Genomic DNA, 65,771 nt, shown 5'->3' with positions numbered 1-65,771 from the left:
CTGCTGGGAGACATTGCGGATGCTTTGCGTTTTCGTGTTGCATAAGTTCAAATTTTGAAGTCGTCTCTAATGGTGTCGCTAACTTCTTTTTTACTTTCCCTCTTGTGTGTGCCGCGAATTAAAGTCAAAAAGGGTGGGGAAAGCATTGATTGAGTGGGTCTCCCTGTACCTATTAAGATTGGATGCAAGTTAGTTGTCAAGTTTAGGTAATGTTTCTCCGTAGCTCTTAACCCAAACTTTTTTAAGCTATTGGAAATACAAGTCTCATTTGAGGAGTATTCAGTATGTATTCATGTGTTTTGGCAACGAAGCTGAATAAAGATGAAATAAAGTGTGTAGACTCAAGATTTTTTAAATCTGGCGTTCCAAGTGTAGATTTGAGTTACTAAGAATGAAGAGGATGGTCCCGCTGTAACTGGAGATTTGTGTAATGATACAAAAATTGGAGAAAGCTGGATAATGTTTGATTTAGTGTCTTTCAGGTGATTATGGACTGTCCTCAGGATCATTACAGTGTTTTTATTTACACTTGAGTCTAGTTTGAGATTTTAGCGTTACCTTGTTTTTGGTAGGGAGTGAGGGGCAGACAGACCCTAACGAAGGTATAGCTGCCTAATTGGTGCCCAAACGCCATTGGAAGGAAGAGACTTTTGAGTGTCCTTTGAATACATGATCTTTAGAAGTTTAAAGTAGTTACTATCTTTTATTCTCTTATAAGAATAAAAAATGGGACACATAAGATTGGATTAAGTTGCTTGAAACTGGAGGAATTGGCTCATTCCAGTCTTGTTCCCGATGGATAGACTCCTTTTTTCCCAGAGCAGAGGGTTCAGATGACAAACAAGTGTTCCAATTTATACTTCTGTACCTTCCAGATGCTATATCTATATTTTGTCATCAGAAATGTTATTAAAAGAATCAAAATATTTTTATGGAATTTAGTCATTTATTACTAAGTCACTAACCTTTAGTGTGTTTGTTAAAACATTGTAATACAGAATCTCAAAAAGGAAGTTAAAAATCACCCTGTAATTGTGGATCTTGGTTACAGGACATCTTTCTATCCTTGGGACCTACTAAGTGGTTGTAAACATTTAATGATAATGGTGAATAGGATGCTATAATTCTACTTTAATTCACAAAGATACACTAATGATATTGTCACAGATAATAGAACTTTGTGTTACAGTGTTTACCACTGACTACAGATCGGAATTCGAATGTCGTAATATTTAGGGCCATCCATAATCCAGATTTTCCCTGAATCACCTCCTATTGCTCATCTTATTACATCTTAACAAATTAATGGCTTGAAAACATTTAACTGCCAATCATTGTTAGTCCAGGCTTTTCCACAAAGCTGAACTTTTTCACCAGTTTTCTAAACAGGCTAACTTAATTCTCAGTTCTTAGTCATATCTGACTCTCTGCGACCCCATGAATCGCAGCACGCCAGGCCTCCCTGTCCATCAGCAACTCCTGGAGTTTACCCAAACTCATGTCCATCGATTCAGTGATGCCATCCAGCCATCTCATTCTCTGCCGTCCCTTTCTGCCCCCAATCCCTCCCAGCATCAGGGTCTTTTCCCAATGAGTCAACTCTTTGCATGAGGTGGCCAAAGTATTGGAGTTTCAGCTTTACCATCAGTCCTTCCAATGAACACCCAGGGCTGATCTCCTTTAGAATGGACTGGTTGGATCTCCTTGCAGTCCAAGGGACTCTCAAGAGTCTTCTCCAACACCACAGTTCAAAAGCATCAGTCCTTCGGCGCTCAGCTTTCTTCACAGTCCAACTCTCACATCCATACATGACCACAGGAAAAACCATAGCCTTGACTAGACGAACCTTTGTTGGCAAAGTAATGTCTCTGCTTTTGAATATGCTATCTAGGTTGATCATAACTTTCCTTCCAAGGAGTAAGCGTCTTTTAATTTCATGGCTGCAGTCACCATCTGCAGTGACCTTGGAGCCCCCAAAAATAAAAGTCTGACACTGTTTCACTGTTTCCCCATCTATGTCCCAGAAAGTGATGGGACCTGATGCCATGATCTTAGTTTTCTGAGTGTTGAGCTTTAAGCCAACTTTTTCACTCTCCTCTTTCACTTTCATCGAGACTTTTTAGTTCTTCACTTTCTGCCATAAGGGTGATATCATCTGCATATCTGAGGTTATTGATATTTCTCCCGGCAATCTTGATTCCAGCTTGTGCTTCTTCCAGCCCAGCATTTCTCATGATGTACTCTGCATGTAAGTTAGATAAGCAGGGTGACAATATGCAGCCTTGACGTACTCCTTTTCCTATTTGGAACCAGTCTGTTGTTCCATGTCCAGTTCTAACTGTTGCTTCCTGACCTGCATATAGGTTTCTCAAGAGGCATGTCAGGTGGTCTGGTTCTAGCCACCTTCAAAAACTATTAGTTTTTAAAAACATTTAACTCAGAATTTTCTGAAGAATTGGTTGATTTGGGCGTATTTGCACACCGATATAACTACTAAAGTATTCTATGTGTAGAAGAAACGTGGAAGGAATGCCCTGGCAGTCCAGTGGTTAGGACTCCGTGCTTTCATTGCTGAGGGCTAGGTGAGGAAACGAAGATCCCACAAGTCTGGTGGTTCGGCAAAAAAATTAATGCATTCAACTCTTAAAAGTAACTATGTCTAGGAGAAGGTGACTTTGAGTTACCAAATTATTTCTGGAATAGGTTTATTAATACATTTTCCCTCTAAATTTGTACAATTTTAAAAACACTGAAAAAAATCTACAATTCTTACACTGAGGGCTTCTCTGGTGGCTCAGCTGGTGGAGAATCTGCTTGCAATGCGGGAGACCTGGGTTTCATCCCTGGGTTGGAAAGATCCCCTGGAGAAGGGAATGGCTACCAGTTTTCTGGTATTCTCCGGTATTCTGGCCTGGAAAATTCCAAGGACTGTATAGACCATGGGGTGGCAGAGTCCAACACAACTGAACGACTTTCATTTTCAAACACTGAAGAATTTTTGTCTTTTTTCTTAAAATGCTAAAGATTTTAAAAACAAGCTAGTCATTTGCTCTTCATTGGAAGCTGTGGCTGTTAGATGTGTCACTTGTCTTAGAAACTCTTGCCCCATTTGTAAAATAAAAACTTACTTCAGGGACTTTCCTGGTGGTCCAGTAGTTAAGACTGTGCTCCCAATGCAGGAGGCCTGGGTTCGATCTCTGATCAGGGAACTAGATCCCACATGCTACAACTAAGACCCAGAGCAAATAAATAAAAAACAAACTTCACAAGTGTTGATTGGGAAGATATATGAGAATGTAGAAAAAGGTAGCACAGTGCCCATCAGAGGTACTTTTCAAATGCTTGATGTTACCTCTCTAAGTCTCACTTTAATGCTCAACACCGGTGGTTTCTAAGCACTTTGAAAACTCCTTTGAGATTCAGATGAAAGCTATGAAAAATATACTAAAGGCATCACAGTTTCATAGGGCTCATGGACCCAGAATCCTTGCTCTGCAGTATAAACTCAGTTAATCTCACTCGGCTTCTACACTGAAAACATTAATCAGAGCTTTATTAGAATATACTTTTAGAAGTATATGTTACTTAAAACGTTCCTTTCCAATCTCAGATATAGTTCTCAGTATGTATGCTGACTTAAGCATTGTGCTGATAATACTGGTAATGTTTTGTTAGTGGCTAATTGCAGGACTCCCATCATTTCAAGTTATTTTTTTTTAATTTTTTTAATTTAATAATTTTAAAACATGTGTTCCCCATCCTGAACCCTCCTCCCTCCTCCCTCCCCATATCATCCCTCTGGGTCGTCCCAGTGCACCAGCCCCAAGCATCCAGCATCGTGCATTGAACCTGGACTGGCATCTCGTTTCATACATGACATTTCACATGTTTCAATGCCATTCTCCCAAATCTTCCCACCCTCTCCATTTCAAGTTATTGATAGTAACTCCAGTATGTGCAGTTTTCCATTTTACCAGCTCTACTCATGGACCACTTGTTAACCCAATTCATTCATTCATTTGTTGTTGAATGAGTCGCTAAATCGTGTCCAACTCTTGCCACCTCAGGACTCTCTTCTGCCAGGCTCCTCTGTAGTGGGATTTCCCAGGCAAGATTCCTGGAGTGGTTGGCCATTACCTTCTCCAGGGGATCTTCCCTACCCAGCGATGGAACCTGCACCTCCTGTGTTGGCTGGCGGATTCATTACTGCTGAGCCACCAGAGAAGCCCATTCATTCGTTACATCTTTGAAAATAGCACCTGATAACTGAGCTCCAAGGTTATTAGTTGTGGTTAATGTGTTTGATTTTAATGGCAAGCTAAGAGAAAATAAACTCTTATTTACAAAATTTTATCAATTAAAGCCCTTGAAGATTCCAGGTGTTCCTTTGAAATTGGCTTCCTCCGTAAGATTCTAGCAGTCATTTTTGGCTTCTAATTACATTTGCTTAAATCTAAAATATAACATTCTAGACAAAAGGAAAATCAAGTTTCACTAATATACATAGTCAGTAGGTAGTACTTCAGCAGTAAAGAATAGTCTATAAATGAAACCATTGTTTTTAAAATGATTTTTATTTTTCTGAAAAGACATACTCAAGTCAAGGTGAGGGTTTTTTTTTTTTTTCAAGTGAAGCGTTTGTCTCCAAATAAACAGTAAGATTGATACCATTTTATAGAAAAGCACTAGGTGCTGTAATTTTGGGAGGAGGCGGAAAAAAAGATGGCTCAGTGTTAAATTTCTAATGCTGTATTACACTGAAATATATAACAAAGATGCAGCATTTACAGGAAAAAAAATTTTTTTTAAGAATTCTTCCTCCTGCTATCCACCCTGCCAAAGTTCAGTGCCAGCTAGGGCTGTTTGATGGGGTGATGTGATTAAAAAAAAAAAAAAAGAGCAGTTAGCTCAAATAACTAAATATTGGCAGAATACAATCTCTAAGACAGTTTTCCCTATGTACGGGGATAGCTAGCTCTTACTTCGCAGAAGGCAATGGCAACCCACTCCAGTACTCTTGCCTGGAAAGCCCCATGGACGGAGGAGCCTGGAAGGCTGCAGTCCATGGGGTCGCTAAGAGTTGGACACGACTGAGCGACTTCACTTTCACTTTTCACTTTCACCCATTGGAGAAGGAAATGGCAACCCACTCCAGTGTTCTCGCCTAGAGAATCCCAGGGATGGGGGAGCCTGGTGGGCTGCCGTCTATGGGGTTGCACAGAGTCGGACACGACTGAAGTGACTTAGTAGCAGCAGCAGCTCTTACTTAATGAATAAACATTGAGTATTACTTTTTAGAGAACTTTAAACAAACTTCAAACTGAAAACTGAAAATTGAGATACTCGTATATCAGAAAACTCACCATTTTAAAGTATACATGCACTTCAGTAGTTTTTAGTATATTCACCAGGCTGTTCAACCATCACCAGTACCCAATGGGAAACACTTTAATCATGCCAACAGAAAACCTACGCCCATCACACTCACTCCATTCCGTCATCCCTCCCCACCCCTGTCCCAGTGACTACTAATCTACGGATCTGCTCATTCCTGACATTTCATATATATGGACTTGTGTCTGAATTGTTTTCAGGGCTCATCCACTCTGTAGTGTGTAATTGCACATCATTCCTTTTTACTGTCAAAAATCTGATTGCATGGATATTTCACATTTTGTTTATCCACTCACCAGTGGCTATTTGGATTGTTTCCTGCTCTTGGCTATAATAATGCTAGTATGAACAACTGTGCACCAAGTTCTTGTGTGGATAGGCTTCAATTCTCTCAAATTATATATATGTGTGTGTGTGTATACATATATATATGTGTATGAGTGGAATTTTTAGGTGACACTTTTCAACCTTTTAAGGAACCGTCAAACTTTTATACAACAGATAAGTATTTTATATTGTACCAACACTGTACAGGGGTACAATTTCTCTTCTTCCTCACCAATACTTGTGATTGTGTACCTTCTTGATTAAACAGGATAGTAGATAAGGAATACTGCATCATGAATTCTGATCTGCATTTCCCTAATGACTAGCATATTAAAAAGCAAAGACATCACTTTGCTGACAAAGGTTCGTCTAGTCAAAGCTATGGTTTTTCCAGTAGTCACGTATGGATGTGAGAGTTGGACTATAAAGCTGAGGCTGAAGAATTGATGCTTTTCAACTGTGGTGTTGGAAAAGACTCTTGAGGGTCCCTTGGATTGCATGGAGATCCAACCAGTCCATCCTAAGTCCTGAATATTCATTGGAAGGACTGATGCTGAAGCTGAAACTCCAATACTTTGGGCACCTGATGCAAAGAACTGACTCATTGGAAAAGACCCTGATCCTGGGAAAGATTGAAGGCAGGAGAAGGGGACGATAGAGGATGAGATGGATGGAAGGCATCAACGGACATGAGCTTGAGCAGGCTCCAGGAGTTGGTGATGGACAGGGAAACCTGGTGTGCTGCTGTGCATGGGGTCGCAAAAGTTGGACACAACTGAGTGAACTGAACTGAATGACTAGAGATGTTAAGCATTTCCTAAGATAACTGGCCATTTATTTCTTTGGAGAAAGGTCTAATTGGATTCTTTACCATTCTTACATTGGGGTTTTCTTGTTAAGTTCTGCATATACTCAAGATTAGCAGATATTTTTTTCCCATCCTGTGGAGTCTTTTCACTTTTCAAAAGTAACCTTTGAACCAACGTTTTGATGAAATCTAAATCATGTTTTTGTTTCTTGGTCTTTGGTGTTATATCCAAGAAACTTAACTAGTTCAGTCACCACGAGTTACACCTGTATTTTTTCCTAAGTATATGCCCAGCTGTCTCAGAGCCATTTTTAAGATTCTTTCCTACATTGGTTTTGGGACCCTTGTTGAAAATTGTGCATAAGTATGTGCTAAGTGACTTCAGTCATGTCCAGTTGTTTGTGATCCTATGGATTATATAGCGCACCAGGCACCTCTGTCCATGGTATTCCCCAGCAGGAATACTGGAGTGGGTTGCCACTCCCTCCTCCAGGGGATCTTCTCAAACCAGAGATAGAACCTATGTCTCCTGCATTGGCAGGTGGATACTTTACCACTAGTGCCACCTAGGAATATGAAAGTTGCTCAGTCGTATCCGACTCTTTGTGACCCCATGAAAATTCTCCAGGCCAGAATACTGGAGTGGGTAGCCTTTCTCCTCTCCAGCAGATCTTCCCAACCCAAGGATCAAATTGGAGGTGGATTCTTTACTGGCTAAGTCACAAGGGAAGCCCAAGAATAGTGGAGTGGGTAGCCTATCCCTTCTCCATCAGATCTTCCCAAGAATAGAACTGGGGTCTCCTGCATTGCAGACAGATTCTTTACCAACTGAGCTATGAAGGAAGCCCCTAGGAAGCCCCTGTTGAAAATCAATTGACAATAAACTTAAATGTTTATTTCTAGACTCTCAATTCTATTCCTTTGGTCAGTAGAAGGTATCTATCCTTGGGAATTCCCTGGTGGTCAGTGGTTAGGACTCTGTGCTTTAACTGCCAAGGGCATGTGTTCAATCCCTGATTGGGGAACTAAAATCCCAGAAGCCAGAAGTTACAGCAAAAAAAGAAAAAAAAGGTTACCTATTCTTACTAGGTGATGGCTCAGTGGTAAAGAACCTGCCAACCAAGCAGCAGACTTCAATCCCTGTGTTGGGAAGATCCCCTGGAGAAGGAAATGACAGCCCACTGCACTGCAGTATGCTTGCCTGGGAAATCCTATTGACTGAGGAGCCTGACGGGTTACAGTCCATGGGGTGGCAAGAGCCGAACATAATTTAGTGACTAAACAACAGTGTAAATGTAATTTTCTTAATTTCACTGCTGCTGTATAGAAATACAACTGTGTATTTGTATATTAATCTTATGCCTTGCAAACTTGAAGTCATTAGCTCTTTGTGTGTGGATTCTTCGGGGTTTTCTGTGACATCAGTCATCTGAGAATACATTTTACTTCTTCCTTTCCCACTGGATGTCTTATTTCTTCCTCCCTAACTGCCCTGGCTAAACCCTTATTGAAAGATTGAAGGCAAAAGGAGAGGATGAAATAGTTAGATAGCATCACTGACTCAACAGACATGAATTTGAGCAAACTCGGGGAGAAAGTGGAGGACAGAGAGGAGCCTAGCGTTATGCAGATCATGGGGTCAGAGTCGGACACAGTAGCAATGGAACAACAATAAACAAAACCCTATGTACAATGCTAAACAGAAGGGGCAACAGGGGCATTTTTGATCTTAGGGGGAAGGGTTTTTACTCTCATTATTAAGTCCATTAGTTTGAGCCTTTCTTTCAGATTGAGGAAATTCCTTTTTGAGTTTATTAAAAGGATGTTAAAAGGAAATTTTAAAAAAGACTCTGGTAGGAAGCACAGAGTCGGACACAACTGAAGCGACTTAGCAGCAGCAGCAGCAGGAAGCACTTAAATATAGGATTCAGATACCAAATATAATTGACAAATTTCTACCTATCACCCGTGCTCTAAAAAAAAAACTAAAGGGGGAATTACCTCTCAAAAAGTTACTTAAAAGATATTCCTCTCATAGTAACAAAATTCTGGATTTCTATTATATCTAGTTTCCGTTTGTAAAAACCACATGCACCGAAGTAAAATGCTATTACTGCAAGGGTGGCCAACCTCATCAACGGTAAAACCTCAACTTCAGAAGGGATCAACATTCACCAAAACTTAAAATTACATAGAACAGAACTGACATTTTTATAACCAATGTTTTAATGTAAGTTTAGGTCATTTATTTCACAAGCACTTATGGAATGCCTACTATGCTTAAGCCATTGTGCTAAATCCTCCCAAAGACATGGTGTATATTAATATAATCCCTAATAACTTTTTCTAAATGCTTGCTTCAGGGACTATATCTGGAACTGAACATAGCCACAGCGCTGTGGTATGGCCACCCCTGCTCTACACTCTGGTCTCTTCAAGAGGTGAACATAGCAGTCATTATCCTGGTAAGGCATGTAGATTAGTAATCACCATTCTGTTACCTGCAGAGAAATAGATTAACATCTTTTATTTAATACTGATAAACGAATAGCTTTTATAAAAATGGATGGCTTAGGTTTACAAAAAAGTGAAGATTTTATGCTAATGTCAGCCATTAAAAAAGACATACTGAAACCCAAACAAAATCAGAATTAACTTGTATAAATTAAAAAATAAGTTATAGATTAGTGAAACTGTGGGAAATGCTGTATGTTAAAGAAATAAATAAAATCCACATGCAACTAATTACAAGTTTATAAATACTACTCTCAAAAAGTTATCTAAAAGTCCTATAACCTTATTTAAAAACACTGATACATTATCAAGATTCATAATCTATAAGAAACTCTAACTTGATGTCATATTTAAGGAAATACTGAAAATAATCGAGGTATATTTGATGCATTAGAAACTACCATTTGAACAATATTTAATATTAAATATAGTTTAATTTTAAGGTCTTTCATTTCAGTCAAAAATTCATAAATGTAGATTAGTTTGGATTGTATGACAGAGGAGACAATAAAACTTGATCTCAAAGACATGCCAATACATTTTCTTGAAACAAAATCTCAGCAACCGAGAATTTTCATACTGTGCATGGGAATAACTAAAACCTTTATTAATATGGTTTCCAGTAACAATGTGAAAATTGAAATTATCAATTCAAAGAGCAGTGAAATTTGAAATTTAAAAAAGTAGACTAGATATTAGGTAGGGGATAAAAGGTAAAGGAAGACAAAAATGTTTAATACTATTCAGCACTTCCCCTCTGTACATAATGTTGCATATATACAACTACCCCATTTTAATTTTATGACTTTTATGTAATAATGAAATCCCCTGAAGCAACCTAGGGTTTACAGATGGTGTTCAACTTGGGGCGAAAAAGTAGAAACACACTTGATTAACAATTTTCACCCACACATTTCAGATAAACATTTTTTTCTTTTTTTGCCAAGATTTTCATAGTAAATTCATAAATATAGGAAATACTTTCACTCCTTCAGTGTTAAAATAGAAAACCAAACAATGCCAACAGTAGTGGCTTAATTACTGGCATACAAGAAAAACACAACACCAATGGGTTTTCATTATGCATTTTAAATAATATGTGCATTTGTTTCATTTTTACATTTACAAATTTTCTAGTCTGTTATAGACAACAGCACTCAATAGTTTTGAATCCATTGAGATGTTGCTTTCAATTTGAAATATTGTGTGTATACATGTATATAAAAAAATAACCCAATGTATGACTCATCTGACAGATGTTCAAGATCAATAAAAGCTTATTTTTGAACATGCAGTTAGAAGAGAGGGAAGCAAGCCAACCTCTCCATGTTGTCTTGTTGCTGGCTTGTTTTTGCAGTGGTATCAACAGTGGTTTTTGGAGGGAACCCTGTGCCTTCAGCCTATCAGATACCAGCATCAACAAGAGGGGCAGAGGAGATGGGAAAGGGAGGTGGGCAGGTGTTAATGTCAATTTTAAAAGTGTGCATTTCCTATTCTTTCTAGTTATAGGATAAAAATAGATCAATGAGGAAAAAATTTATAATTAGAAAAAAACTGCAATCAAATCAAGACATAAGAGCCGAATTAAGTTCTTTTAATAGATTGCATATATAGATGTTTAGTCATACTCTTTGATCAACTCTTTAAGAGTAGAACTTTATATCCAATTTACATGCTTCAAATATCACCTTTCCTCTTTGTTACAGTAAGGTCTTGTACCCAAATATCCACTTGTACACTGAGAGCTTTAAGAAAAAAACAGGACACAGAGGGAGTTGCCATTTTTAGCAGCAATGAAATATCACTAACCCCTTTTAACATACCGAATTCAAGTCACTATCAGAGGTGAGTGCACCACAAAGTCACCAGGTACAAAATTGCTAATTCATTTTTAAATTAATAACTTGAAATTACCCCTGCCCCCCACCCCATTACATCCCATCTTTTTATAAACAGCAAACATTTTGCTATTTTATACATAGGCTAGCAGGCTTGTTTCAATATGAAAGTGCTAATTCATTTACAGATTTTTTTTTAATCAGTTATGTAGTGCTACAATAAATGTCCAATAATCTACATAGGAACAATCTTTGATGAATGAAAATGATGAAGATTGAATAAGGCTATCCATTACCTTATCTTATTTACATATAAAGAATAGATACCCAATGGTGAAGGAGAGACAGAAATTGGACAAATACTCATAGGTGTAAAAATTACATCTACCTTTGAGCTTATACTGTAAATGAGACATTTTAAATAGTCCTGTAGCCCATGCCTATTTTTTTCCTCAGAAAAAGAAAAGCTGCCTTCATGACATCCCCTCCTGTTGCAGATTTCCACAGTGTCACTTGAACTTTCAGTCAAATCCTTACTTTCTTCAAAAAATAAAGAAAATACTCCCTACCCCCCAAGTTACCTCCCTCCCCGGCCAAAATCCCTCTAGTTTCATTTTCAGTGCCAAGTTGCATGATCAAGTCCCACCTTCTGGGGTTTCTTTGTCCATCTATTGATCAATTAGTTTAGAGTAGATAACATGAACCAGTTCTGGAACCGCTACTAGGAGGAACACAAGCTCTTCACTACAATCACACTGCAGGAAGGAAAGTGGTAACTCAATTCATCCCTGGTGCCGGGCCTCCAAAATTGAAAGAACTTGGCACGACTGGAGCACTGAATTTGTATCCTCCATGTTTCTCAATCATTTTGGATTCTAGAAAAACAAAAAGTAAACGTTTGGTAGAGCATTCGATCAGCTTACTACTTTGGAGAACAGAAGGAACCAACAGACATTAACAACAGCTAAACCACCAATATTAGCCAGGAAGTTCCAAACTTTGGTCTCTGTTCTCCCTCCATATGTAAAGAAGAGAATTGTGTAATATGTAGAGAAGATGAACTCTCCTGTATGCTGTAGACTTCTTAGGCAATTTTTACTTCCCATTGTTTAAAAAGAAAAATCTTTAAATACCCTATTTTGAGTCAAACAGTGAATCAATAGATCCAAATCCAAAGGTAGTAACAGCTAATGAATTTACTGCAAGCAAATTCAAATATAAATACTTTAGAAAGGAGGTATAAATACTTCCTTTTTTATAAGGAGGACCCTCGCTGAATATAAAACTAGTCTTACTCACAGTTATTAAGACCTACAAAACTGTTAGAATGTGTATTACCTAAAATATCCTATATTGAAAAGCATTTATATATCGTTAAGCATGAAACGTTTACTGATGAAAAGAAATGATGTATGTCTTTAATATACTTTTAAGAAACGGCAGTTTTCAGAATTTTCCACTATCAAACCAGCCTCATGAGGTTTAGCAACCTTATTATAGTCTTCAACTACACTTAAAATTAAGAAATTGTGGCCAAAACCAAAATTCATCTCATTCCTACAGATTGGAGTGAATTTCTTATCACTTCCAACAACTGTAGCTTTTACATAATTTAAATCACCAAATTTAAAGTTTAAAGCTGTATCAAACTTATTAATTGCATTAAAGAGGGTCAAGTAACATACCATGGGCTGCTCTTCTTTGATCAGCTAGAGTCGCTATATCTTGTAACTGTTTTCTTTGTTCTTCATTAAGACCATGAGTCAGAGCCTGATACCACACAGGATTACGATTTTGTATAGCTATCAAAAAGAAAACAAGGTAAAAAAGGGCGGTAAGAGTCCTGGTAGTTCTCTACTATTCTATTCCCTCTACTCTACCTCCAGTACTGAAATTCTGATCTCGTTTATATTTTCCCAATAATTACCTACAGTATTTTAAATTGTTTGTGAGAAAAACATACAGGGGAAAAAAGCTATGGTTTAGCATTATGCCTCAAAAATCTAATCATGCTCAAAATCCTCACCGTTAGTAAATAGAGCCTAAATCAGTTGTTATCTAACAAGTAACAAAGTAGGGAAACTAGAAATAAAGTTAACTCAAACTCCTTAGAAGATTCAGAGTTAAAGCAACTTAAAAATGGACACATTCCCACATTCTAGATATAATTCTCAAACTCCTACATTAAAAAACAAAACCCAGAAACCTTAAAAAAGAGATGAATGGTACAAAGTAAATTATTTTTTTCTGCATTTCTTATTCAAAAATCTTTCTTAAATATATGTAGTCTTTCCATAGAAAGGTACTCTGCAGTACTCACATATTTTTATATTATAGTCTAAATAATGGTCAAATACAACCCGAAAGAAGGAATAACAAAATTTCCCAGCATATCACAAGACCAGGTGTTAAAAATCTCACTGTTTAATGAAAACAGGCACTAGATAAGTTGATACATAATGGTAACAAGTCTAACTATATATGTCTGTGTTTCAATTAGCTACAGAAAGGGGTTTGTGTGGATGGTGAGTGAGTGAGAGAAATGTTCTCTATAAAGGCTTTCCACAAAATAAAAAATTTTTACAGAGTAATTCCCAAGAATGAAAACTCATTTCCTCATGATATTCTACTTTATTGCCTTTACTGTGCATGAGCCTTCTATTATAAACCATCATTTAGGAATTAACATGTGTTTAAGTATACAAAATACACAGTCAAGGACAAAAGCCAGTCAGTTCTTGGCACTTCAATCAATTTTAACAGCCTGCCACATAGCCCCAAAACAATTACTTGCATTTCCGCAACCTTGCATCAAAACTGCTTTGTCATGGGCTTGGAAGATTAATGCTTTGCTTATCAGAGAATTTATTCTACATCAAAATTCATAATGTATAGGGATGATAAACTAGGAAAGTAGTTAACTGGAAGGAAAGGAGGTTCAAATATAGTGTCAATTTAAATTTCTTAAGCTAGGTTAAAGAATACTGATGTTGTATTTTGTTGAAATCCAAGTAAATGATTATCAAAAACAAAAAGTGGCACCTAGCAGTCTATAGCCACACATTGTGAAGCAGGAGAAAAGAATAAAGATTCCCAAGACTATACATGTAAAAAAAATGGTCAAATTCTCAGATAGGTAAGCACAGGTTTAGCCAGGGGGAAAAATACACAAACACAAGAAACATAAGGGTAGATACTTCTGGGGAAACCTGGGAGGCTACAATGAAGTATACAATTTTCCTATGATGTGCCTATTTCAAAATTATGGTCTAAATAAAAGTAAAATAACAGGATGAGGAAAATACTCTGAATGTCTAAGGCAATAGGAGAAGTAACTTTGGTTACTTTGCCTAACAATCCTAAATCGTATTCTAGTTTGGGTTTGATATACCCCAATCTCTTCCTTAGGGGGCAGACATAAAGAAGAACAGTTTGATTCAGGAAAATGGGTCATATGGAACTATCTGAATTACATAGAACAAGTAAACTTACTCTGAAATATAGCTTTAAATATCTGATACTCATCAACAGGGTTATCTTCATCATCAATGATTGTAGAATAGCCTTCCAGGGCAGTTTCTTCAGCATCATCTTCTTCCCAATCTTCCTCATCTCCATCTTCACCCGCCTGCTTAGCCAGAATCTCTAAATATTCTTGTCCATCTTCATCAATATCATCTTCATCACTGCCCAGTTCCTCTGCCAAGTCATAAAAAGGTGCTCTTGTTAACACTGAAATATTCTGTTACTCATTTTAACTCACTGACAATGATCGTTGTTGGAAAATCACAACTGAATAATTCAAGGGAGAGTTCCAGGAATTGGTGTTTAAATACACATTCAGCAATAAATAGAAAAAAATTCTCACAGAAATCTAAGAAAACTACAATTGTTAATAATCTAGATTCCAGTATTCTAATATTATATATAGATTCTAAAATTGGAAAATGGACTGAATGAGAGCCAGCACTTGGCATGCTCTGAACCTTATGGTATTTACCAAACCAAATAAATACCAATAGTAAAGCAATAGTTTGTTATTTCCACAGGAATACCTTTTATGAGATTTTTTTTAAAAGGCTGGCTAAAATAATATATGATAAAAGACCAAAATGGCAATTATCATATTTTGGAACCATTACAATAACTTAAACAACATCTATTTTTACTCTTGTGGTCTGTAGTATCTCACAGGTGAAATGTATTAGATGCTCACAAACACTAAAAACCCCAAACCAAAAATCATTTTTGCCTGCTGCTGCTGCATCGCTTCAGTCATGTCTGACTCTCTTCGACCCCCCCAGACGGCAGCCCACCAGACTACCCCGTCTCTGGGATTCTCCAGGCAAAAACACTGGAGTGGGTTGCCATTTCCTTCTCCAGTGCATGAAAGTGAAAAGTGAAAGTGAAGTCGCTCAGTCGTGTCTGACTCTTAACGACCCCATGGACTGCAGCCTTCCAGGCTCCTCCGTCCATGGGAGTTTCCAGGCAAGAGTACTGGAGTGGGGTGCCATTTTTGCCTAGAACTGCTTTATGTAATGGAGATACAGCTCAAAGTTCTGCCCTCATGGACCTTACACTCCAGTGGGAATCTAGTAACAGTCTATGAATGAATGAACGTGTAAATATTTAGCTATGATCCCACATTTCATTAGAAGAAGGGCTAAAGGAATAAGTCCAGTGATATTTCTAACTAGGTAATAAGACTGGCTTCCTACACTGCAAATCCCTTACCCGTTTCATCATCATCTTCAGCTTCATCGTCATCGTCACTGTCATTCTCGTGTTCTGCATGGCAGGCATAAGCTCTTTTTAATCCATTAAATAAAAGAATAAAAGCTGGCAAAATCTGTCCAGAAACCTGATTTAAAACTTGTGGTATTTGTTCCATATCAATAAGAGCACACAGGCCCAGAACACACATCTTTCTGTCGTGAAGCCTGAAAAAAATAAAATAAATATTTTCTTCTTTTCCTTAAAAAAATTTTGCACAGTTCCTCACAAAGTTATATAAACAAAGACCCAGTACATGTCACTTACCCCAAGAAACAATCAACATCATTAAGCCATTGTGTAATAAAATGATTTGTAACTGGTTCAACATTATTAGGGAAGCGAAGATTTTCTAAGGTATTGAGAAGTAGGTGTGGATTGTAATACAAAGCTGCAATGGCAACTTGCAGGCACATTGTTCGAAGTTCACTTGTCTTCACCTCTCTCGTCAGCCTCTCTAAAGCTGCTTCCACAAATAAGGGAATACACTATAGAGAAAGAACAAAACATTTCAAAACTGTCAGTAACAGCAGGCATTAACTATCCTAACCATATTAATTTTCTGGTTTCCTCAACTAAACCCTTTTCCATTAAATGATCCAATAATTTTTATTGCTGAAGCATTTCAGTGGGAAATCCAATTTTAGAGAAAAATCAGTCTTCACTGATATGAGAGCCCCACCACAAGAGCAATCATGGATTCAAAATATTCCTACTGACTAACCTTACTGTGGTAATCATTTTGTTTATTTCCATACGTATTAAATATATGATCACTATTAAATATTGGTTAAATTTTAAACAACTTTAACATGTTCTCTTGGTGTCATAATAAACAACATACAATATATATATATAACAAATGCCCAAAAACAAAAAGCGGAAGGAAAGATTCCTTCTCTGAATCCTGCAATCTGAATCATTAATGGCTTCACTGACCTGGTCAATGCCACGCCCTTTGCACTGCAGAATGATGACCTCTAGCAATTTTGCTGCATGACACTCTGCATCTTCTCCTGCAACTCCTGTAAGAACCTGATCAACACAAAATATAAACTGCAAGGAGGCGTCTCAAAACCTTTAAATCAGTCTGTAACTGCTTAAGTATTTAAGAGAGTCTAATAAATAAATATGAGTGATTGCACAGACTACAGTCTAAAGAACTGTAAGGATTTGGAGTTGTTTGTAACATTGGTCCAAATAATCAAAGGCCCTCCCCTGTTGTGCCATTCCGGACTGTAACAAGTTGACAACCACTGTGTCTAAAAAAAAAAAATACTGGCAATGGATTGTGAGATGAGCAGGATGAAAAGGCAGTCTGCTGATGGCAGAAGTTGTCCCCAGAGAAGAAATAAAAGCATGTAATTCACATGCTCATTAGCACTAGAGGAATCAAAGGGTTAAGGATAAGTGTTTTAAAATTGGAGTATAGATGGCATAGCTATCTCTGTTCCTAGAACATCAACATAAACAATTAGCAATAAATAATAACATAACTAGATTATTCTGCAACTAAGTGTTCAGAAAGAATGAGGATGACAAACACATCTAAAAACTTCATGGAGGAAAATCATTTTTTAATGTCTGGTTTTAAATAACAGACTGAGAGTTCTCAACAAATAATGTAAGGAACTCATGTTACCAATTACACTGACTCTGATATCAAAGGACCCCAATCAATCATTTTATCTCCTACTTCTAAAGAGGAAAAAAAAAAAAGGCAACATTCACCATGTATATGTATCTTATGATTTTCCAAAAATGGCCTAGTACTTTTGACTTTTTAAAAATGAACCTTCAGATTTTATAATCTTGCTATTTACTAATACTGTACAGCTACTGCAAACCCACAGCCTCCAAGGAGTTCCTTTCTTTTTTTTCCCTTATTGAAGTAGTTGATTTACAATGTTGTATTCATTTCTGGTGTAGAGCAAAGTTGATTCACTTACACATAGTATGGTTTAGTCGCTAAGTTGTGTCCAACTCTTCGTGACCCCATGAACTGTAGCCTGTTACGCTCCTCTGTCCATGAGATTTTCCAGGCAAGAATACTGGAGTGGGTTGCCATTTCCTTCTCCAGGAGATCTTCCCCACCGAGGGACTGAACCTGGGTTTCCTGCAGGAAGATTCTTTACCAACTGAGCCACCAGCGAAGTCATTAATACATATACATGTTCTTTTTCATATTATTTTCCATTATGGTTTATTATTTATTTGAACATCAGCAGAAGCTTGTTGTTTATTAATTTTATATACAGTAGATCGTATCTGTTAATCCCAATCTCATAATTTATACCCTCCCTCCCCTTTTGGTAACCATTAGTTTCTTTTCTGTATCTTTGAGTCTGAGAATGTTCTTTATAAAACACTGTTGATCATTTCTGGCCTTTTCTTCTTTTGATTCAAAACTTAGCAGGGAACAAGCTAAGATAAGATCCAGGCACTAAAATCAAGAAACGTAGCTCTAATTAAATACCAGAAGGTAGACATAAATACTTGTCAAAGTCATCAATGAGAGATCTAGGAATCAAAGCCATTTTGTTGATAACTTTTAAATAACCCTTATTATGTCAAACTCATATGATATTTACCATAATGTAGTATCATGTCTCTTTACAATTTTGTACTTTTTATAATATAAGCCTCACATGTTCTTGTATTAGGGTGACCTACCTTTTTGCACATACTGTATATCATTTCAAGGTACTTGGTATCAGATAGAAGTGTGTCTGTATCAACTGTTACATAATTATGAAGCAGAGGCATCATATCTGTATTAATAAAAAATGTAAGTTAAATATCTTTACTAACATAAATGCTGTGTTTCTGAAAAATCTAAGAAAAAGAAGCAAGTCTGAATGTTTTATCCCTAACATTCACTTTTAATTATTAATTTGTAATTAAATGTAAAAATGAGCCTATTATTAAAGTATATTCCTTCATATTTAGTAAACATAAAGATTATGTTAAAGATTATACAAAGAAGACTGAAAGGAAACAGAAACTTAAGAATATGTGTTTTAGTGAAAAAAATCTCAAGTGATAACTAAAACAAAATGTATAATGGAAATCAAAGCTAGGGTCATCTTGGAGCATTAATTACTACTGATAACTTATCCAAACAAGGAAGCATTTAAGAATATGCAAAACTTTGTGTTCAAGTGATATACTAAAACTGAATACAAACAGGGGGAACCCTAAGTATTTCTATGATGATTTCACCTACCTGTAAAGTAATCAAAACCATCTTGCTGAAAAACCTCAAATACCAGAGGTAGTAACTGCCACATCTGTGGAGACACTTGTTGACATGTCAAACTGTGTGCTAAAGAGAAGATCTCCTCATAGAATTCTAAAAGAGAGTACCAAGTCATTAGGACAATGCTTGCTCATATGAAATAGTAGGATATTCTTAGAACAATCAGAGGTACCTACCTAAGACATGCTGCTGTAAAACAGTTCCAATGACCTGCAAGCAGATTCCTTCAAGCTGCTGGGTTATCTAAAAGAGAAGAAAAAAATCATATGGAATTGCAGCACACTGAGTGAATTATTAAATAATATAATAATTCAATGCATTTACATGTAAAGTCAATATTGTCAACAAATTATTTTAAGCCTTTGTTTCAAAATGGAATGTTTCAAAATTGTGAATCAATCTGGGAATGAAACTTAATACCATTACAATCAGACAAACAAGAAATAACAAGTATAGTTTACTATAAGAAAAAAAAATTTCCTAGAAAAATGGAGCCACATCATTCTGCAGAGACTAAAATCTTATAATTCAGCCAAATGTAAGTGAAGTTAACAGAGATACAAATCAATAGCTTACTGAAAAATTATTTAAAAGAAGGTATTAATCCTACCACTCCCAGTAATTTTTAAGTCAGCTCCATTTATCTAACAGTGAGCAGTGCACCCAAGTCATACAAGATAGATAGAATATACAAATTCCCCTTTAATTATCAGTATGATCCTTAATTGGATCCCAAATTCCTAACAGTCATCATAATGTTAAAAAGTGCAGGAAGCAGGACATCCATTTGGAATACATACAGTGTACACCTAAAAATGGTTAAGGTGGTATATGTTATACGGATTATACCCTAACTAAAAAATTTATTTATTAAAAAGAAAAACTAGCGAGAGTAAGTTTTCCTAGGAATCACTATACTTTTGTTTGTTTTTTTTGTTTGTTTTTTGTTTCTTTTTTCACTATACTTTTTAGATCTGAGAAAGGTAACCCCAAACTCAGAGCTTTGAGGCAAAGATACAAATACCTCCCTCCTATTTCTTCTAAAATATTTATAAGGTACTATGAAAAGGGTACTACTAGTTAAAAGATAGCAAAAATCAAGGTATGTGAGAAGATGACCAAAGACTATACGTCAGAGGCCCCCCAAAAGCACAGAACAACTGATGAAGAATGGCTTGAAATTCCCTAAAACTTTATAGCACTGGATTATTTTCTTACTTCTTTATGATCTTCAACTACACTAAGAAGCGTGTCGATGGTATTCAGGATTCCCATAGCAGTAACTGCTTTATCATCACTTCCTTCTTCATCTGGCCCAGTCTGGATTACTTGATTAAAAGTCATTGCCTACATTGAAGAGAATATAATTAAGCTTTGCCCTTAAAGCAGTATAAACATATTTTTGTCTAAAACATAGTTTTTAAAATGTTCTAAGACAGCACAACTGGCATTTCCAAATCAATTAATATTATATAGTCAATGGTACTGCTCTACCACTTACTGGGTCACTTCAAACAGACTACTTGACCTCTTTTTCCTGACATATTCATAGAGATACTGTGAGGATTAAATGAGGCAAGGCATAGAAAATGCTTAATATTATGAACATTAGTATTACTGGCTGACATTTGGGGCTTCCCATGTGGCACTACTAGTAAAGAACCCGGCTGCCAATGTAGAACTAAGAGATGAGGGGTTGATTCCTGGTTGACAAGATCCCCTGGAGAAGGAAATGACAATCCACTCCAAGTTAGAAGGAGCCCCACCCCTTCTAACTTGGGCAAGTTAATTAACCTTTTCATAACTCACATTTTCTTTCGGTAGAGGAATATTCCTCACATAGGACTGTATGAGAATTAAATGAGTTAAAATATGTATCAAGGACTTAGAATGATGCCTGATATACAGTAAGCTCTGTGAAAACACCTGCTGTAATCTAAGTAATGCATACATTACTGATCAAATAACATACCAAATGCTGTGTCATTTCTACTGCAATAGGAGTAACTTCTTCACTGTACTCGCAGATCATTTTCTGAATTACATTGGTAAGATCATCATTTTCTGTTTCTCTTATAATGTGAAGAAGAGCCTGCATGACGGGTCTGATGAATGGTGTGATATATTCTTTAGCTGTAAGAGAAAGAGGAAAAAACTTCTGGTGCCAACAGCTAAAACTCCTCAAATCCTGAATCAATATATACCAAAGAGTAAACAAGAAATACCTTCAAATAAAAAGGAAGACAATATGTCAAGTTTTTAGGACTATGTCTTACATATACAAATCTTTTACCTTTCTCTTGATTGCTGATCAGCACTTGAAGTGCAATGGCAGCTTCCACTTTAACAGGCATTTCCCTATCATCTATCAGACATCTTCGGGTCAGTTCTAGGGCTGTTTGCAAGTTCTGGTCACTTTTGAACTTCACTTCACAAAAGTAGTGAAGGACCCAGCAAGCCTTTAAAAAAAAAATGCAGTGAGTTACTATAGGTGTCTTACATTAAATTCTACCATGTGACAATATTTCTAGTGCCAAAGTTCTTGTGTGGGAATTTGGAGGCTGGCCAGTGGTAGATAAAGTCAAAAGAGACAACACTAGACCAGTACTATGATCCCAACTTACTCTTTGGCTGCATGATGTTTGTGTGGATAGCAAGATCTGAATGCAAAACACAGACAGATGCTGCTATCAGACACAGATGAAAACTATGCACACATTATGAGCAGCCATTTAAAGAAACACAAAAGTCTAGGATAACACATAAAAGTCCACATAAGCGGTTATTCATTATAAGACATAAATACACAAAACAATACAGCTTTAAAACATACCCTGGCTCTCATGTAGCCTAGTTCACTGCTGAAGAGAGGGAATACATGGTTCTGCAACATGTATTCCATCTGATCTTTGTAGATCTTTTTCTGTAAAAATAAACAAATATAATCATCTCAAATATCAAACAGATACACAAATCCTTAAAATGACTAATGATGTCAAAACATCTTAATTCTCAAACATTAACATCAAAATCACTATACGTTTTTTAATCTTTTTACATCGTTTGTTTACAAAGCAATTATGTTGAACATTAACACCAGTGGTGTTTAAGTAATAGAAGAATGGTTAATTTTATTCCTTATCTTACAAAACATTTTTCTCTTATAAAATTATTATAATGAAAGAACCTCTCTGGAAAGGTTCTACATGAACAATACAGCATAGATTTAGAAATATTCTGCTCTCAAGATAATAATGGGAAGGGATATATTCAGGTTTACAAATTTCCAGCAAAACCAATTTTCTGAGAAGAAAAAATACTACAATTTAATACAATATGAAAAGAAAATAATTCATGCAAAAAGAATTACCTTCAGCACAAGCAATAACAAAGAAATATAGAAGACACTTTCAAAATCATAAGAAACTGTACCTTAAAGGACACCATCAAGAATGTGAAAAGATAAAAGATAATCCACAGAATGGTAGAAAATACTTGCAAATCACATACAGCTAATCTTTGAATAATGAGGCGGTTGGCACACCAACCCTCTGTGCAGTTGAAAATCTGCCACTTAATTTGCAATTAGCCCTGCATATCTGTGATTCTGCATCTGCGGATTCAAACAACTCCATTTGTGGATTCAACCGACTGTAGTATTTACTACTTAAAAAATCCACATGTTAAGTGAACCTGAAAAAAGTTCAAACCTGTGTTGTTCAGAGGTCAACTGTATTTGAAAGCTTTTTAAAAGCATAGCATTTAGAATATACAGGGAATTCCCTGGTGGTTCAGAGGTGAGGACTCTACACTTTTATACCCAAGGGTCCAGGTTTGATCCCTAGCTGGGAAACTAAGATCCCACAAGCCACCCAGTGTGGCCAAAAAAAATTAGATTAAAAAAAAAAATATATATATATATATATATATATATATCAGAACTCTAACAAGCCACAGTAAAAAAGATAAATACCTCCATTTAAAATAGACAAAAGATTTGAACAGAAATTTCTCCGAGGAAGACTGGACAATAAGCATAAAAAAAGATTCTCAGTATCATTAGTCGTGAGGGAAATGTAAATTAAAACCACAGTGAAATTACCATTCGATACCAACTGGGATGGCTATATCTTTAAAAGACAGACAATAGCCAAGTGTTGATAAAGACAAAGACACTGGAACCGTCGTCACACACTGCTAATTAATACATAAAAAATGGTACAGCCACTTTGGAAAACAGTCCAGCAGTCTCCCAACATTTCATCAGCAATTCAAGTCACAGGTACGTATTCCATTTATATGAAATGTCCAGAATAGAAAAATCCATTATCAGAGACATAAAGGAGATTACAACTAGGGCTAGGAGATTTGGGAGAAAATGGGGAGTGACCTAGTTTCTTTTGGGGATGATGAAAACTCTTTGGAATTAGAGTTGATGGTGGCACAATTCTTTATAAGAAAAACAACCGAACTGTACAGTTTAAATGGACAAACCATATGGTATACGAAAATTGCTCAGTAGTGTCCGACTCTTTGCAACCCCATGGTCTGTGCATGGACTTCTCCAGGCAAGAATATTGGATTTGGTTGCCATTCCCTTTTCCAGGGTATCTTCCCAACCCAGGGATCAAACCCGGGTCTCCTGCACTGCAGGCAGATTTTTATCATCTGAGCTACAGGGCGTTCCCTGGTATATGAACTATACCTCAATTCAGTTTTATCTCAATTGCCACTATTAAAACAAACTAATTGCATGCACGTGTGCGTGCGCGCGCGCGCGCGCGCACACACACACACACACACACACACACACACACAAATACCTTCAGAAGTATTTCAGCTAAAGAACCAATCATATGCAGGGCTCCATCTTTTTTTCGAGGATCAGCATTTGGTTCTGTGAGAATCTGGTAGCAAAATCCCATAGTCTTTTGTAGTACCTAGATTAACAGAGAAAAGTACTGCTTTACCGGATATCCAAAAATCCTTCTAAAGCACTGATGACAAGATGATCTTAAGTAACCATTAAGAACTAAAAGTTTGGGTTTAGAAGATGCAAACTATTATATACAGAATGGATAAACAACAAGGTCCTGCGGTATAGCAGGATGAAATATATTCAATATCCTGTGATAAACTATATATGTAACTGAATCACTATGCTGAATAGCAGAAATTACCACTGTAAATGAACTATACTTCAATAAAATAAACAAAAAAACATCCTAAGTGTATATCTGAACATATTTTAAATATTAAAGCAAAAGTTATCCACATACTAAATAACCCACCTCTTTCCTCTTACTACAGGCTGTAAACAAGAGTGTCTGGGCAGCGGTGGTAGGAGAGATGAAATCCTCAAATACATCTGGAGAATAAATTTAAAATTAACACAGAATATAGAAAAATAGTAATTTCAAATTTTTCACCAAACATTTTCATATAGTTTACAAATGATTTTCAGTGATAACAAAATAGGACCTTAAATTTTTGCTAAATCTTCAAAGACAAGCATGAAAACAAATCCAGATCTCCACAGAATTTTGCAAAAGCCTAATGCCTTGTCTTTCCTGTACGAATTAAATCTTAATCCATTAACTTCTCCCAATGATTATTTTCTATCATATGAAGCCCCACTACTGTGAGAATTTTCACAATGGGGTCACAAAAATACCAACTACTGAAAGTACGTAAGATTTTGGTAGGAAGAAAGACTAATACTCAACATTAGCCAAATTACAATTCTTTAGTTCCATGCAGAGACTCCGTATGACTCCAGCTTCCCGTATGCGTCTTCTCAACTTCCATACACATGATGACTGACATGGGATCCAAAAGCACAGTTCAGATACTTAGTGTTAAGGCGTACCCTTGAATTTCTAACAGTTCTGGCATGTGCCAGAGGTATATCCAACAGTCATAACCTACTAACACTATTGTATTTACATCTGCTAAAAATGAGGATTATCATTATCAAATGACCAAACTAATGAAAAGCTTCCCAAATGACTTAACAATGGATAAATTATATTAAAATAATGGAAGATTTTTCAGTTCCAAAGGTGAGGCCTTAATATTCAAGGTTTATCATATAGAACCTTAACTACTGACATATTTTGTCTCTAAAAAAGTAAAATGTCCTCACCAAACTTCATGCGTATATATTCATAAGGGTCTTCTTGCCAAAGTTCCTCATCAGCATCTGTATAGCACATCAATGGAAAAATAACATCTTGGATAATGCCCTGCAATTTAAAAGTTAAGAAAGTAACCTTAATTCAGTTTTCAAATTTCTAATAAGTGCTAAAATAAAAATAACTCTACAGCATGTGTTTTAAAGCTTAATATCAAACTTCAGTAAAATATAAATGCATTAAAATGCATTCTCAGATCAACCACCAACGTACATAATCTTACCCTCTGTGCAACAAGGGTAAGGCACATGTCATAAAATAAGCCTATACATACACAGATAGCAATTAAGTATTCTTAGAAAATACAAAGTGAAGTTTTAGTCCATCAAACCCTACAGTTAAAAACAAAGCAAATACACTACTGGAAACAATACATAAGCCAATTAGCCTCAAAAGTAATTTGGTGAAATAGTCCTTTGTCTATTCCAAATTACATGTTAACTAGTCATGTTAAACTAATCATGATCTAACAGTCAGAACTTGAAGGCAAATTTTTAGATAATAGTTTCAGATTAAACAAATAAACTGAATATTCAGAAAATATCTTTTATAAAGTTTTTCAGGGTGTTACTTTATTTTTCTAATATAAAACTATCAGAACTAGACCAAGTAACACACATTAAAAAACGGATTTTTTCAACCTTTTTGATAATTAATGTTATTTCCATTATATTTTCTAGAAAAATAGTTCAGATAGAAAATTGTTACTTGTATATGAGGCTTCAGATTCTTCCAGGTGAGAGCATGGGAAACTCCTTGATTAATATAATTTAACGTCTGTTGTAAAACTCGGGGAGCCATATATTGCTTCTCCTTGTACTGATATAACACCTTCAATAAAACCTTTGAAAAAAAATTTGATCAAAATCCAAAGCTTAAATAGAGTTTAACCATTTACAAGCTAGCAAAAACATCTGACACTACCCAGATCATCATCATAAAATAACCACCAGATTCTATTAAAAAGGAATTTTTAAAATTATGTATTGGAGAACTATATTTATTCCCAAAGTAAAACAAACAAATTGAGGTAACATTGTACATCAAAAGATGAGTTTCTTTATGAGTACGTAAAGGATTAAATACAAGAAGAAAAAATCATATGCTATTTATGAACACACCACTGAGACAGCACTATATTGTTAAAATCAACTTTTAGGAAAATCTTACCCAAACCATTTAAGCAGTTAATGTCTGCTAAGAGTTCTTATTCATCTTTGATATTTGAGAATAGCAGTTGTTAAAATATGACCTCAGAGGGTCTGACAGGTCAAAACTATTTTTGTAATAATGCTCAGTCATTATTTGCCATTTTTACTATGTTGACACTTGCATCAGTGATACAAAAGTGGTGGTGGTAAAACTTCAGGGGCCCAACATGAGTCAACAGAGCGGGATAAAGTGTACTAGCAGCCACCATATTCTTTACAGCCACATAGTCACAGAACAAACTTTCCTTAGGAATGTCCTTCACGAACCAGTAATGCATACATGCAGCACTTCTGCTACATACCAAAGTACAATGCTTGGAAGAAAAGCGGAAACAGCTTTTTGGGGGGCCTTGTTTATCTCACAAGGCCTCAAAAAAAATGAAGCAACACTTGCCTATCCCTCCCTAGGCAAACCTTCAGTAAAAGGCGAAAGATTAATTTCCAAGAGAAACAAGAGTCAGAAATGAAAAAGTTTTTTCCAACAAATACCATAAGCTTGAACGAAAAACTGATTGATAAAATTATGGTTATTTAGACTTGTGTATATGGCAGATTTTTTTTTTCCTCAAAAATGAACAAAATGAGCCTCTCACTGAAGTGAGAATATGTTACTGGTATTAAAATCCGAGACTTCAAGCAAAACTAGAATTCTCAAAATCTTACACCCACCACTTAGTTCCACTTGACAGCTTTTAAATATTTAAAGATACTTCTGAGAATGAAAATTTTTAAAGTTACATAATGAAATCAATTAACATTCAGAAAATTGCCACTGACGCACTAAGTCAATATTTTCCAATGACCAAGGCAGGATTACAAAATCATACATGGATAAAAGACCCATTCAAAGTACAATACCAAACCAATGAATGTTAATATAACAGAATATGAGATGTTTATTGCTATAGTTTCAAACTCTACATTGCAATTAACCTTTAAGAAAATACCACTGTCAAATGTTGGCATGATATAAAAAATTTCCACAATTATGTGTAAAGTATATTAAATCAGTCTTTTCTTTTCCAACTTATCTTTGAGACCAAATAATCTTTATTTACTTCCATTAGAAAAAATTAAAACAATGAATAGAGAGGCAGATGTGGTATATGGCTACCTTTTAGTAAGGCAGACATTAAAGATATTAGTAAAAATGTGCAACGATGCCATTTCCTCCTGCTAAAAATTTTTCATTTTGGAAAAGAGCTATTTTCAACAACAACAACAAAAAACATGTATTCTATTAATATGTGGCAGATTTGCTATTACTTTTAAATAAATTAATACTGTTAAATTTTGTCTCAGTTTTTAAAATGGTAAATATCATTACATATAATACAATCCATTATCCAGATTGTAAGGAAGTCCTGAGACCAAAACATTTGCTAACTACAGTGTTCAAGATGTTAAAGACTGCCACATGCAATCTTTGGATGACAAAGAAACTAGAAATAAGCAAGATAAATTAACAGCGCCATGTTTTTACATGGAAAAATTTATGTTAAACTTACTTGTTGGACACCAACAGCAAATGCTTTCAGAAATACTTCAGCAAATTCATTATACTCTTTGGAAACATTGCCAGGACTTCCATACCTAAAAGAACATTAAAATGCCCATCATGTCTTTATAATGTTTTATATCAACACTTATTAAAATAGTACCAAATCGTGAAGATTGAAAAAAAAAACCAAAAACTTAAGTTATCACATAATGAGAAGTGTTTACCTTTCAAAAAGCCTTGCTAAGATATGTAAAGCCCACTTCTTACATTTCCACCATGGTAACTCAGGTCTATCATCTTCTTCAACTTGAAGTGTTTCCTTTAAAGAGACATTTATTTAATGACAGACAACATAATCTAAAAGGAATACAGAGTGAGTTCAGAACAGATTCACAAAAACATGAATGCTCCTCCAACATTGGCCTCATTATAAAACGATATACTTGGAAAAGTACTAACCTTTGTTTATAAGAGGCGTTTTGCTTCACTACTTAGTTACAAAGGACATGCTTTTTCAAAGTCGTATAAAAGTTTAAACTCAAAAACATTTTAGTCATGATCCAAATAATACAAATAAAGGCCTGGGCAAGCAGCTTAACTAAAACCAGTATAGTTAAAGGGCACAAATCAAAAGGGCACAAAAAGCTCCATTTAAAAAATCTACTTTCAGAAATACTAGTTTAAATATATAAACAGATGAAAATATTCATTTACAAAACTATTTGTAACAGAGAAAAATGCCAAGAACTAAACACTCATTAATAAGGAGATGTTTAATTACGGAACATCCATAACAGACTACTACACAACCATTAAAAGAATGAACTGGCTCATTGTATTACTGACCTAAGACAGTCATGACATATTTTTAAAGACAAAGAAATGAGACTGTGAAACAACCAAAACTTCCATACACTGCCAGTGACAGCAATGATACAACTACTTTGGAAGTTATTTATAAAATTAAACATATACATTCATAGCAGCCTTATTTGTAACACTAAAATCTTGAAACCACCCAGATACACATTAACTTGTAAATAAATATAGAACATCCTTACAATGGGATACCACTTGTCAATAAAAAGGAACTACCATAACACAACATGAATGCATCATAAGTATATTAAGTAAAAGTAGATACAAAAAAAAATCACCTTTTTATTAGATTCTATGCAGGCAAAATTAATATATGGTGCTAGAAATTAGAATGGTGATGGTAGAATGACTAGATCCAGCCATGAGCAAATATTCTAGGTGCTGGTTATTTGAGTGAATATGACTGCTACAACTCAAACTGTTTACTTATATGTGCATGTTTATTATTACAAATGATACCAAAAAAGATGCAGAATATAGTTATGAAAACTCAAAGTTATATTTTATACCTATTAAATGTGTACAGAAAATAACTCATCAAATCACTTTTCTATGGAGTGGAAGGAAGGTTCTATTTACTTCTTCAGTGTATTTTTAAAATAAAAATTTGAGCACTAAAATGCAAACTAAATTACAAAACAGATTAGTCTCACTTATTCCACTAAAAAAAATTATGTTGGTAAATTACATAACCCTTCTATGCCTCTGTTTAAATAAATTCAGGATTTTTTTTTTTTTTGAACATTAGATAAGCAAGGTATGCAAAAGTACTTAAAACACACTAGGGATTCAGGAATTGAAAATTCGCTACCTCTCTAGAAAACTAGATTATAAAGAAAAATTGTGGTTATTTAAAAAATTGTTATTAAATGTGAAAAAAATAAGATTTTTTTTTATGGACAATTCTGTTTATGGGACTGAAAAACCAATGAATTGTACACTAAAATAGTGAATTTTATGGTATTTGAGTTAGATCTCTATAAGGTTGTTATTTTAAAACCAAGTAATATAACTAACAACAAAGTCTGACCAACTTGTAAATCAAGTTCTTCTTCAGTTTATCCAAGTCTGACAAATCACTAGATTAAAATCCAGCTACAGGCTCTTTGTTTCTTTTTGAGATATAATTGATATCTAACATTGTGTTAGTTTTAAGGTATAAACAGAATAATAAACATGTATAAACTGCAAAATGTTTACTACAGTAAGTTTTGGAAGATGCTGTAAAGGTACAAATTTCCAGGTATATGATAAATAAATTCTGGGGACACGGTATCTATAGATTTGATAAATAATAAATAACAAAAAAATATTGTTTATCTGAAGGTTGCTAGGACAGTATATTTAAAAGTTCTCACTATAAGAAAAAAAATTCCTAACTATGTCAGGTGATACATTTTATGAACTCAGTTAAAAACTGAAGAACAGAGAATTAGGATGGAAAAAATAAGCTATATATAAGCACCTTAAATAATACACATAACAACCTTTATAATTTTTCCCTTAATATACTCACATATATAAACAAATGAAACATGTATTTAGAAAAACTTGCATCACAAAATACATACATTCACAAAGAATGTTTTAGAAAATATCAATTAAAATTCTCAAAAGGTAACTAAATATTTAAGTTCAGTGATATAGGAAATACACTTACATTAGGTACATCCCTGTTCACAACAGTCTTTAAAATTTCTATCCATTCTGTCAGATTCTGTTGGTTTATCAGCTCCAGTGGTAATGTATACTAAATTAAAATCAAGAATCAATATTTTAAAATCTTTACCTTTTACTCTTTATAAAACCTAAAACGTACTTCATGCAATCCACATTTCCTCTTTTAGTAGATAGGCAAATTTTCTCATCTGGCTGATTTGGTTAGTTTATGTACAATGGTCAACTGTGGCAAAGACAGTGAGCATTCTTGTCTGATTCCCAAATTTCTGGGAATACATCTAATTTTCACCATAAGGTACGATATCTTTTATTGAGTTAAGGAAATTTCTATTCCAGGATACTTGTTAATTTTTTTTAAAGCAGAAATGATTATTTTATCAAATACTTTATCTACCATCCTTAAAGATTGTTTACAGGTCTCTTTTTGCATAACATAAAACTTAATCACAAAAACTGGTTTTTCACTCTTGACATTCTCATGTTTCTGGGGTAAATCATATCACTTAATAGGAACTTAAAATCAATATCCTATTTAGCATTTCAGGACCTCTATTTTCACAAATGAGCCAGTACTATATTTTGATTTCAGGGTATGCTAGTCTCAAAAAATCAATTGGGTCCTATGCCCTAGAATAACTTATGAAAAGAACTTTCATTTCTTTAAAAATTGTATAAGGAGTCATTAGAAAGATATTAGATTATCTTTAAAGATCTAGCAATAGCATGAAAAATCCAACCAAACAATGGCAGTCCGTTATAATAACCTTAGTGGAAATAAAGTCTATTTAAATGAGATTTATAAAAAATAAGTAATGGTATGAATTGAACCAAAGACTCTGGCAGATGAGACAAATCTCTCTTGGCCATGTGGCACAAGAAGAGCAAGAATTTTAATCCTAATCGAAAACTCTGTTTCATAAGTAATTACAGTCCACTGAGACTATAGATACCACCATTTCCTTAGTTGGGTCTTTTATCCCAGGAAGATTTAGAATATATAAAGTCAAATCCACAGTATTAATCATTTTGTGTCAAGCTTAGGAATAGGTTTTGTAATTAGTGGGACAATCTACACATATATGGCATGACAAAGCACATGTCAGATGTAAACTCTAAGAACTGATTTTCAGTTTTGTGAATTCTTAAGCTGAAAGATATTCTTTACCATCATTAATGGTGCCAAATGATAGTGGACTTTATATATTAAAAACTACTTTATAAAATTACCTGAACAAGAGCATAGAAGATCTTGAAAATTTGTTTCTGAATGAGAACAGATTGATCAGACTGATCAGAAAGAAGCTGGATAAAACGGTCCTTTAAAACTGGCAGGAAATGCTGCATTGCTGCTACCAATGGACTCCGTTCCTCTGGTTTCTTATACCTTTGGGTAGGAATATAAACTAATTCTGTGAGAATTTATTTACAATTTTATTTATAAATATAAACTACTTGCCTGTTTATACAGATAAAAGCAAATATTTTCTAAGCAATTTTATAGTCCTAGAAGAAAAACCTATTATGGAATTTAACCATAGGTAAAAAGCAACTTGAGAAAACCCTCAAATAACAAGAGAACATCTAAAATTTACTGAGTATTTATTATGAGGTAAATAACCTCCAAGGCCTCATTAATATTCTCACTTCTATAGCTGAGGAAACTGAGGCACAGAGTAGTTAAATATCTTCCCCAATATATAAATCTAGGTATGAACCTTAGCAGATTCAGGATCTGCCCTTTAACCATTTCACTATGTTATCACTAACTGTGAATACTGATACAACTGAGGAGCTACAATGATTTGGTTTTTAAACATTAGGAGCTGATGTGATTTATACACCAAAAGCATTATGGAAGAAATGGCGTCTGTAAAGCAGAAAATATTCTATTTCTAAAAGCACTATAAATCACTGTAGTGACATGTTACCACTATAAATTTGTAACCTTTCTGGCAACAAAGCCTGACCTCAACAGGATGTTGATGATCTCTGTTTATCCCATTTGGACTAAATATTCATATACTTATAGCATGTATAAAAAATAATGTTTGATTCCTGGATACTGGTATAGATTTCAATAGAAAATATATTATGTGAACCTTGTTAAACCTTTGTAAACTTTGAAAAATCCTGAATTCTGACTTACATTTTGCTTCAAAGATATGAGTAAACAAGTGCTGACTAACTGAGACATTCCCCCTTAGAGATCCTTAGCATTTTAACAGTACTATTAAAAGGTCTACTGGCTTTTTTTTTTTAATTAAGTAACTGATTTCCCCTATCAGACCCCAGTTTTATCTACCACTAGCTTTTCTAAAGGGAGAAAATGTATCTAAGAATTGAGTGTGTTAGTAGATTTTTAAAGGTAAAGGTAGACATTCCTAAAAGGCAGGAGTGTTTTTTCCACTGGGTGAAACGGGAAGCAAAGTAAACTGCCAAGATTAAAATAAGAGCAATGCTCATGCTAATAATGATTTGAGATTAAACAATTAACTGACAGTTTTAAATATTATTTGATATGCTGAGAAATTACACCTAGTATACATTTAAAGGTTACCTGAACATTTCTTTGAGTCAATAAAAACAGTAACAATTTACAAAAGGAAGCCATTTGCACTCTCCAATTTGATTAGACAAGCTGTATTAATTACTGACAATATTATCTTGTAACAACAAAGAGGAGAACTATATTATGCAACCCTCTCTCCATTATCTAATCCAGCGATCGCCCACATTATTATTTTCATACTCATTAGTTTAGATATTGTACCATCCAACTTCCAGGCCACCACTCAGTGCAGAGAGGGAGTTAGGAGAGAAGAATGTCTTAAAATGGAATGGGTTTGAGTATGAAAATAATTTATGGAAGGATACAAATACTATTCCATAAGACCTGAAAGCTCCTGAAAGCATGAAAATGTGATACCAATAAAAGCCTACGGAGCGATCAAGATGGTGGAGGAATAGGATGTGGAGCTCACCTCTTAAATAAAAGCCTATTATCAGTGTCAATCTGGTGAACCATACTCAGGGAATTCTCAAAAACTAGCCAATCACTTTCCTCTTTAAAAAAAGAAGTAAGTCAATTTGCATGTAAAAGATCACATGCAAATTCCCCATCTTGGCATTCAAAACCGTCTTTTAACAAGGTCCCAATTTACTAATTTAAAACGAACCCCAATCTCTCACCAGAAGTTAGCCATACCAGTCAGTGGTCTCCTCACTACCCACTAAAGACAGTGTCTCATTTCTGCCTCGGCGTCTTTATTTGCTCACTCCATGTGGTGTGACATATCTTTCTCTTCAAATGTTCCTTCTATGCTCCTTCAACTGACAAGCATTTCCTAAGGATCTATGCTCCTGAAGGCCATCACAACTTTCGATTTCTGCATGCATTTTCGTAGAACTGCTTTAGTCCACACAGGCCCCTTGTGAACACCTTGTGCTCCACAAACACTGGCTGAAAATAAACTGAAATTCCACCACTGCAGCAGTCTCCTATGTTTTCCATTTAAAAAATCCCTATCATACTCTCTCCTACTAAAGATTACAGGGCAGGAGAGACTTGAACCTTCTCAATGACAATGACAGCTTGTTATTATTATTCTCTCTCAGTCACTCACTTACCAGAACTACAACAACTGGCACTCCGACAGAGGTTGGAGCAACAGCTGGAACATCCCTTAGCAGGAAGATGGGTAGCTGGTGGGAACACAAGAAAACACCAGTACCAATGCTGTAAATGGTATATTTCTTTCCTGCTCAGAACAAAAGCAGCAGTTCATCAGCTACTTTGAGTGGGACCCAGAAAGGATATCAGAGGCTAACTTCAAGCCCCAGAGTTAGAGGGCTCACAATGTGTAGCTGTTAGGACTAGAAATAAAGCCACCATCATGGTGTAGTGTTCCTTCTTCTTTAATTTTCTAACATCAAAATTTTCAAGTGCCTACCAATTTCATTATTTTCACCACACACTTAAGAGAGAAACCTCAACAACATTAGGCTTACTACTTTTAGTGCTACACCTCACTACTTTTAGTGCTACCTCAACTTCCAAGGTTAGATGTTTTTTTTCCTGATCCCTAAACCCAGGTCTAAAATGATCCCTAAATCTTTCTTACTGATACTAAGTACTTACACAGACTATAATTTGCTCAAATACACCAACACTGAAGCAGATGACTATGAATCCTTCAAACACAATGATTAAAAAATGATCAAATGAATTTCCAACACATTCTTCTTAAAGAATTAGAGGTAGGTTCTTGAAACTTAGCAAGAACTCAAATTAAGATAAAAAGTTACAGAAAGCCAGGAAAAGAGCTCTAAAGCTCAGTGTACTCTGACCCCTTTCACATCTTAAAAAAAGCTTATCTTTAGGCCTATTATCAGCACAATTGAGGAGTCTATATAGAAGAGTTATAGATAACTTAGGTTTTGAATAGGCAAATAGATGATTAAGAAGAAAGGGCACAATGAGTTTCACAGCTGAATCAACAGAAGAGACTGCAGAATTAAAACAAGAATGCTATTTCAAAACGAAGACACAATTAAAATCAACATGTAATTCACTAACTTTGGTATATAGATCAAATGAAACTTTTAAGTCGTTCAAACCGATTAGCTTAAATTTCCCAAGCTTTTTCTACTTCTCAGAACTATAGGAATTGAGAGATACTTACTCATAATTTTTCACAAGCTGATAGAGGCAAAGAAGAATTCCTAGCCAACATGCACTGTTGTCAGACTGAAGATAAAAGCCAATTTTGTCCACAATAGCAGTCCAGCGACTTGGATAATCATGTTTGATGATATGATGAATGCATGTAGTAAGCTGTACCCTGAAAGTCAAAAATAAACAATAAGAAGGAAGAAATACTAAGCCCATGCCATAATTAGAGAAGCCTTTGCCACAATGGAAAGATCCCACATGCCCAAAAGAAGAACCAAAGCAGCCAAATATATATATATGGCTTTAAAATCAACATTGAAAAAACTAAGATCATAGCATCTGGTCCCATCACTTCATGGCAAATAGATGGGGAAACAATGGAAACAGTGACAGACTTTATTTCTTGGGCTCCAAAATCACTGCAGATGGTGATTGCAGCCATGAAATTAAAAGACGCTTGCTCCTTGGAAGAGAAGCTGTGACCAACTTAGACAGCATATTAAAAAGCAGAGACATTACTTTGCTGACAAAGGTCCATCTAGTCAAAGCTATGGTTTTTCCAGTGGTCATGTATGAATGTGAAAGTTGGACCATAACGAAAACTGAGCACTGAAGAATTGATGTTTTTGAATTGTGGTGTTAGAGAGGACTCTTGAGAGACCCTTGGACTGCAAGGAGATCCAACCAGTCAATCCTGAAGGAAATCAGTCCTGAATATTCACTGGAAGGACTGATGCTGAAGCTGAAGCTCCAATATGTTGGCCACCTGATGCAAAGACCTGACTCACTGGAAAAGACCCTGATGCTGGGAAAGACTAAAGGCAGGAGGAGAAGGGGACGACAGAGGATGAGATGGTTGGATGGCATCACCGACTCAATGGACATGAGTTTGAGCAAGCTCCGGGAGTTGGTGATGGATAGGGAAGCCTGGAATGCAGCAGTCCATGGGGTCGCAAAGAGTCAGACACAACTGAGCAACTGGATTGCACTTTCCAAGTGGTGCAGTGGATAAGAATTCCCCTGCCAATGTGGAGGACACAGGCTTGATCCCTGGTCCAGGAAGATTCCACAAGCCGCAGAGCAACTAAGCCCGTGCACCCCAACTACTGAAGCCCATGCGCCCTAGAGCATGCAAGCTGCCAACAACTGAGCCCACATGCTGCAACTACTGAAGCCTGAGTACCTAGAGCCTGTGGTCCGCAATGAGAAGCCAGCACACCGCGACAAAGAGTAGCCCCTGACTGCTGCTAGAGAAAGCCTGAGCAAAGCTACAAAGACTCAGTGCAGCCAAAAATAAATTTTAAAAAACAAGTCACTAAGCAAGAACTATTACTACTGATTTCAAAGAAACCCAACAAATGTTACAAATGCAGGTAATTGTATTTTTTTCATCCCCATCAACTGATAGGTTTTGTTCAGAACATCAATACAATATAAAGTATATGACAGAATTCTATAGTTTTCTACACTCCCTTTCATCTAAACATAGTATGTTTCACAAGTTTGACATGAAGTTTAAAGTTCTGGATTTTAATAAATGTAAAATTAAACTGCAGTGAGAAAGTAAAACAAAAAACTAATTTTCCTGTAACAGCATTTAAGTTTTGTGCTTCAGAAAGGATAGACTTTGGGGGGGATCTCCGCTGGGTCTTGGTTACAGCACTAGGGATCTTGGCTGCATCTTGCTGAATCTTTCAGTCACAGCACACTGACTCTGGAGTTGTGGCACATAGGCTTTAGTTGCTCCACAACATGTAGGATCAAAGTTCCCCAAACAGGGACTGAACCTGCATCCCCTGCCATTGTAAAGTGGATTCTTAACCCCTGGATCACCAGGGAAGTCTCCAAAACAACCAATTTTTATGTGCTGAAAGATTCCCTTTCCTGCAAACCCTGAAAATTATTACCTTCAATAAAATAATGGTTAAGTTTAAAATACATACATACCTGATGAGCTCAGGAGAGTGGATAATGGCTTCTACAATATTTTCTCGAATACAATGTCGATCTTCTTCAGGAATAGTATAAGGGGATATATCCCCTGGTGCTGTTTCCCGATCAGGCCAATACTGCGTTATCATATTTTTCAAATAGATAACACCTAAAATATAGATCAATTTGACAAAAGAATGTGAAAGCACTGTAACCATCCCCGCATCTACACCTCAGTTTCTTTCTTTTAGACCAACCACTGCTAGTAAAGCTATCCTTTTAAAACTAGAATACTGTATTCTATTATTTAAAAAGTTGACAAAACACAAATCTAAGGTTGGCTACAGTAATCACCCACAAAGTCATTATTAAATATACAGTCTGCGGGAGTTGGTGATGGACAGGGAGGCCTGGCGTGCTGCGGTTCATGGGGTTGCAAAGAGTTGGACACGACTGAGCAACTGAACTAAACTGAACTGAACTGCAGTAAGTCTGCAAACTAAAACAAAACCGTTTTTACAATGCATTTACACACAACACTTTTCACCCTGTTTTCTGTAGGAAAGCTGTTTTACCAAGTCTGTTTTTTAAATGAAACTTCTAAAAAACGAAACTGAATACACGTACCAATAAAGTTTCTACTTAATCTTGGAATCTAGAACTGTGAGAAACAGCCTCTGAGGATTTCTTTCTATCTTAATGCACCAAAGAAGTGGATGTATATACTTACTTGTACAATTTTGATTCAGTATTTTAAAAGGTGTTTAGTCAAACAAAATACATAAACAAGTGGGAACTGTACTGCAAGAACCTTATGATTCACTCTACTCCATCCAGAATGCTTGAGCTCTACTACAAAGACAGTAAATGTACCTTTCAAAGTCTAACAAATGAAACCACCATATACCATGCACTATACAATATAATTCAGTTATTACAAGGATGTAAATTTTAAAGTAATGATGATACTATAAAAATTAGGACCAATTCCACAGTTCAGTTGCTTCTGGCTTTATACATACTAAAAAAACAACTTTCTAGTAGAATTTAATTTTGCTAAAACACATAATCAAGTTTCTAAGGTGCTTAAGATCCTTCCTAAATCCAAAGGCTTTCAACATCTTAGTAAAACTTTTGAGATTTAAAGGCAAAGATTCTTATCTAAAAAAATATCCAAAGGGGAAAATGTCAACTTCATAAGTAAAAGAGAAATGACAGTTAAAATAGTCAAACCAACCTTTTCCTATTTAACTAGAAAATTTTTTTAAAGATTTACTGTTGACCATGGTTCAGTGAAATTACTGTATTTTATAGACACAAAAGTCTCATTTGTGTTATTTATATGCCAATTTTTAAAAAGTCCTAACTTCCATTCATTCATTCATTTACCGAGTACCTTCACTGTGTCAGGCAATTCTTTAGGTACTCGGAATACAACTGTTAACCATACAGACCTGATATTAAATTCCAACAACTGAGAAAGGTTTCAGAGCATATGGAACATTAAGGTAAACCATTTAGTCATTAAAATATAAATTTTAGGATTAACACTATGTAGAGAAAAGGGATGTGCTTGCATTAAATAAAGTAAGCGGAAAAATTTTTTTAAAAAACAAAATCGGTGTAAGGAAAAAGAACAGCAAAAAATAACTCCAGAATATAAGTGGTTTTTCCAAAACAATAGTTATTTGCAGTTTATATGTCCTATAAGAAATGCATCTGCAAATAAACAACAAGCATTAAAGATGTGAATTCCATTACTGTGCTGATTAACAGATAATATCAGAAGTAGCATGCCACATTTTCATAGACTCTGATACTGAAGGAATTAATATTTTGTTGAAACTGGGACTAAGAAATAGTATCTTTTAAATGGTTAAAATAAAACAGTAAAAGCAAATAACTGGAGGTTTGTATCTTAGAATCATCCATCAAGGAAGGAAACACAATATGGAGAATCTTGCAATAAACCTCATCAATTTTCCAGCTTTTTTCTTAATTTGGTGAAATATCACATTCCTTTAAACTCTGCCACCAGATACCAACGTACTTGCGACAGTTCGTAGTAAACACAAGGGGGCCAAATCAATTTTCTGGGAAGAAAATCACAGAAGGATCTTCCCAAGACACTTCTGCTATTCAACTATGAACCTTTCAAACATTATTTACATATATCCAAGAAAATAATTCAGGAAACTTGCCTGCCTGTCTCACAGGTAAATCCAGTTGTTCCGACATAGTAATCTGAAGCAGCGTTGAAACAAAATTCAGAGACTTGTGTGCCTACAAATAAAAAAATATAGTTTAAATTTCTGCAAATAAATATTCTTAGTACTCTTATTTCACTACTTGGCTGGCACAAAAGGCTCTCCTCCACTAGCTGGTTCCAGTATTTCCTACCACTCACATATAAGAAACACACACAAAACGCAGTAATCTAACTCCTAAAACCTTCATATGTTTGCATTTGCCTACATACTGTTGAACTTCTAACCACATTGATGGCAGCAGCTCACAAACAGTCTCCTCTGTGATACCTATTTCCCCAATTCAGTAATAATTTCTCCAGGGATATTCCATTAAGTGGCTAGACAAAAATGAAATGAGCAAAAATTAATAACCTGAGGGGGTCATTTCCAAGGTGCTAATAACATTTTGTATCATAATACAGCTGTTTTATAAGTGTGTCCAGTTTGTGAAAATTAATCAACTGTATCCTCATGATCATTTTCTGTATGCATGCTACATTTAAAAATAGCTTTGAACATACAATAATAGTAGGATATAAACTGCATGACTTAATAAATGTATTTACATGAATATACAATGCAACACATACAGAAAATAATGAAATGCACCAAAAATGCTAATGAGTTATATCTGGGACGGTAGGATTATAGAGATTTTCTATTAGCCAAATTTTATGCCATGATCCTGGATTACTTTCATTAACAACACAAAAAAGTTAGTTAATTCCTAAATCTGTCATATTTGCTTTTATTAAAAAAGACCTGAAATCTCTTCTTATATGTATTCTCATTCCCTCTTCCACAATATAAATACCTCCTATATTGTCCTTCCAGCCCAAGTTTTAGTATTTTTCTGTGCATGTTCACATGGACACTCATAATTTTTAGTTTCCTCCTTATAGACTTTTTCATGCATTCTACAAACACATTCTTAGAAACAGAAGAATTTCCCTTCAGATATAAAAAAATGTCTTCCACATTAGACCCAAAGGGATACTCTGCTCATTTAGTCACTCCAAAAATTATTTACTTAGTTGTTCTTGGTGCAAAACACTATACCAGGACCTGAAAACACAAGGTTGAACAAGACAGGAAGTCTCCATGACCTCATGGAAAATGAACAATGAAGGAAAATAAGACAGCCAAACAGGTAACTGTAATAAGTATCAATATAATGGAAGAAACAGAAAACACTCCGGAAGAATCAAAAGTAGAATCTCCTAACCCAGAAGTAGTATTTAAATTTAAGACCTGGACAGGAGCAGTTAAATAGATAGAGGGGAGGAATTTACCCTTTTCAGTACTCTAAATAGATCTGAACAGTTAACCGTTATCTTTCATGAAACACCCTGCCATCTAAATCATTCATACATCACTTTTCCTGGTACCTTTTCAGGCTCCTTTGGTTGTTTCTCATTCTGTCTACATGGTTCAAGAACTCAGTCATAGGCCAGCTTTTCTGCTCCCCAGCTGATTTCATGCAACTCCTATCTTTAACTACCATCTATAAATCAAATGTAGTTTCCAGTCAAGGACACACTAACAGACCTATTTAACATCCCTACCTCCATTATCACACAGGATTTTCAGACTTACTATGATGAAATCATTTTTTCCCCTAAAAGTCGTGACTCTTCCTTCCTTGTACCACCCCTCCCAACCTGTCATCACTATCTGTTATTCATATCTGAAAATTGACTGTCATCTTTAATATGTTCCTCTTCTTTTAAAATTAAAAAAAAATGTTTTTAATTTATTGATTTTTCACTGTGCTGGGTCTCTGTTGCTGTGCATGTGTTTTCTCTAGAGCAGAGACTACTCCTCCTTGCACTGCACAGGCTTCTCGCTGCAGTGGCTTCTCTTGTTGCAGAGCACAAACTTTAGGGCACTCTGGCACAGTAGTTGCTGCCCACAGGCTTTTTCAACCCTCAGCACATGGAATCTTCTCAGAGCAGAGATTGAACCCATGTCTCCTGCATTGGCAGGCAGATTCTTAACCACTGGACCACCAGGGAAGTCCACTTTCCTCTTCTTATCCCAATTCAATACATCACACTCTATCAATTGCATAGCCAAAATGGTTGTATAATTGATATATCCACTTTCTCCATTCCCACTAACACCAACCTAGTCCAACTGACTATCATCCCTCTTAATATAACCATTTGCCTCCCCAACCATGCTTTATTTAGTACTTAATAATCTTTAAAATTGTAAAGTAATCCCCTTGAAACACATCTTTTAACAATTTTCTAGTGTATTTCCTAAGGCCTAAAAGGCCCTGTCTTATCTTGTTCTGCTTATTTCTTCAGCCTCACTTAAAGAAATTTCCTCATCCCCCTCATTGCCCCACCTTAGGTTTTTGCAACAATAAACATTACCCCATTTCAGTCTTTGTACACGCTGTCACTTTCTGCCTACATCACTCTTCTCTCCAATGCTCCACCAGAGTTAACTGGTCCACACCCTTATTCTTTAGGTCTCAAGTTTAAACGTTTCCTTAAAGAAGCATTTCCTTACTGATCACACTAGGGCTAAGTAGGGCTCCCAATTACTCTCATAAGCTCCAAGGGTTTTTTTTTCCCACTTCATAATAATTATTACATATTTGTAGACTGGCTTTATGTCTGCCTCTCCTATTAGACTCAAGACACACTAGGAATAAACACTTTACTATCTTTATATCCAATTACTCATATTTGGCATTCAAGATAATCAACAAATTTATTAAAAGAATAACTGAATGAATTAACAAAAAAGGTGCCTTAGAGGCAGTTGTGATCACATAGAGGTTGTATGGAGCAAAAAAGCAAATTTGTATTTTTAGACGGGTAAGCCCACAAAGACCACTACTATGATACTTCTTAAGTCATTAATATTACAGCAATATATCTTATCTCCTGCATAAAATTGTGAACTCTATGAATGAACTGCTAGAATTCAAGACAGTACTGGTTATAAACCTAAGTGATGTCATGTCCTACATTTTAAACTCCTGAGCAAGTTTAATTCAGCAAATTAATTTTTTTTATTGTGAAGATTAATTATATTTAACAAATATTTATGGCACTTTTTAAAAAAGATTCTTTTCCCATATAGGCCATTACAGAGTACTGAATGGAGTTCCCTGTGCTATACCAGCAGGTTCTTATTATCTCTTTTATATATAGTAGTATATAGAAGTCTGCAGCAAATCTAACTCTTAATTACAAAGTCAGTATAACAAAATCTACTTCACAGGATAGCTATAAGGAAATAACACGAAAAGTATTTTAGCAAACATCAAAACATGACAGGGAGTTCCTTGGTGGTCTAATGGTGAGGATTCCAGGCTTTCACTGCCATGGCCAGAGATTAATCCCTGATCAGGGAACTAAGAATCCTGCAAGTTGTGCAGTGTGGCCAAAAAATAAAAACAACAAAAAAACACACAAAAATCATACCTCATCTTTCTCAGAAAGTATGTTCTAAAGTCAGCTGGGCATAAATTGACTTTGCCAAATTACTTTTCAGTACGTTAAATCACTCATAAAGTACAACATGCAGTTTCATTTATATATAATGCTCTCCTGAGGTCCCAATTCTGCAGTTTATCATTCTGAGTAGAAAAAGACTGCTTTCTATGACTGGAACTCCAAATGAGGCTGTTGGTTTACATTTAGGAGTCACTTTATAACAACAAAAACCACCACACAACGGCTACTGTTTTTGTTGGTTGGACATAGACAGCTACATGTGAGTTAGAAGTGAGCACGTGCGACTCAGTGCATCTTCCTGTAACACAATAGGTACCACATGTTATAATAACAAAGGACCTTTATCAATTTCTAACTTCTTAAGGTTTAAACAACACAAAAAAACCCCTTAGGAGTACTTGAAGGAAACCAAGGTGAATATTTTTATCATCTTGGTGGAGAAAACCTAAGCCTAACACTTTAAAGGGTGAAAGACATGAAATAGTTTTGGTATCAGACAGATAAAAGTCAAGCTTCATAGGCTTCGGCCCTGCCTTGGTATAAGTAATGTTGAGGGGAACAAAAGGAAACCACCTCAGCATCTGAGGAAGTGTTAACTACTCCAAAGCAAAAATCAACAAATATGTGCGAGCAGATTACAAAATAATTAGCACAAGGAGCTACCTAGTGGCTTAGCGGTTAGGATTCCAGGCTTTCACTGCCATGGCCCAGGTTCAACCCTTGGTTGAGGAACTGAGATCCCACAAGCCACATGGCATGGCCACACACACGCGTGGACGAGACAAAGCTACCCCAAAACAATATATGCAACACCAAAGCACTGATCAAGGGAAGGAAAAAAAGGAACTCAGTGCTGGTAGATATATAAAATGGTACAACCATATTGGAAAACTGGCATTATCTGACATGCACTTATCTCATAACCTAGCAATTTCCCTCTTATATATTCAAGAGAAATAAGGGGTTATGTTCATAATACCTATTAACATGTGACTATATAAACCATATAAACATGACTATATAACATGTGATATAATTCATACATGAAATACTATACAATAACTTAAAAAAAAAATACCCAACCTATGAAATCAATAATACAGATATCAAAAACATGTTGAGAAAGAAGCCAGACTATATCATGCTATGTAATCCTATTAACATGAAGTTTAAGGACAGGTGAATCCAAGCTACAATTAACAGAAATCAGAGTAACAGTAACCTAAAGAAAGGTACTGATTAGGAAGAGTCTTAAGGGAAAGTTAGAGGCCAATGAAAATGTTTTCTCTATTTGTCTATCCATCTTAATCTGGAGGATGATACTTAGGTAAAAGCTCACTGAGTTGTACATATTTTTGAGCTTTGTATTATATATAAATTATCCCTCAAAAGAGAAAAAAAATCAACAAGATTACTTATACTTGAACATTCACAGCATTATTCATAACTAAGTGGAAACAACTAAGATGTCCTTCAATGGGTAAGCAAAATGTAAGCATATCCATTCATTCGTGTAACATTATTCAGTAATAACAAAGAATGAAGTACTGACACATAGTACAATACGTATGAAGCTTAAAAACATTACACTATGTGAAAGAAGCCAGTCACCAAAGGCTACAGATGGTATGATTTCATTTGTATCAAATGTCCAGAATAGGTAAATCTATGGGCAGAAAGTAGCCGAGGACTGGAGGTGTGTAGGAAGAAGTAGGGAGTGACTGCTAATAGTATGGATTTCTTATTGGGGTGATAAAAATGCTCTAAAGTTTGTGGTTACGGATCCATAACTGTGCATATACTAAAAAACCCTTGAATTGGATACTAAAGTGACTGAATTCAATAAATTTATTATTTTAAAAAACCAGCGAAACTAAACATTGAAAATAAGTACTAATTTATCACTCTATTATCTTGTCACTTTGAATGCTTTCAGAAACACACCAGCATAAATCCAAAAAGCGCAACTGACCAAAAAAAACTGTTATGTTCAGACAACTGAGCTAGACTAAGGTTAAGAAAGAAGGGGTGTTTCTATCAGCAGGAATAGCACAAGCAATCTCAACCTTGGACATCCATCTACTGGTGCCGTCCATCTGAAATCCCTAGTGCAGGAAGCCTTGTCATCTTCTCCGAAAGAAGTTAACAAATGGACTCAATTAAATTAGTACCAATATCAAACATCAGGTTCTCAAGAAAAAAAACTGAGACAAAAAGTAGATTCATCATCACTGGAGGGTGGGATGGAGATTAACTATAAACTGGAGTTGAGGCATTTTATTGGGATAATGATAAGTTTCCAAAACTGCTGCTGCTGCTGCTAAGTCGCTTCAGTCGTGTCCGACTCTGCAACCCCATAGACAGCAGCCCACCAGGCTCCCCCGTCCCCGGGATTCTCCAGGCAAGAACACTGGAGTGGGTTGTCATTTCCTTCTCCAATGCGTGAAAGTGAAAAGTGAAAGTGAAGTCGCTCAGTCGTGTCCGACTCTTAGTGACCCCATGGACTGCAGCCTACCAGGCTCTTCTGTCTGTGGGATTTTCCAGGCAAGAGTACTGGAGTGGGGTGCCACTGTCTTCTCCGTTTCCAAAACTAGATTGTTCTAAAAGCCATACAACTCAAATCTACTAAAAATCACTGATCATCACTTAAAACAGGTAAATTTTATAGTATATAAATTATACCTCAATTAAGTTTAAAAATGGGGAAAAATGCATAGATCTGTACAGTTAGTTATAAAACAAACAAGATATACACTAACTGTACAAGTTAGGAAAAAACTCAAGCGTTGGGTAATCTCTAACAACTTTCTGGATTCTTGAATATAGCAAACTATCACATATTTAGAAGAATTTCTATCACATGTTAACTATTCATAAATGTTAAACATCTTTATATTTTATAATATAAAAAATAAATTTAAGTAAAAATATCACTAGCATCAACTTTAATCACAAAGTCTGGCAAACACTGATTAGGCTTCAGAAGATGCTACAATAAATCTTTTATATGAGTCTAAGTATAAATGTAACTTCTGGATGCTGACACTAATTAGGGGCCTGCCTCAAGCTCCTGGCATCTAGCAGTCCGAGAACCAGGAGAAGTGAAGCAACAAATGGGTCATTATATATCATAAAGCTAAAACTGCTAACACTCAGGTTTAAAAGCTGCTCACCATAATACAGAACTATCTTTCTAGACAACTTCTTACCTTCTCATTATTTGTCATCAATACAGATAACCAACATTCACCCTTAACCCACCTCAACAAAATTCTTCAACTCCATCTCCTTTAACTCCACTCCACTTACCAGTACTTTACAACATGCCATATACTACAGAGATAAAAGATCACCACTTCAAGGTAGGGTGGGGGATTAATTCTAATTAGACTGACAGTAAGTTTTTTAGTTAGACCCTAAAGCAGTTAAACCCACGGAAATGAGAAGAAAAGATTTTTAAAAGGAAAAGTACGAGTTATGTTATGCTGTGAAAGTGCTGCACTCAATATGCCAGCAAATAAGGAAAACTCAGCAGTGGCCACAGGACTGGAAAAGGTCAGTTTTCATTCCAATCCCAAAGAAAGGCAATGCCAAAGAATGCTCAAACTACCACACAATTGCACTCATCTCACATGCTAGTAAAGTAATGCTTAAAATTCTCCAAGCCAGGCTTCAGCAATATGTGAACCGTGAACTTCCTGATGTTCAAGCTGGTTTTAGAAAAGGCAGAGGAACCAGAGATCAAATTGCCAACATCTGCTGGATCATCGAAAAAGCAAGAGAGTTCCAGAAAAACATCTATTTCTGCTTTATTGACTATGTCAAAGCCTTTGACTGTGTGGATCACAATAAACTGTGAAAAATTCTGAAAGAGATGGGAATACCAGACCACCTGACCTGCCTCTTGAGAAATCTGTATGCAAGTCAGGAAGCAACAGTTAGAACTGGACATGGAACAACAGACTGGTTCCAAATAGGAAAAGGAGTTCGTCAAGGCTGTATATTGTCACCCTGCTTATTTAACTTATATGCAGAGTACATCATGAGAAATGCTGAACTGGAAGAAACACAAGCTGGAATCAAGATTGCTGGGAGAAATATCAATAACCTCAGATATGCAGATGACACCACCCTTATGGCAGAAAGTGAAGAGGAACTCAAAAGCCTCTTGATGAAAGTGAAAGTGGAGAGTGAAAAAGTTGGCTTAAAGCTCAACATTCCGAAAACAAGATCATGCATCCGGCCCCATCACTTCATGGGAAATAGATGGGGAAACAGTGGAAACAGCGTCAGACTTTATTTTTCTGGGCTCCAAAATCACTGCAGATTGTGACTGCAGCCATGAAATTAAAAGACGCTTACTCCTTGGAAGGAAAGTTATGACCAACCTAGATAGCATATTCAAAAGCAGAGATATTACTTTGCCAACAAAGGATCGTCTAGTCAAGGCTATGGTTTTTCCTGTGGTCATGCATGGATGTGAGAGTTGGACTGTGAAGAAGGCTGAGCGCCAAAGAATTGATGCTTTTGAACTGTGGTGTTGGAGAAGACTCTTGAGAGTCCCTTGGACTGCAAGGAGATGCAACCAGTCCATTCTGAAGGAGATCAGCCCTGGGATTTCTTTGGAAGGAATGATGCTAAAGCTGAAACTCCAGTACTTTGGCCACCCCATGGGAAGAGTTGACTCATTGGAAAAGACTCTGATGCTGGGAGGGATTGGGGGCAGGAGGAGAAGGGGACGACAGAGGATGAGATGGCTGGATGGCATCACTGACTCGATGGACATGAGTCTGAGTGAACTCTGGGAGTTGGTGATGGACTGGGAGACCTGGCGTGCTGCGATTCATGGGGTAGCAAAGAGTCGGACACGACTGAGTGACTGATCTGATATGATTTTAAAGAGATTACCAGGAGTACGAAAGAGAACAGTGAAAGACAAAAATGAATAGGTAAGTTGTGATCATATCAAGATCTATTAAGTGTGAACTTATTTTTGAAAGTTTTCACATGATCAGATCTATCCTGTAGGAAGATAAGGTCACGAAGCAGTATGAGGATGTAATTCTAGGATAGAGGACTATAAAACATTACAGATAGAAAACTATCATTATAAAAGTCTGAAATCTTCTATTCCACAGGGAGCTCCGTTACTCCCCAAAATAAGTCTGACTACAAAAGGAAAAAAAAAGAAAGACATATATATCACATAAACACACTTCCCCTGACCCTACTACCCTTCTAACCTACAAACTTATTCCTAGTGAAGCTGAAGCTCCAATGCTTTGGCCACCTGATGTGAAAAACTGACTCACTGGAAAAGACTCTGGTGCTGGGAAAGATTGAAGGCAGGAGGAGAAGGGGACAACAGAGGATGAGAGGGTTGGATGGCATCACCATCACCGACTCAATGGACATGAGTTTGAGCATGCTCCAGGAGTTGGTGATAGACAGGGAAGCCTGCAACACTGCAGTCCATGGGGTCACAGAGTCGGACATGCTGAGCGACTGAACTGAACGAGCATTTCACTCACTAATCCTGTAATCAGACACTGTTTTCTCCAAGGTTATCTTTCTCCAAGGTTATCAATACGTTAAAAGACCTTCCCAGCAAAGTCTTCATTTTCTGTTAATTTCTCTCATTTAGAAATGTCAAAAACCGTTTTTTCTAATAGCTTTTTAAGCAAAAGGAATTCATACTCACTGGTAGAAAATTTTTTAAATTTATTTAAGGAAAAAGGAAACCAATCTTCTTACTTGAAATTCCTTTTCTTGCCTTCCTCCTACTTTTCTGCACAATTCTCCCATCTCCTTTTCCATGTTTTTCAGAGTCCCCAAAAAATGAGCATGGCCTAAGTGTGTGCTGCGCTCCAGTCCACCCCACACATCCGGATCATACTCCCTTCCTCTCAATTCACTTGCAGAAGAAAAATCACTATTCTATTACTGCCTTCTATCCTAAACTTCAGTTCCACATTCCCAATTGCCTCCTGGACATTTTCTCCTTGGGGTTTACAGCTCCTCAAATCAGACAAAACTTTTTAGTCATGCTTTCTTCAATATCAATTTCCCTTCCAGACCCACATTTTCCAATGTAACCACCCAATGTCAGTCTCTTTTAAAGCTTACTCTTTAATAGGTAACTTTTTATTATTTCTTGCCATTTTGGAATGTAACCAAACAAACCTTCAGTTACTGTACTACAACTACTACTACTACTACTAAATCACTTCAGTCGTGTCCGACTCTGTGTGATCCCATAGACAGCAGCCCACTAGGCTCCCCCGTCCCTGGGCTTCTCCAGGCAAGAACACTGGAGTGGGTTGCCATTTCCTTCCCCAATGCATGAAAGTGAAAAGTGAAAGTGAAGTCGCTCAGTTGTGTCCGACTCTTATCGACCCCATGAACTACAGCCTACCAGGCTCCTCCGTCCATGGGATTTTCCAGGCAAGAGTACTGGAGTGGGGTGCCATTGCCTTCTCCGTACTTGACATCATTTACAAGGAAGAGAGGGGTTTAAGGGCACTCTGATATCAGAGTTTACATAAAATGAATACAGCCAGATAATTTCAAGAGCCAAGGAATTTCTTCCCTCTCTGCTTTACTAAAGAAGTTGACAAAAGCAAATACTGTATCTATTTTACCTATATGAAATATGAGGCATAGTGAGGGTAAGTCAGTGTAGTGGTAAAATTAGGACCAGGTTGAGGGTCTTCACTGTGTCTTCCTGCCTTTCATTAAACAGTGGTAATGCTTTCCAAATAAGGTGTTTCTAAAAACTTAATTACAAATTATCAGTGACAAAAAAAATTTACAAAAGAAAAGCCAAACTTTAAATCAAACTCATCATTACTGTGCCACTGACAGATATGCATGCATCGCTAATTCTGAAAAAGAAAGTTGTTTTCTTATAAGTATTACTAATACACTGTTATTTTTCTTTCAGATCTTTAACATGCTATGTCACTGAATAACTTCCTGTCTAACTGTCCAAGAATCCAGGGACTTTCCCTCTACAAAACTCACAACAGTACCTACTTCATGACATTCCTAATTAAGGAATGTTACCTGCTCAGACTACAAACTATTCCATCTTCCAAAAATATACACCATAGTCTCAAAAATATTTGAATTTTTAGACATGCCAAACTGCTGTCATTCTGCACTTTTCCAGACCTAAGATTTTCCTTAAACATTTCATAAGCCTTTAATAAAATAAAATAAAACTAATCAATTATAAATAAATATATCACTTACAGTTGTAATAGTAACCATCTGTGAAGATACCAGATATAACTTAGGTAGTTCATGAATTTTAAAGATAAACACAAAATATCAAGAAACTTACCAAGGCTATGTCCTCTTACTTTTTATTCACAGAAAGCATGTGAAAAAGCAACATTTCTGCCCACATAACTATTTTATAGCACATTAAGCTTAGGAACTGTGGGTTTAAGAGATTTGAAATGGCAACCCACTCTAGTATTCTTGCCTGGAGAATCCCATAGACAGAGGAGCCTAACAGGCTACGTACAGTCCATGGGGTCGCAAGAGTCGGACACAACTTAGGGACTAAACCATGACTAGGAAAAATTTTAGTTGTAGGTGATAGAGCTTAACAAGAGGAGTGAGCAGCATGAGTAAAAATTTGCATGCAGAAAGGTTTCCACTGAGGAACACTGGCAGCTAAAGCAAGAGAGCAGAGATGTTGTCCTCTGTTATAATAATCTGCCAAAAACCTTCAGACATATTTTATCTTGCAAATGAAAATGAAAAAACAAGTATTTCTAAGTGTGTGTGTGTACAGATGGAAAAGAACAGTCTTTGCATTCAAAAACAAATAGTCTCTAGAATATTAGAAACAATGTTGAATGAATACCAAATGCACACATTTTAGATAACCTAAACAAATTTTTTAATTGCACTTCTAGATATATTAGACTATATAGTTTAGAATTTCAATGAGAATTGAAAGATCCCTGTAACACAAATCTACTTTAACAACTCAAGGATGAGTATTCTTAACATTTCCATTATTCAAGTTTTTATTTCTTTGCATTCAACAAATATTTACTGAGAGCCTACAATGTGCCATGCAGTGTGCTTATAAGAGTACCAGTTTTCATGCTGCAATATAATAATGCTATCCACTAGTGAGCTAAGTGCCCAAATAACAGGTTATGTGTTCTCTCTCCATCAGTTTTGATCATCTGCCACTGAGATGAACAACTACTAACTTAGGTAGGAAATGAAATGTATTGCATGTTGGATTGGTTAATCAATTGGCACTTAAACAGTAATTCAAATACTCTCGAGAGAACTTAGTAGTTCTAAAATTTTTACATTTATCATTTTGCTCAACCCACACAATGACATACCACGATAACATAAGGAAAATGATGCTTTAAAAAAGGTTAAATTAATACCCTCCCGCTAATGGAGAAATCTTCCAGTAGTTAAAAAAAAAAAAAATCAAAATGGTTCTCTCCAGTTTTTGAGGCAAAGCTTGTTACATGAACATATTTCAAACTGAGACATGGCAATGGGTTCCAAATTATAACAGTGGTTCAAAAAAAACTTTCATAACATACTACAGAGTTAAGTGAGAAATACTAATCAGATTTATCTTGAAAATATCTGTCAAAAACAGTGTCCATACAGTGGTCTTTAACAATCTGTTGGAACTTTATATGTAATATAAAAAACATAAATACCCTTAAAATTCCTGAAGTGGAGGTCATATGAGAAACCTAAAGCCTATACTGTTATCTACTGTAACAGGAAGTCAGTAAAGCCTACCATTAACAACCAAAGAATAACAGTAACAAGACATAAGAATTCCTGATCTCATGAAACTCAAAAATTATACTGGGGAAACAGTAAGTACAATACATATGATATAAACAAGTGAAGGGAGACATGGAGCATGGTAGTCAAGTCACTCCTTAGGGATACAGACACAGCGGAACAGTAATGAGAGGGAAGTGAAATAACAAGTTTGGGAGGCAAATGAATAAAAGGGGTTCCAAGCAAATGGAACAGTCAAGTGCAATCTCTGAGATAGGGACACTTTTGGTTTGGTTTTTAAATTATCTATTTGATAATATTAAAAAATTTTTAAGTTAGTAATTACTTCACTTAGCTGAAGAGATTCATTCAATGGCAATGATCTTTTTCTTCTAACTAAATGAACCAATATGTAGCTTCAGTTGAAAAAGCCATCATGATGGAATGACTGGTTTACCCTATTTTATCCAAAGCAAGAAAAGCTTGCCAGAAATAAGATGCTACTTCCTCATTCTTACTACAGTCAAGCTTCTTCAAGAGTTGGATTTATTTCTTCCTAAACCTAGGTTCAGGAATTCCCTGGTGGCTCAGAGGATAAAGCATCTGCCTGCCATGCGGGAGACCAGGGTTCGATCCCTGGGTTGGGAAGATCCCCTGGAGAAGGAAATGGCAACCCACTCCAGTATTCTTGCCCGGAGAATCCCACGGACAGAGGAGCCTGGCCAGCTACAGTCCACAGGGTCGCAAAGAGTCGGACACGACTGAGCTATATAGTGTGACTAAACCTAGGTTCTGCCACAAGAAAGTCAAAGCAAAAAGAATTCAAACACAAGCAAGACTGGAAATTAAAATATGCTAATTAACAGAAAAGTTACCTTAGGAAAATTACTAAAAAACTTAGGTATTTTGTAATAACTGAAAGAAAAGTGCAAAATATAAGTAGCTAACAATTACAGAAATACAGGCCAGATATCAATTTTTTTTGAAAGAAAAGCTAAGCAGTGTTCATACTTCAGAAAATTTCAAAACCCTAATAGCAGCTTAACTGTTAAATAATAAACGTTTTGAATATTACTTTGATTGTTTATCTTCTAAAAACTAGCCTGTTAAATACTTACCCCAAGTCTCTATTACAAGATGTTAGCACATACAACTGAACTGAGCTGCTTGAGGAATAAATAAATTTCAAATTTGCAGGAAGTATTACTTACTCAATTTTCCTACAAAGGAACCAATTCTTCCAAATAACTTCTTAAATTAATAATTACACACAAGTATATTTACTCAAAATAATGTGATTTAGGGCAAAGTCATGGTAGACATCACTATGAACTTGTAGTGTGTCTAGCATATCATAAACAAAATAATGTTCATCTTAACTTATGTCTATCACAAAATCAAAAAGTGATTCATAACTCTCTCCATAGTTAAGTAATGGTTTAAAGAGTGAATTTCTTTCAACTCACTATTTTATATCCAAAAGGAAACTCATGTGATTTAGGGCAAAGTCATGGTAGACATCACTATGACTGAACTTGCAATGTGTCTAGCACATCATAAACAAAATAATGTTCATTTTAACATGTGTCTATCACAAAAGCAAAAAGTGATTCATAACTCTCTCCATAGTTTAGAAATGGTTTAAAGAGTGAATTTCTTTCAACTCACTATTTTATATCCAAAAGGAATCTGTCCTCCTCCCAAGGTGACTTTCAGCCTGAGAATTTGAGCATCATTTTTGGCAAGATCTAGTGGTCTTCCATATAAAATAGATCTAACTTTTTATTTTGAAGTAACTTTACACTTAATTTGTCTAAATTCTGTGGATGAGCTTTTTAAAATTTAAGTTCACTGAGGCCAGGGATCTCTAAACAGCGTGGTACACTGAAGATGTTCAATTCCTATTAGTCAATATAAAGTTTTAGAAGTATTTACCTACCAGCTAAGAGGAACATAAACTAACTGAAATTCTATTTTAAAGAGGAATTCTCTCTACCTTAAAAATAAAAAGACATAAACCTCACTAAAGCTGGGCAAATTCATAGGGAGACACAGGAAGCGACAGGGATCCTTTTGAAAGTCTTTAAAATACTCCAACAGAAGTTGCAGAAACTTAGAAACAAAGAATGAAACGGAAACGAGTACAATTAAATACCCACATAATAAGGCTGCTTTCCAAAGAGTGGTCTCCTTCAAAAATATGGGGAGAAAAATAAACCAACCCTCAGATAGTTGATGTGGACCTTGGCACGTTTCAAGGCACTGTCTTACATCGTCTCCCTTGACCTCTCAGCAAACCCTCTGGCCTAATTTTATGAATGAGAAAAAGTCAGGATCGAAAGGTTAAGCGCCTTGCCCAAGGTCAGTTCAGAAATTAGTGGTGTAGCTCTACTTAGAAGGTTGCGCTTCACCCGACACTTTCCACTAAATAGCCCTGCCTTCCCCAGCGAGGCAATAATAGAGTAGAAGAGCAGTGAATCAGACTCCTGTGGGTGTCCCGCACTACCTTCACCCTGCCTAAGAAGTGGGGGCTCGCCTCTGAAAGCTGTCCCTAGCAACTCAGCCGGGGAGGAGAAAGTTGTGCAGGTCACCCATCAGCCCAGCAAAGGGACAAGCTGGCAGGCGCAGCCTCCAGTGGACCAGCTCTGCATTCCCAGGAGCCCCTCCAAATCCGGCGCCAGCAAGACTCCTCCCGGAAACGTCTGAAAACCTCCCGGTGACTTTCGCCCCCTCCTGGGCGCGAGAACAAGCTGGGAATGAGCCAGAGGGCGGCCGCCACCCGAGCCAGCCATGTGTCCAGCCCGTCACGCCCGCCTCGCCCCAGCCGGCCCCTCATGTCTCCACCGCAGCCAGAGGCCCAACTCAGGATCCGACGCAAACCGTGGCCGGCGCCACCACTACCGCAGCAGCCAAAGGGCCCCGGCGTGGCACTCGCCGTCAGGTCCCCGCCCCACCCCTCCAGTTGGGCCCCTCAGCGACTCCGTCCGCGCCTCTGGCCAGGCCGGGAGGGCTTGGCCTGCCACAGTCCGCCCGCCTGCTGCCGCCGCCGCCGCTGCCGCCACCGCCACCGCCACCCCGGCGTCCTTACTTCATTGAGCTGACGCTCCGCGGCCTCACGCAGGGCTGGGTCCATGGTGCCCCGCAGGGCCTCAATAATGGTGTTGGGGTCCATCGCAGCGGGGACGCGGTCAAACCCGGGGCTCGGGTGCTACTGGGCCAGGAATAGTGCCGCTCACTGCGCACATGGACCCGCCGCGCTCCGCAGCGGCAACCGGCGCGAAAGGAAAGAGAAGCGCCAAGGCCCCGGATAGAACCTCTTCTCCTCGGCGTGGAGGCGGGAGATGCTCCGGCCACTTCCTGTCGGCGCGCCGGCGGAGCACCTTGGGAGATGTAGTCCATTTGTGCGATCCGCAACCCACGTGGCCCTGAGCTGTCGTTCCTACAGACAGTACTTGCTATTAAAAAAGAAAAAAAATGTTCCAACTTCTCAGAAAGAAAATTAAAACTATCAGTTACAAAGATGTCACACAATGATATACCTTTGGTAACCATAAAGTAGGCTGATGTAATGTGTGTTGCTAGTAGTTGTGTAACTGAAGGAAGTCTTTTGAAAAGCAATTTGAGATGTTTCTAAATACCGTAAAAATGTTTATAATCTTTGACCCAAGTAATCCCATGTGAAACTTGATCCTAAGGAAGTAACTAACACAAAGGGTTAAATGAGCTTTATGTGTTAAAGGTGTTTATCGCATTATGTACTGATAATTAAATATTAAAATTATGATTTATTTCGAGTATCCAAATTTTGGCACAGACTTTATACGGATCACCTCTAAATGCAATCCAAATTTTGGCACAGACTTTATACAGATCACTTCTAAATGCAGAATAAAAGCGTAATTTTTATTAAAATCCATCCTCTTTAAACAGTCAGTTTCAGAAAGGTTAAATAACTTACCCAGGATCTCTTAGTAAGAGGTTCACTTAGAACTTCAAACCTAGGATATTTCTGTTTTCAAAGTTTTCATTCTCTCCAATGAATCGTTGTCTCTCAAGAGAAATGTGGAACCATAGAGGAATGATTAAGCAAATAACAGGAATCCAGTCAATTAAATTTTTAACAGCCACCAAAAATTACAAGTATTGTATACCTTGTAACAACACTAAAACATTTAAAAATAGATACAGCTTTGTAACAGACAAAAACTGGGAAATAAGACTACCAAGGGAAAGTAGGTGATTTTCTAGCATGGTGAGATTTTTAATAATTCCCTTTCACACCTCTTATTGTTGTAATAAAGTTATGTAAGTGTATTTACTTTAAGTGAATCTTACGTTAAAGCCTTCAAATGCAGTTTGTAAAAAGATCACTTATTGTTTTTTCTTTACAGAAAGGAGAAGCAAGGACATAAAATGCTTTCCCTGGAATAACAGGTTTTGCAATATTAACCTCTTATGTGCCAGCCATTATGCCTGGAAGTGAAGTATAATTATTCCTGATTTACAAATAAAGACTCCAAGGCTTAAACTGTGAAAGATCATAAGATTGTCATAATATAACCTTTAGTTAGATCTATTATTGTACAGATACAATCTGTTTAGGAATTTCATCTCCCTGTTCCATCCTTCAAATATAAGGGCCTTGAAAATGATGATTATGTTTTAATTCACTTCTGCATCTTCACCTATCACAGAGCTTGAATGTCTACTAAGAGTTCAATAAATACTTGTAGTTGTCAGGGCTGAGCCAGAATTGAAACCTCTGTCTTTATGATTTCAAAGCCAATCATCTTTGCACTACTACATAGCTATTTTACTTTTTAATTAACTAATTAATTTATTTTTGCCCGAGCTGGATCTAAATCGCTGTGCAAGGGTTTTCTCTAATTTGGGCAAGTGGGGACTATCTCTAGTTGTTGGCAGACTCTAGAGCTCAGGCTCAGTAGTTGTGGTGCACAGAGCTTAGTTGCCCCAAGGCATGTGGAATCTTCCCAGACCAGGGATCAAACCCATGTTCCCCTGCATTGGCAGGCAGATACTTAACCACTGGACCATCAGGGAAGTCCCTGCAAAGCGATTTTAGATTCCAGCATTGATTTATACATTCTGTTGTTGTTGTTGTTGTTCAGTCACTAAGTCGTGTCTAACTCTTTGCAACTCCTTTGCCAGACCTCACTATCTCCCTGAGTTTGCTCAAACTCCTGTCCATTGAGTCGGTGATGCCATCAAACCATCTCATCCTCAGTCACCCCCTTTTCCTCCTGCCCTCAGGAAGGAAGTTTAGTCTGAGGAATTTAGAGAAGTACAAAGCACAGGGGTTCTAGAGTGCAGAGCTATCAATAGTTTTGAAGTAGGATGGGATTCAACAAAAATCAGGAAGAGATAAAGGAACAATCCAGGGGTGGTTTGGTCAATTGCTCTTATAAACAAAGGTTCTGTTGCTCAAACAGAAAAAACTTGTCTGGCTGCAGGTTAGAGAGAGGAGAAAATGGGAGGAGGGGGGCTCTTGAGGGACTGACCATAATAGCTATAAGGAAATGGAAAGAGTTAATCTTCTGTTTTCAGCCCTCCATTGGAGTCTCTTCACGACCCAGATAATCACGATGATGTGATCACTGACCTAGAGCCAGACATCCTGGAATGTGAAGTCAAGTGGGCCTTAGAAAGCATCACTACAAACAAAGCTAGTGGAGGTGATAGAATTCCAGTTGAGCTATTCCAAATCCTGAAAGATGATGCTGTGAAAGTGCTGCACTCAATATGCCAGCAAATTTGGAAAACTCAGCAGTGGCCACAGGACTGGAAAAGGTCAGTTTTCATTCCAATCCCAAAGAAAGGCAATGCCAAAGAATGCTCAAACTACTGCACAATTGCACTCATCTCACACGCTAGTAAAGTGATGCTCAAAATTCTCCAAGCCAGGCTTCAGCAATACATGAACCGTGAACTTCCAGATATGCAAGCTGGTTTTAGAAAAGGCAGAGGAACCAGAGATCAAATTGCCAACATCCGCTGGATCATGAAAAAAGCAAGAGAGTTCCAGAAAAACATCTATTTCTGCTTTATTGACTATGCCAAAGCCTTTGACTGTGTGGATCACAATAAACTGTGAAAAATTCTGAAAGAGATGGGAATACCAGACCACCTGACCTGCTTCTTGAGAAACCTATATGCAGGTCAGGAAGCAACAGTTAGAACTGGACATGGAACAACAGATTGGTTCCAAATAGGAAAAGGAGTTCGTCAAGGCTGTATATTGTCACCCTGCTTATTTAACTTATATGCAGAGTACATCATGAGAAACGCTGGGCTGGAAGAAACACAAGCTGGAATCAAGATTGCTGGGAGATATATTAATAACCTCAGATATGCAGATGACACCACCCTTATGGCAGAAAGTGAAGAGGAACTAAAAAGCCTCTTGATGAAAATGAAAGTGGAGAGTGAAAAAGTTGGCTTAAAGCTCAACATTCAGAAAACGAAGATCATGGCATCCAGTCCCATCACTTCATGGGAAATAGATGGGGAAACAGTGGAAACAGTGTCAGACTTTATTTTTCTGGGCTCCAAAATCACTGCAGATTGTGACTGCAGCCATGAAATTAAAAGACACTTAACTCCTTGGAAGGAAAGTTATGACCAACCTAGATAGCATATTTAAGAGCAGAGACATTACTTTGCCAACAAAGGTCTGTCTAGTCAAGGCTATGGTTTTTCCTGTGGTCACGTATGGATGTGAGAGTTGGACTGTGAGGAAGGCTGAACGCCCAAGAATTGATGCTTTTGAACTGTGGTGTTGGAGAAGACTCTTGAGAGTCCCTTGGACTGCAAGGAGATCCAACCAGTCCATTCTGAAGGAGATCAGCCCTGGGATTTCTTTGGAAGGAATGATGCTAAAGCTGAAACTCCAGTACTTTGGACACCTCATGCAAAGAGTTGATTCATTGGAAAAGACTCTGATGCTGGGAGGGATTGGGGGCAGGAGGAGAAGGGGACGACAGAGGATGAGATGGCTGGATGGCATCACCGACTCGATGGACGTGAGTCTGAGTGAATTCCGGGAGTTGGTGATGGACAGGGAGGCCTGGCGTGCTGCGATTCATGGGGTAGCAAAGAGTCGGACACGACTGAGCGACTGATCTGATCTGATCTTGGGGTCTCTTGTGGGTGAACACCAATGACAAGTCCCTTGATCATAAGTACCTAGCACCTAAGGGCTTATTGAGGCCCAGACTGATCTGTCTGAGGTGATTGGATTTTGTCAAGACATCCTATGGGACTTCCCTGGTGGTCCAGTGGCTAAGAGGGGTTGATCCCTGGTCAGGGTTTGATTTGTGATCAGAGAACTAGATCCTACTTATGCAAAGAAGATCGAAGATCCAATGTGCCACAACTAAGAACTGATGCAGTCAAATAAATGAATATTTGTTTTAAAAGACATCATGTATATTTGTCACTAAGCGGGATTTATTTTCACACCTTGGAAAGATTTTTACTCTGAACAATTTAAAGTGTAGAGGGGTTAAAAAAAAAAGAGGCATGGAAGCTAAGAGAAAAGCTATTGATTATGTTGTGAGGCACATACAAACTGTGCTGCCTTTGGTAAAATGTTTTTTATCTCATTGGCCCTAAATTTTTGGTTTCATCATTTATAAAATGAAGAAATAATTCTATCCCAGACTCTCAAAGTTATTCTGAGAATGAAATAAGGTTGGAAAGTGCTTTGTAATTAGAAAGCTCATTACAAACATAAATTGTTATTGGTATTAAGGAAAGGACTGAGGAGAGGGCAAGGAAAGAAACTGAAAGAAAGTGAAGCAAGGGGGACTTTCTGCAAAGCATCCTTCCCAGCAGTAAGTCTGCAGTTTCAGCCGTTTGGTACATATGTGACTTTATAAAGCTTAGTGTATGCAAAGAAAGGTAAAAGACAAAAAAAAAAAAAAACAAAGAAAGGTAAAAGACAATCTTGTCAATTTTATTTTTAATTTTTCTTTTTGGCTATGCTGGGTCTTCGTTGTGGTGTGCAGGCTCTAGAATGCACCAGGCTCAGTAGCTGCGGCTTGCGGACGTAGTCACCTTTCAGCATGTGGGATCTTAGTTCCCTTGCTGCTGCTGCTGCTGTTAAGTCACTTCAGTCGTGTCCGACTCTGTGTGACCCCAGAGACGGCAGCCCACCAGGCTCCCCCATCCCTGGGATTCTCCAGGCAAGAATACTGGAGTGGGTTGCCATTTCCTACCAGGGATAAAACCCGTGTCTCTGGCATTGGAAGGCAGATTCTAAACTGCTGGACCACTAGGGAGGTCCCTTGTCAATTTTATTATTGCATTTCTTTTAAGTACATTTGAAACCAATCAGGGCCCTGTGAGGCTTCCAGGCTTAGAGACCTTTCTGCCCTCCACTTCTTGTAGGCAAGACCTCAGCCATTATGACCTTGAGTTCCAAAGGGCAGATTAGAACAATTGCTAATCAAGGAAGGAGCAGTTAAAAATTGTCTGAGGCAAGATGAAAGGGACCAGATAAATTCATCAAGATTAGGAGACCCTACCCCTGAAGATCCTGCATACACCCTAATCTTGTCAGAGACCTCACCTTTGATTTACTGTTATAAAAACCCTAATTGAGTTCTTTGGGGTTGAGATACATAGCTTTTTGAGACAGAAGCCCGGTGTGTCTCCCTTTGCCTGGCAATGGAATAAAGCTATCCTTTTCTATTTCATCCAAAATCCTGTCTCCAAGATTTGATTCAGCCCTGGTATTTGTACAGAGAGGCCAAGCTTTCAGAAACACACTAACCTACACAAAATCGAAGTTTATGTCCTAAACCATATAACAATTTTCTGATGCTCAACTTCATCAAGGTATAATTTACACAAAATCAATAAATTTTTGCAAAATCATACACTATGTAACACCACCATAATCAACATATAGATTCTGTCCATTAGCCCTTCCTAGGCAACCTTGACATGCTCAGCCCCATGATACATAAACCCTCTAATGTGCTTTCTATTACTATCAATTAGACTTGCCATTCCTAGTTTCATAAAATGGAGAAGGAAATGGCAACCCACTCCAGTGTTCTTGCCTGGAGAATCCTAGGCATGGCAGAGCCTGGTGGGCTGCTGTCTATGGGGTCGCACAGAGTTGGACATGACAGAAGCGACTTAGCAGCAGTTTGATAAAAATGGAAGCATTCAGTAAGCACTTTTTATGTCTGGCTTTTTTCCCCACTCACTGTAGTGTTTCTGAGATGATTTCTATGATGTTGAGTATATAGGTCTTCCTTCCTCATTGCTAAACGGCTTTCCATTCACTAGATATACAACAATCATCCTTTCATCTGTTAATGGCTCTTTAGGTCATTTCCAGTTTTTCACTATCGTAATAAAGATAATATGTACGTTTGTGTACGAATCTTTGTGTGGATGTATGTTTTCATTTCTCTATAAATAGCTAAGAATGGAAAGACTGGTTTGCATGGAAAGTGTGTATATGTAACTTTATAAGAGCCTAGTCATTTCTGAAATTGGTTGTATAATTTTACATTCCCACCAGCAATTATGGACATCTTCATCAACAGTTTGAATTCTCAGTCTTTTAAGTGTATCTACTGTAGTAGATGTGTAATACACGATGCTTTTCTCTGATCACTTACTAATGTTGAGCATCTTTTCATGTGCCATAACATCTATTTGTAGTATCTGTATATCTATAAAAGTATCTGTTTTGCCTGTCTTATTTATTTATTTATTTTTGTCATACCTTGTGGCTTTTGGGATCTTAGTTCCTCCACCAGGAATTGAACCTGGGCCATGGTCCTACCCACTGGGCTGTTTTGTGAATCTTTCAGTTTGCATCTTTTCATTTTCTTAATAGGTCTTTCAAAAAGTAGTTTTCTATTTTGATAGAGTCCAATGTATCTGTTTCTTTTATAATTGTGCCTTTTGTGTTCTATATAAGAAATCTTTCTTACTTCAAGAATGTAAATATTTTCTCTTATACTTTCTCCTAGAATTTTTATAGTTTTAGCATTCATGTTTTCATTTATGATCCAGTTTGAATTAATTTTTTGTGTGTATGGTGTGAGGTAAGCATATGGATACCTAGTTAGTATAGCACAGTTTGTTAAAAAGCTTACTCTTTGATCATTGACTCACTTGGCCACTTTGTTTAAAATCAGTTGACCAAATATATGTGTGTATATTTATGTCTGAGGGCTTCCCTGATAGCTCAGTTGGTAAAGAATCTGCCTGCAATGAAGGAGACCCCAGTTTCATTCTTGGGTCGAGAAGATCCACTGGAGAAGAGATAGGCTACCCACTCCAGTATTCTTGGGCTTCACTTGTGGCTCAGCTGGTAAAGAATCCGCCTGCAATGCAGGAGACCTGGATTTGATCCCTGGATTGGGAAGATCCCCTAAAGAAGGAAAAGGCTACCCAATCCAGTATTCTGGCCTGGAGAATTCCATGGACTGTATAGTCCATGGAGTCGCAAAGAATTAGACACAACTGAGCACCTTTAACAGAAGCAGAAGATATTGAGAAGAGGTGGCAAGAATACACAGAAGAACTGTACAAAAAAGATCTTCATGACCCAGATAATCATGATGGCATGATCACTCACCTAGAGCCAGACATCCTGGAATGTGAAGTCAAGTGGCCTTAGGAAGCATCACTATGAACAAAGCTAGTGGAGGTGATAGAATTCCAGTTGAGCTATTTCAAATCCTGGAAGATGATGCTGTGAAAGTGCTGCACTCAATATGCCAGCAAATAAGGAAAACTCAGCAGTGGCCACAGGACTGGAAAAGGTCAGTTTTCATTCCAATCCCAAAGACAGGCAATGCCAAAGAATGCTCAAACTACTGCACAATTGCACTCATCTCACATGCTAGTGAAGTAATGCTTAAAATTCTCCAAGCCAGGCTTCAGCAATACGTGAACCGTGAACTTCCTGATGTGCAAGCTGGTTTTAGAAAAGGCAGAGGAACCAGAAATCAAGTTGCCAACATCCGCTGGATCATGGAAAAAGCAAGAGTTCCAGAAAAACATCTATTTCTGCTTTATTGACTATGCCAAAGCCTTTGACTGTGTGGATCACAATAAACTGTGAAAAATTCTGAAAGAGATGGGAATACCAGACCACCTGACCTGCTTCTTGAGAAACCTATATGAAGATCAGGAAGCAAGAGTTAGAACTGGAATTGGAACAACAGACTGGTTCCAAACAGGAAAAGGAGTTCGTCAAGGCTGTATATTGTCACCCTGCTTATTTAACTTATATGCAAAGTACATCATGAGAAACGCTGGGCTGGAGGAAGCACAAGCTGGAATCAAGACTGCCAGGAGAAATATCAATAACTTCAGATATGCAGATGACACCACCCTCATGGCAGAAAGTGAAGAGGAACTAAAAAGCCTCTTGATGAAAGTGAAAGAGGAGAGTGAAAAAGTTGGCTTAAAGCTCAACATTCCGAAAACGAAGATCATGGCATCTGGTCCCATCACTTCATGGGAAATAGATGGGGAAACAGTGGAAACAGTGTCAGACTTTATTTTGGGGGGCTCCAAAATTACTGCAGATAGTGATTGCAGCCATGAATTTAAAAGACGCTTACTCCTTGGAAGGAAAGTTATGACCAATCCAGATAGCATATTAAAAAGCAGAGACATTATTTTGCCAACAAAGATCCGTCTAGTCAAGGCTATGGTTTTTCCAGTGGTCATGTATGGATGTGAAAGTTGGACTGTGAAGAAAGCTGAGCACTGAAGAATTGATGCTTTTGAACTGTCGTGTTGGAGAAGACTCTTGAGAGTCCCTTGGACTGCAGGGAGAGCCAACCAGTCCATCCTAATGGAGATCAGTCCTGGGTATTCTTTGGAAGGACTGATGCTAAAGCAGAAACTCCAATACTTTGGCCACCTCATGCGAAGAGTTGACTCATTGGAAAAGACGCTGATGCTGGGAGGGATTGGGGGCAGAAGGAGAAGGGGACGACAGAGGATGAGATGGCTGGATGGCATCACTGACTCGATGGACATGGGTTTGGGTGAACTCTGGGAGTTGGTGATGGACAGGGAGGCCTGGCATGCTGCAGTTCATGGGGTAGCAAAGAGTCAGACACGACTGAGCGACTGAACTGAACTGAGCACCTTTCACTTTCACTTTATGTCTGAACTGTCTATTTTGTTCCACTGATATGTTTATCTGTTCCTATGCCAATATCACATGTGTGTGTGCTAAGTCGTTCCAGTTATGTCAGACTCTCTTCAACCCCCTGGGCTGTAGCCAGCAAGGCTCCTCTGTCCATGGGATTCTCCAGGCAAGAATCCTGGAGTGGGTTGCCATGCCTTCCTCCAGGTAATGCCAATATCACAGTGTCTTGATACTATAGGTTACTGTGTGCATGCTCAGTCACTTTAGTCGTGTAAGACTCTTTGTGACCCCATGGACTGTAGGTTATTAGTAAGTCTTAAAGTCAGGTAGTATAAATCCTCCAACTTTTTTTTGCTCTTTTTCAAAATGTTTAGATTATTCTAGGTTATTTGCATTTCCAGATACATTTCCTGGCCACCCCCCCTTACTCTTTAGCCCTAGGTGGTATAAATCCTCTCAACTTTTTTATTCTTTTTCAGATTCTCTTTGTGAGTTGGTTTTTTTTTTTTTTTTGGTCACGCTGGCTCTTCATCACTGCTTGCAGGCTTTCTTTAGTTGCCGCAAACAGGGGCTGCTCTTCGTTGCTGTGCACAGGCTTCTCATTGTTCTGGCTTCTCTGGTTGCAGAGCATGGGCTCTAGGCACACAGGCTTCAGCAGTTTCAAGCCTAGGGCTCTAGAGCTTGGGTTCAGTAGCTGGGGCGCATGGACTTAGTTGCTCCAAGGCAGTGGAATCTTCTCAGACCAGAAATCAAACCCATGTCCCCTGCATGGCAGGTGGATTCTTATCTACCACACCACCAAGGAAGCCCATTTTGTGAGATTTTAAAAATTCCCATTTGTTCCTAATTTCCTTAAAGCTTTTAACATGAACATGGTGTTGAATTCTGTCAAATATTTTTCTTGAACTGTTAATATTACCATGTGGATTTTTTTCTTTATTCTGTTAATGTGGTGAATTATACTAATTGATTTTCATATGTTGCTTTCCAGGAATAAACTACACTTGGTTATAGTGTATTGCCGTTTTTGTATATTGCTGTGCTCAATTAGCTAAATTTTTTGAAGATATGTACATCTACCTTAATGAGGGCTGTTGTTCAGTAGTTCTCCTTTCCTAAATGGTTTTACCTGGTTTTGGTATCAGGATAATGCTGCTGCTGCTAAGTTGCTTCAGTCGTGTCCGACTCTGTGCGACCACATAGGTGGCAGCCCACCAGGCTCCTCTGTCCTTGGGATTTTCCAGGCAAGAATATTAGAATGGGTTGCCATTTCCTCCTCCAATGCATGAAAGTGAAAAGTGAAAGTGAAGTCTCTCAGTCATGTCAGACTCTTCGCGACCCCATGGACTGTAGCCTACCAGGCTCCTCCGTCCATGGGATTTTCCAGGCAAGAGTACTGGAGTGGGTTGTCATTGCGCAGAATAATGCTAGCCTCATAAAATATATTCCTTCCTCTTTTGTTTTATGAAAGAATTTATGTAGGACTGGTATTATTTCTTCCTTAAATATTTGGTAGAATTCAACAGTGAAACCATCAGAGCCTTGGAGTTTTCTTTTTGGAAGCATTTTGAATTATGAATTTAAGTTTTAATAGATACAGGACTATTAAGATTTTCTACTTTTCTTAAGTCAGTTTTGGCAATTTGTGTCTATCAAAATTTGTCTCTCTCATCTCAGTTGTCTAATTTATTAGAATAAGTAGTTTATAATATTCACATTATTCGTTTAATATCTGCGGTATATATAGTGACATTCCTTCTTTCACTCCTGTTACTAGGAATTTGTACTACATTTTGCTACTTCTTGCCAGGTTTGGTAAATGTTTTTTTTTAATCTATTTACTTTTGGCTGTACTGGGTCTTCATTGCCGTGCAGGATTTTTCTCTAGCTGTGGCGAGCCGGGGCTACCATCTAATTGTGGTGTGCGGGCTTCTCATCACAGTGGCTTTTCTTGTAGAGCACAGGCTGTAGGGTGCACCGGCTTTAGTAGCTGCGGTATGTAGGCTTGGTAGTTGTGTCTCTAGAGCACAGGCTCAGTAGCTGTGGTGCATAGGCTTAGTTGCTCCACAGCATGTGGGATCTTCCCAGATCAGGAATTGAACCTGTGTCTCCTGCATTGGCAG

General features: G+C 37.1%; 1 protein-coding gene and 1 non-coding gene across 2 annotated transcripts; both read right to left on the bottom strand.

Moving 5' to 3' along the window:
• Positions 1 to 9,627: 9,627 nt before the first annotated feature.
• IPO7 (importin 7) lies at positions 9,628 to 54,826 on the bottom strand. The gene is made up of 25 exons (XM_070383905.1): positions 54,580 to 54,826; positions 39,184 to 39,265; positions 36,998 to 37,151; positions 35,061 to 35,219; positions 31,606 to 31,762; positions 30,359 to 30,448; positions 28,044 to 28,138; positions 27,827 to 27,911; positions 25,816 to 25,950; positions 25,059 to 25,158; positions 24,205 to 24,281; positions 23,737 to 23,853; positions 21,747 to 21,836; positions 21,207 to 21,372; positions 20,886 to 21,046; positions 20,132 to 20,260; positions 19,090 to 19,156; positions 18,881 to 19,006; positions 18,328 to 18,425; positions 16,594 to 16,689; positions 15,922 to 16,142; positions 15,616 to 15,821; positions 14,374 to 14,580; positions 12,567 to 12,683; positions 9,628 to 11,756 (listed from the first exon to the last, which is right to left on the bottom strand). The coding sequence occupies exons 1-25, from the start codon at positions 54,661 to 54,663 to the stop codon at positions 11,659 to 11,661; spliced, it is 3,117 nt and encodes a 1,038-aa protein (XP_070240006.1). The 5' UTR covers positions 54,664 to 54,826; the 3' UTR covers positions 9,628 to 11,658.
• On the bottom strand, positions 21,454 to 21,638 carry LOC138991067 (small nucleolar RNA SNORA23). Its single transcript, XR_011467112.1, has one exon. It is a non-coding gene; the product is annotated as a small nucleolar RNA SNORA23 (small nucleolar RNA).
• Positions 54,827 to 65,771: the final 10,945 nt, after the last annotated feature.

The sequence above is a fragment of the Bos mutus genome, chromosome 15 (genome assembly GCF_027580195.1).
Source record: "Bos mutus isolate GX-2022 chromosome 15, NWIPB_WYAK_1.1, whole genome shotgun sequence".
Classification (NCBI taxonomy): Eukaryota; Metazoa; Chordata; class Mammalia; order Artiodactyla; family Bovidae; genus Bos; species Bos mutus.
Note: the sequence above shows the minus strand (reverse complement) of the source record. Positions and strands in the feature narration are given on the sequence as shown.

What these genes read in the sequence shown, in the direction of transcription:
- IPO7 (XM_070383905.1), bottom strand. Translation starts at nt 54,663, where the DNA reads ATGGACCCCAACACCATTATTGAGGCCCTGCGGGGCACCATGGACCCA. An exon ending in CACTCTCCTGAGCTCATCAG is followed by an intron (nt 35,220 to 36,997) that starts GTATGTATGTAT and finishes TTTGACTTTCAG; the next exon opens with GGTACAGCTTACTACATGCA. An exon ending in GATCAGCAATCAAGAGAAAG is followed by an intron (nt 21,047 to 21,206) that starts GTAAAAGATTTG and finishes TTTCTCTTACAG; the next exon opens with CTAAAGAATATATCACACCA.